General features: G+C 50.0%; 3 protein-coding genes across 7 annotated transcripts in view; 1 reads left to right on the plus strand and 2 right to left on the minus strand.

Moving 5' to 3' along the window:
- Positions 1-381: 381 nt before the first annotated feature.
- Positions 382-18,695, plus strand: DUOX2 (dual oxidase 2). The gene is made up of 33 exons (XM_014890014.2): positions 382-507; positions 1,218-1,301; positions 2,790-2,954; positions 3,581-3,768; positions 4,820-5,021; positions 5,518-5,684; positions 5,768-5,828; positions 5,950-6,046; positions 6,256-6,343; positions 6,705-6,807; positions 6,986-7,149; positions 7,625-7,791; positions 7,951-8,069; positions 8,791-8,928; positions 9,151-9,264; positions 9,864-10,066; positions 10,261-10,446; positions 10,871-11,096; positions 11,720-11,813; positions 12,012-12,187; positions 12,431-12,500; positions 12,951-13,043; positions 13,777-13,955; positions 14,769-14,999; positions 15,218-15,317; positions 15,435-15,484; positions 15,614-15,741; positions 15,950-16,103; positions 16,238-16,470; positions 16,628-16,786; positions 16,986-17,141; positions 17,255-17,383; positions 17,829-18,695. Exons 1-33 carry the CDS (start codon positions 444-446, stop codon positions 17,949-17,951), a joined length of 4,611 nt encoding a protein of 1,536 aa, XP_014745500.1. The 5' UTR covers positions 382-443; the 3' UTR covers positions 17,952-18,695.
- A 789-nt stretch (positions 18,696-19,484) lies between these two features.
- Positions 19,485-38,567, minus strand: SORD (sorbitol dehydrogenase). 2 transcript variants are annotated; one of them, XM_088172286.1, is made up of 9 exons: positions 38,377-38,567; positions 34,671-34,704; positions 33,797-33,961; positions 31,490-31,649; positions 28,801-28,919; positions 28,495-28,560; positions 22,188-22,363; positions 21,274-21,395; positions 19,485-20,516 (listed from the first exon to the last, which is right to left on the minus strand). In XM_088172286.1, the coding sequence occupies exons 3-9, from the start codon at positions 33,945-33,947 to the stop codon at positions 20,351-20,353; spliced, it is 960 nt and encodes a 319-aa protein (XP_088028412.1). In that variant the 5' UTR covers positions 33,948-33,961; positions 34,671-34,704; positions 38,377-38,567; the 3' UTR covers positions 19,485-20,350. The 2 variants fall into 2 exon arrangements, with proteins under 2 accessions (XP_088028412.1, XP_014745501.1); XM_014890015.2 differs by lacking the exon at positions 38,377-38,567 and adding an exon at positions 38,045-38,178.
- Positions 38,568-52,629: 14,062 nt separating this feature from the next.
- The window catches only part of RBPMS2 (RNA binding protein, mRNA processing factor 2), a 25,805-nt gene continuing 8,623 nt past the window's right edge, over positions 52,630-69,811 (minus strand). The window contains exons 2-9 of one of the 4 annotated variants that reach the window (XR_015806447.1): positions 65,753-65,830; positions 65,078-65,116; positions 64,539-64,601; positions 63,579-63,729; positions 62,800-62,948; positions 59,913-60,075; positions 54,132-54,201; positions 52,630-53,887 (exon numbers count right to left, since the gene is read on the minus strand). Coding sequence is in view for 3 of the 4 variants with exons in the window: in XM_014889997.2 (XP_014745483.1) it covers positions 54,139-54,201; positions 62,800-62,948; positions 63,579-63,729; positions 64,539-64,601; positions 65,078-65,116; positions 65,753-65,830 (543 nt within the window). In the remaining variant the exon portion in view is untranslated. The remainder of the gene's footprint in view (positions 53,888-54,131; positions 54,202-59,912; positions 60,076-62,799; positions 62,949-63,578; positions 63,730-64,538; positions 64,602-65,077; positions 65,117-65,752; positions 65,831-69,811) is intronic. The other 3 variants (XM_088172288.1, XM_014889997.2, XM_014889996.2) reach the window with 3 other exon arrangements.

Consider the following 69,811-nt stretch of genomic DNA (forward strand, 5'->3'; position numbering starts at 1 on the left):
TGTTCACAGCTGGATTTGCTTGGATGGGTCAATGCAGGAAAAATTTCTGGCTGAAATGTGCCTGTTTCTTTAATGAAGGGCTTTCTGTATTGGAGAAGACACAACTAGATGATGAGCTGTGAGTCTGTAACTGGGGTACCCCAAGGCAGGGCTGCTGGTCCTGCTTCAGCAGAAAGGTGTTCTCAGGTCAGCTGACACATCCTGACAGAACTTTCCCAAGGTGATGGGGCCTCACATGACTCCTGCCAACTTCCCAGAGCCCACATTAGGAGACGCTGCTGCTGGATGATGGCAGCAGTGAGGTTTTACCCAGCAGCAGAAACCACAAAAAGGAGCTAAGGTTTTGGTCTTTCCATGTTTCCAGCCTCCAGGAACAGCTGACCTCTAGCTCCCTCCCTCTCTGCTCCATTTTCAGGTTGCTGCTTCCAAAGACCCGGTGGCTGATGGAACCTGCAGCAATGATGTTGAGTTTGGTTGTGGTTCTTTTGGGAGCATGGACTTTGGGGAGTAAGTGTGGCTTCAGGGAAGGGAACCCAAGGGGAGATCCTGGGTAGTTGATGCCCCTCAGGGGAATTTTCTCTGACCCACAGGACATCATATCAAAGCAACCTGAGATAGTGGAAGGTGTCTCTGCTCATGGCAGAGAGAATGGAACCAGGTGATGCTTATGGTCCCTTCCAACACAAATTCTATGATGCAGTTTGTGACGAGATAAGAAAAAATTGGAGCAAAGTGCAGGTTGAGAGACTGTCCTATGGCACCTGAGACGAGTACACAACTTGTAAGCTGGAAGTCTTTGCTAGTATTAGCAAAGTAAAAAGTAAAAAAATTAACATGAAGCAAATAATGCTGATGCAAAAGTGCCAAGTCTTTCCTTGACTCACATGGACATTGTTGGAGTCAGAAGTAAGGAGATGTTTCTGATCCAGTGAGAGAGAAGGAGAAAAGGAATGTCTTTTGAGATTAGACTGGTGGGTAAAAAACTGATCCGAAAAATTGATCCCAAATTGATCTGAGGACATCAGAATCACAAGCATGAATTTCTAATTTTAGCTATTGTCCCTCAAAAGGAGTGCAAAACTTGTCTAAAAATCTACATATTTGGGAAGTTTCAGAAAGAATATGGAAAAAGATCACAATATAAATATAATTCTCTAGAGGTGATGCTTGTTTCATGCTTTTTTCTTGCTGCTCATGAAGTGGATTGTCTCTTCCAGGAGCCCAGGAGAGCATCTCCTGGGAGGTCCAGCGCTATGACGGCTGGTACAACAACCTTCTGCACCACAGCTATGGCTCCGTGGGTGAGTGCCAGGCCTCGGGGCAGGAATGGTGGGATGGGATGGGGTGAGCTGAGCTGCCCCTCGGGCATCTGGCTTGCTTTGTGGCTGAGACAGACGCCTTTCTGACCTGAGCCTGAACCAGGCAGGTCAGCAGACAATGCCACCTCCCGTGGCTCTCAGTGATGCACCTGACAACCCTGTTAGAGCAGTATGGAGGGGTCAGACAGCCCATGTCTCGGCATTGCCACATTTTGCTGCTGCCCAGGCACAATCTGCAGGTCATGTTGGTGTTGGATCAATCCTAGAGCAAAGCTGTGCCTTTGTGAGATCGCTCAGAATATCCAAGGCAGGGAGGACTCAGCTCTTTTCAGCAGGTGTTTCTGTGAGGGTCAGGGATCCCGGAGCTGCAAAAAAACATCTTTAGCCAAAATCAACATACAGTTCAACCAAGATTCAACACAAGGCAGAAGAGTTCATAGTCCAGACATGTGGAACCTATTGATTTTCTGCCCTGCAGAGAGCTGATATCAGTACTGGGAGAGGCATTTGGGATTTCCCTGTGCCACTGGTGAACTGTTTCCCCTCCATAGGCCTACAGCCAGCCCATGAGCTCAACTCTAGATGTCCCTGAGCCAGGGACCAGGACAGATCAGGCACAATCTTATCTAAAACATTGAAGATTCTGAATCCTCATTTCTGGCAGCCCAGGCTGGTCACTGCTCTGGTGACACACTGGCACAAGGTGCAGTGGCTGTTGCACAGCTTTGAGTCCAAAAGACTCTCCCATATGACGTGTGTCACCAGCTCTTTGATAACACCAAAGCCTGACAGGAAAAACCAGCTGTGACAGACCAGGTCTTCCTCTTCTAGAGCAGATAGATCAGACCTTAGCTCTTGGAAACCAACATATGGAAACTAAGCCACAAACTAAGGCAGAAATTCAGGATTTCCCCCAGTTCTGGAGAACTCGAGTAAATGGAGCCCACCACACTGGTGACAAGCTTTTCAAAATCTGTGTGCAATGACCTCCTGCTTCTGGGCTTTTCAGTTTTGGGACCAGCAGTGCATGCAAAAGCAGGGTATTTCTCTCTCATCTTCACACTTGTCTTGCTGCCCCTCTGGCTGTTCCCTCTCCTATTTCTTATGGTGCTGCAAACACCACGCTTTTGTAGGATCGCATAGTCAACATGGGACAGCTCAACATTGCTCTAGTTACTCACTGGGGCACCACCCCAGACCTCCAGGGGGCAACAGGGATGCATACAGACAAGAGAAGGACAACTGGAAGATGGAGGATGGAGTATCCCTCCTGGTTTTAAGAGTGCTGATCCCAGTGTTGCAAGAAGTTTTGAGTGATGACGCCAAAACTTGCATGTTCTTGGCCACTCTAAGAAGCTATGCTATCCTCTCACTGTCTTCTGGGTCCTGAACACACATCCATGTAGCCCACTATAGCTGTGTCTCTCACTGGGTACCACAGAACCCATTCCATGTTTCTTGGTGCTGCAGGAGCAAGGCTGCTGCGTCTCCTGCCAGCCAACTACGCAGACGGTGTCTACCAGGCGCTGCAGGAGCCCCGTGTGCCCAATGCTCGCCAGCTCAGCAATGCAGTAGCACGGGGACCCTCAGGGCTGCCGTCCCGCAGGAACACAACTGTGCTGGCTGTCTTCTTCGGTAAGACCTCGGGCCTACACCGACTGGAAAAACGGTGGTTTGGGTGGAAAAATGTTGGTTTCACGCATAGCCAAGGCTGTGCATCAGAGTGCTCTTCAGCCAGCCCTCCACAGCAGACCCACATGTAGATATCAGACCCACAATGCCTTGGATATGACTTTACCACAGCACTGTCCAGCTAGGAGAGTTTGTGTGGAGTTTTGGTGACCTTTGTCCGTTGACCCAAGTGCTGATTTAGTCTGTTGGGAACTTCCTCATTTCTTTTAGCAGTGGTGTTGCCCTATGGCAAAAACACTGGACAGATCCAATAAGAGCCATGCTGGGATGAATTGCTGCAAGTTGGAGCAATTTTTTCTGTCTCCCAGGAGCTCAGTGGGATCTTAGGTCTCCAAGCCTGGAGATGTCTGTCTCTGGGAAATCATAGAATCTCAGAATTTTTGGGTTGGAAGGGACCTCAATGGTCATCTTGTTTCACTAGTCCAGGTTTCTTCAAGCCCTGTTCAATCTGGTCTGGGTCACCCTTGCTGGACGTGGTGGTCTCGGCCTACAGCTGCCCTCCCTGCTGTCCTGCTCCAGGTGCTGGCGGCAGTCCTGGCAGCTGCTGACCATGCTTTGGTGTCTGTCAGGTTTCCACGTGCTTTTGGACATCCTGGAGACAGAGAAACCCGGCTGCCCTGCTGAGTTCCTCAACATCCACATCCCATCTGGAGACCCAGTGTTTGACCCTGCCAGCACTGGAGATGTGGTCCTGCCCTTCCAGCGCATCCGCTGGGCAGCAGAGACGGGGCAGAGCCCCAACAGCCCCCGGCAACAGGTAGGTGTGGTTTCCTCTGCTCTTTGCCTTTCGTCTGAATTCTTCTTCACCCACCGTTGGGGTCTGTAGCAGCCAAGATAGCTTGCAAAAATAAAATGAGAGCACTACTCTGTCCCTAAAAGTACATATCTCTCAAGTGTTTGAGCCAATTAAATGAGCCCAAAGTCAACTTCCCAGTTTCACATCAAGCAACACTAGTGATTGCCCATGGTCAAAGCATTTCCTGAACAAAGAAAAGGTAATTAAGTGAGTTAATTATCACACATTGTTTTAGGCACCGAGTCCTATCTTTAATACTGTATGAGAAAGCTGAGCTGACAGTGCCACAAAGTTGCAGTGCTTCCCTGAATTTCAGTCATTTTGGAAAATAAATCCAGGTTTTCCCCCAGTTTCTCTGGATTTTGCTGTTCTGCTTGTGCTCCCCAGATTTCTTGTGTTCCCCAGATTTTTCATGCTGGAGATCTTCCCAGCCAAAATCACCGAGGTGAAATACCCCCTTGAACCTTTCATGTGACAAACCCTGAAGAGACCAGTTTAGCAAGTCATGTTTTTATCAGCATTTAAAAGCTTAAAAAATTGGAAATTCCAGCATGTTTTCAGAATTAAAAGTATGTTTCCATGCAAAGATTTGGCAGGGGAGATACTCAGCATACTGCCAGGACAGTGGGACTTCCTGCTGTGAGACCAGAGGGGACAGCTCTGTTGTTTCCAGTTTCCCCAGAGATGGATTTAGTCCCTTTCCAGCCTGCACAGGGACTCACAGATGTCTGCTTCTGGGCATAGTCAAAATAACCAGGGAAAAAACAATCCCAAATGTACTTTTGAAAAGCCTGTACCTGGTCTTTTCCTCTACCTGGCACTAATTCCTGAAGTTTGCACAGAAATTGTCTGTGTATTAATTTGCTTCCTGAGAGCTCTTGTTGAAAGAGGGCTGAAACAGACTGCTTTGCAAGAACAAAAAAGACAGACTGGGGCTTTCCAGACTTCTCTTTTACACCTTTCCAGTGAAATCCTGGTACCTGTTAATGCCTCTTCCCTGTGCCTGCCCTAGACCAACGAGATGACAGGCTGGCTGGACGGTAGCTCTATCTACGGCCCCTCACACTCCTGGAGCGATGCCCTGAGGAGCTTTTTGGGGGGACAGCTGGCATCAGGTCCCAGCAGGAGCCTCCCGAGGCAGACAGATGGGAGAGTTCCCATGTGGAAGGCGCTGGATCCGTCCACAGGACAGGGCGGTCCCCAAGGGATCTACGGTAATGGTGGCATTCCAATAGTTTTTCCTCTCTGACTGGGAGCAAGAGGTCCCTGGAGCTGAGCCCAGAGTGGACCCCAGGAAAGGGGAAAGGGCAGAAGATGAAGGAGGCAGGATACAGGGGTCAGGAGGGCTGTGGGAGTTTCCGAAGGGGGTGGAAGATTTGAGCCCCAGAGAAGACATCCCAAACTCCAGAGGCCACATGGCCCAGGTGACAGTGTCAGAGACCAGCTCTGATCCTAGGTGAACTCCTCTGAAGAAAAGGGCTGCTGCTGATAGAAACTCATTCAGTTTACTTTGAATTCCTCACCTGCCAAAAGTTTGGTCCGTGCTGGGGCCCTTCTCACTTGCCCAGGTTGTTGGTCTGTCTGGGGAGGAAGGAAGGGCAAGGAGGCAAGGGGACTCTGGGCTGGATCCAGAGGGCTGGCATCTCTGCCATGGGCAAAGCTAGATCCAGTGGTGAAATCCCCCACTGATGGTCATGGTGGCTCTTGCAGACCTGGGGAGTGCCTGGGGGAATGAGAACCCCTTCCTGCAGGCTGAGAGCATCGCCTGGTTTCGGTACCACAACCATCTGGCCAAAGCATTGGCCCAGAAGCATCCTGCCTGGTCTGATGAGGATCTTTTCCAGCACACTCGCAAGAGGGTCATTGCCACTTTCCAGGTGAGGGATGGGAGCCCCCAGCTCTGCTGGGACCCCCAACATCTTGCATGGTTCTGCCCTAACTCAGCTTCCCTGTTCCCTAGAGCATTGTTCTGTATGAGTGGCTGCCGACCCTGCTGGGCACACCAGTCCCGGAGTACAAAGGTGAGGGGTGGGCAGGAAATGGATTGTTGGAAACAGGGGCAGGGGGACTAGGGGAGCTGGTGGGTAGGGAGGAAGAGGGAGCTTGGCCCCTTTTCCCTTCAGCCTGGCTACTGCCCCACAGGTTACCAGCAGCACCTGGACCCCAGCCTCTCTCCAGAGTTTGTGGCAGCTGCAGGGCAATTCCTGGCCACCATGGTGCCTCCAGGTGTTTACAAGAGGTAGGAGCAGCCTGGCGGGACTATGGGACTGCAGTGCCTGTGTGAGGGGAGGGGATGCCCAAGCTGGGTTGGTGTCTGGGAATGGTCTTTGTTGGGATGGTCTTCTGTTCCTTCCACGTGTCCTGCCCTCGGCTGAGACAGCCAAGCCCTGACAGCTCCAGGCAGCACTGGCTCAGGGCTGTGGGTTGAATCCTTCTTTGTTGTTCCAGAGACACCAAGTGCCAGTTCCAGAATGTGTCTGTCTCCAGTGGCTCGTTCCCAGCAGTGCGGCTCTGCAACAGCTACTGGAACAGAGAGGTACAGGGGAGGGAGCACGGGGGTCCTGAGGATTTGGCAGGCTGGCCAGGGGCTTCATCCCTTGCTCTGTGTTATGGGGCACTCCACAGGGTTCTGCAAGGGAAATTGGGTGCAGAGCATGACAGCCAGACAAGGGGTGAGAGATCCTCCCCATCCAGCATCCCCAGCCTTCAGCTGTGTCAGGCTCAGACCTCAAGGCTGACCTGATGTGGAGAAAATGAGCCTGGAAGAGGTCCCCGATTCCCCTACATGAGTCTGAGCCATGAGTCTGCACCCCTGGGGGCACCATTTCAGGATTGTGGGGCTACTTTTTGTCCTTCCTCATGCAAGAGGAATCACTTGCTCTTCCCATGCCTCTCAGAGGCCTGGGCTGCAGCAGGCAGAAGATGTGGACAACCTGCTGCTGGGGATGAGCTCACAGATAGCAGAGCGGGAGGACAACATTATTGTGGAAGATCTCCAAGGTCTGTACTGCAGCTGTGCCTTGGTGGGTGACCCTGATGCCTGAGGCTGTGCTGGGGGTAAGGTGGGAAGGCAGGTGCCATTGCCTCCTCCATCAGCACCCAACCACACGCTTCAGCTTCAGCCTTTTTAACGGAGGTGCAGAGAGCTACAGGACACATTAAGCATATCCACCCACAGATTACTGGTATGGGCCCGTGAAGTACTCCCGCACTGACTACATGGCCAGCTGGGTTCAGCGTGGGCGAGACTTTGGCCTGCCAACCTACAACCAAGTCAGGCAGCATTTTGGGTTGAAACCTCTCCAAAATTGGTCAAACCTTGCCCCACACCTGGAGCCACAGGTAACAGGGAACTGGTCTGGGCAAAGAATGTATGTGGGCCAAAGGATGATGGGACTTTCCAGGCAGGAACTGAATTCTGCAGCATCATAGGAAGAGGGAGATCAGTGCATGTCCCACCCTGGCTGATTTTCATGTCTGCAGGGGGGTAACTGTAATTTTCATTCTTGCATTGGGGTAACTATGTAATTACATGGCATGAATAAACCATCCTGCCCTTGTTCTAAACTCCTGTGCCACCATGCCACCAGGCACTCTGCTCCTTCTAGAGCTGAGATGCTCTGGGAGTGATGCTCAGTTGCTCAAGTTCAAGCCATGAGCTCGAGGCTGTGTGAGGCTCAGCACCCTCTCAGCCCAGAGATGTGTGTAATGCCTGGGAAGTGCACATTCCTTACCTCTCCTAAGGCTTGCCAACACTTTCTGATGCCCTGGCAGAATTCCCTGTGCTCACAGATGTGTGGTGGGGGTTTTTCACCAGGTCCTGCAGAAGGTCGCTGCCCTGTATGGCAACAACATGGCTGGGCTGGAGTTGCTCCCTGGAGGCATGTTGGAGGCTGATGGCTCCCTCTTCTCTACCATCATTCTGGAACAGTTCGTACGGCTGCGTGATGGTGACAGGTTTTGGTTCGAAAACACCAAGAATGGGTAATGGCCTTGTCCTTATCTAGCAGCTGCTCTGCAAACCCCAGTAACACATGAAAACTGGGGCTAGAGGAAAAAGCATCCTCCAGCTTCCTCAGTTCCCTCCTGCTGCTGGTCAGTGACACCTGGGGCAATCACTTGTCCCCACATCTGTATCCTCAGGCTGTTCACAGAGGAGGAAATCAGGGAGATCCGTAACACCACCTTTCACAGCATCCTGACTTCTGTCACCTATGCCAAATCCACAGACCTCCAGCCCCATGTGTTCACTTGGAGAGAGGGTGAGTGCACCGTGCAATGGGAGGGCACAGGGAGGGAAAGGCTCCAGCAAGGTAGCAAGGAAAACAGTCAAGCCGGTAAAACAGCTGGTGAGTAAATGACACAGGGAACATATCAGGTTTGGAGTTTCTCAAGCCTCACACCTGTTATGACCCTAAACCTGCACAAAATGCAGGGGTTGCTTGTGAGCAAGACATTGATACGATACAGATGTTGAAAGAGGGCTGAAGTGCAGGCATGATCCCAAGGGGAAAATGCATATTGTTTGGCAAAATGCCTTTTCCTCTTGAGATCTTGCCACACTCTTCCCATTTACTGTAAGCATTTGATTTGGGTAACATTCCAGACCTCACAAGGCATGCATTCCTTGTAATGACACAAGGAGGACTCCATCAGCATCCAGATGAGTGGAGGCTCTGAACCCCAATTTGCTGTGGCCCAGGGTGCCTCTTGGTCAGCCCATCCCAAGGAGAGGTGATGTTGCTGAACCTCCAGAGCACTTGAGTCCAGTTCTGTGCTTGGTTTGCTGTGGCAGGCAAAGGTTGAACCCAAACCTAAAGGCTGTGCCCAAGATCTGGAGTTTAAATCAAGTACCCCAATTCTGCAGTGCTGGGTCACTCAGCCATGAAGTTCATCAACGTCTTAATGCAGAGGTTCCTGGGGGTGATACTGGTGAGCTGGTTACAGGGTCAATGACACTCACTGCGTATTTCCCCCTTGCAGGGAACCCATGCCCCCAGCCCCAGCAGCTGACAGCTCAACACCTGGCCAACTGCACGCCCGTGATGGTGCTGGACTACTTTGCAGGCAGTGGTGCAGGCTTCGGGATCATCATCGTTGTCCTCTGCTGTCTGCCCCTGGGTTTGTCACTGTTTCCTCTTCCTGTCACTCCTCTACTCTTCCACCTCTCCACCAGAGAAAGGGGCTGAGTGCTCACGGGCAAAGCACCTCCCAGCGGGAGCTGCTGAGTCCTGGTCACTAATGAAGTGCTTGAGCTGGCAGGGTCCTTGGGCACCAGGAAGGAGCCAAAAGGGGAAAGGAGCTTTATGATTTCTCATGCCTCCTTCTCCCATGTGTCCCCAGTGACTCTGTTTGTTGCCTGGGTTGTTGCCGCTTTCCGCAAGAGAGATTTCAAGAAGCTGCAGAGGAAGCAGGGCACCAGTGTGTGCAGGGAGATGCCTGGCGAGGCCATACACGGTAAGGTGGCACTATCAACTCTGTGATGGCATCTGGTGATGCCGCTGCTGCAGTCAGGGCACACATTGAGGCAGGGCTGGGCCTGGGGCTTCTACCCAGATGCTTTGTAAGGAGGAATTGTTTCCTCAGGAGCATAGTCAAGCAGTGGAACAGGAAGTCCAGAGAACTTTGCAGTCCATCCTATCCAGATAAAGCATTGAGCAGACTGACCTGTGGCTGGTCCTACTTTGGGCATGAGGTTAGGCAGGATACCCTTACAACCTGAGTTCCTTCCAACCTGAGCCATCCTATGCCCCTGTAATTCCAATTCTCCCCAGATCACACCTTGCCTGAAGGAAACCTCTGTAGACCAATTGCACCAGTAGTTCCAGGACAGGGACAATGTCTCCTTGCTCTGCACACTGGAAAAGTCCTGCCTCCCTGCTCTGTAGTTTGTACTCCTCCTGTGTGCATGTGCTTGAGCTCTGCAGTTAGGAGATCATCATTTTCCCTTTAAGATATACCTGGTCATGAAATCGCTCCCAACATGCCTCTTGGTGAAAGAGGTTCTGAGATGGGAAGGAGCCTTTCCAGCTGAGTCCTGTGCTCTCTCCCCTCAGCCATAGAGTGGCATGGGCCCAAGACAGACAATTCTCCCGTCTACATTCAGCTCCAAGCTGACAAAGTGCTCAAAGTGCTGGATAGCAGAGGGTCTGTGCTCCGGAGCATCAACCTGAAAGCCTACCAAAGAGTGGAGGTGATCCTCTCCAACAACAAAGGGAACAAAGCTCTGCTCCTGAAGAGCCCCAAGGAATATGACCTGGTGAGTACTGTGGTGCCTGCGTTATGACACCTTCTCCTGAACTTTTTACAGTCCTCTGCACCACTCAGCTGAGGGCACTGGGAGCAGCGTAAGTCCTTGAAGGGAGGTTGTGACCTCCTGAGAACCACTAGGTCCAGCAAATACCATGGAGCTGAGCCTCTGATGATCACAGCCAGTTGGTGGGTCCTTTGCAGGTGCTGCTCTTCAATGAGGAGGCCGAGAGGAGCATCTTTGTGGGAAAGCTACGAGACTACTTGAAGGAGAGCAGATTTGACCTGCATCTGTCTGAGATGAAGGAACAGAGCCTGATGAAATGGGCAGTCACCCAGGAGCAGAGAAAAAAAATTCTGGAGACTTTTTTCAGGCACCTGTTTGCTCAGGTATGTAGAGGTGTAGTAAGCCCTGATGCGTGGGAGAAGGTATTTCTGTATTGATTAAGCAAGGAACATTGGGGCTGGTGCTCTCTGTAAGAGCCGGTAAGCCGCACACAAGGAAGCTGCCAATACTTCCAGGGCCGAGGGATATTTTCCTTTGCAGAAGACAAAGAGAGATCTGCTGCAGTGATACAAGTGTCCAAAGTGGCAAAGAGACTACTGGGTGATGTAACAGGAATCTAGAGTGGTCAGTCACGTGGAGTGTGAAAAGTCACATTGTGTAGGAGAGGCACAGGACTTTCTCCATGGTATCTGCCCTGAGTTTTGTGCCAGGGAGCCACCAGTCTTCGTGCAATAAGTCAGAAAGGAAACACCAGCCTTCTGGTCTGCCATCACTCACAGCATTTCTTTTGTGGAACACAACCTGCAGGTGCTGGAAATTGACAGATCCGATGCCGGAGAGCTCAGCTTTGAATCTTCACAGAAGGCAAAGGAGTCTCTTATGTGTGAGCTGAGTAGGGCTGAGTTTGCTGAAGCCCTGGGGCTCAAAGACCACTCCATGTTCGTGGAGTCCATGTTCTCCCTGGCTGACAAAGATGGCAATGGCTACATCTCCTTTCGGGAGTTCCTGGACATCTTGGTGGTCTTCATGAAAGGTGGGAGCTGGAGCTGGTTAATGCCTCCATCTGCTGCCCTTGGACCTGTTTCTAGGCTCTGTCAGAGTGGAGGACAAGATTCACCCAGCAGGTCATCCTGTAGACACCCCTACAGATTAAAATTTCCTTCACTCAGGACAGCTTCAGCTTGGGTTATGGGGCATGACAATGTAATTATGTTTTCTGGAAGATAGTTCATGAGGGGAGCTGTCTTCCACCACCATAGACATATCTGCCCTTTCTCTTGAAGGGACTGTGCATCCTGTACTTGAGAGATCATAGCAACTGTGTCTGATATCTGATTCTCCCTAAAAGACCACTGGAACGGTGGATTGATAGGTGGAGGTGTTGAATGCCAGATTCAATCAAAACAATTCCTAGAAAAATAATTGCTCTGCAAAAGCACACTTTGACTTTGAAAAATAATGCACAAGAAAGAATGTGTGTCTACCCAATATTTTACCTTGCACTTGAGAAAGTCAAGTGGAAGGGTGAGGCTTCACTGCTGCAGTGTCAGATACTCAAAAACAACATATGAAAGCATCTTTTTGATGAAAATAAAGTTGTTGTTCTTTTTCTTCTTGTTCTCTTGTTCTTACTTTGCCTCTTCCTCTCCCCATCAGGGTCCCCAGAGGAGAAGTCCAAGATGATGTTCAGGATGTATGACGTTGATGAGAATGGGTTCCTCTCCAAGGAGGAGTTTCTGAGGATGCTCAGGTACTCTTCCTCCTCTCTCCTAATGTTTTTACAATGTTTATAGACATGTCAGAAGCAGCTCCCAGTTTCTGTGCTTCAGGCCCCGTGAAGACCATGGACTCAACACTTGCAACCAAGAGCCCATTTCTCCCATGAAACTGGTCTGGGACTCTGCCCTGTGTTATTTGAGGGACTCAGCTGATGTTCCCATCTCTATAGGTCCTTCATTGAGATCTCCAACAATTGCCTGTCAAGAGAACAGGCAGAGCAGGTGACCGAGTCCATGTTCCGGGCCTCAGGGTTTCAGGACAGAGATGAGCTGACATGGGAGAATTTCCATTACATGCTGCGGGACCATGACAGCGAGCTTCGGCTCACCCAGCTCTGTGTCAAAGGTCAGTGGGCATGAGCACCGAGATACCGCAGGTCCTGCAAGGCTGGAGGCAATGGGCAGCACCCAATATGGAACTCTCAAATCCTGGCCCATCAATCTCCCCACCTCAACTGCAGTGATGGGGCATCAGCTTTTGCTTCATGTGTGACTTGTTGGGGTCGGTTCAGAGCTTTTCCCTGCCCACAGGAGATTCCTAAACTTTGTCTTGAACCTTCTTAATGGCTGTCCTTTTGTCTCTTCAAAGGTGTCCCTGAAGTGTTCAAGCAAAATCTGCACAACTGTGTCTCCTTCATAAAAAAGAAAGAGCCAAAAAGGTAAGCTCCCTTCCTTAGTGTCACTATTGCTATTCCTTCTCTTGCTGCCTTGGCTCACATCTATCCTTCACCCCAAGCCTTCCTACAAATATTCCCACCAGATATTAGAAGTCCCAGTGCTGGGGAAGGGGTGGGAAGTGCATTCTGGATGCTGCAGTGGGGCTGCCATCCTCCTCCCCAGGCACAGCCAGAAGGGAGGAATTGCCCCCTGCAGAGCCCTGTTGCATCCTCTGCGTGGAGATGGGAGTCCTGCATTGCTTTTCAGATGGAGGGGTTATCCTGGGGTGAATCCAGACCATTTGCACTTGAAGTTAATGCAGGCAGGCTTGTGGAAAAGAGCTGAACACGTTCCCAGCTGAGCCTGAGATGGGAAGTGGAGAAAAGGAAAATTTTTTGGCAAGCACTTCTGGCAAATTGAGATTTGGGCTAGACATAGCTCTATTTCCACAGAACCATCTCAGAGGAGAAGGACCCAAATCTGGACACCGTGAGTCACTACATGGAGCAAAAAGGCCAAGAGCTGAGGAAGAGACCAGGAAGAAAGTGAGTCCCCTCGCTAGCTGTGCCTCTGGAGCTCAGGCTCATCCTGTTTGCTCTTTCTCACATCTCCATGTCAGACTGGGTAGCCCTCCAGTCAAATGCTACAAGGAGGTACTCAGTGGCCAAGGAGCTACAGAAACAGTCCCATCTTGGCAGGACAGTGCCATATCTGGAGCTGGGTGATGTGCATCTACAAAAAAACCCCAAAAATATTAAGTGGCCGACTCCAGAGTGGCATAGTGGTTTTTAGAGAGGGGTCTTCTCTGACAGTTCCTGCCTGTGCTCCTCTGTTTCTTGGGCTGCTGCTGGTTCACCTGGGCTGCCTACAAGAGCTGCAGGAGAGAATTTGGTCCTCCCTGCTGTGGCAGCAGCAAGTATTTCTTCAAGGGAGCAGTTCAGCTGTTGTTATTGGTGTCCAGAAAGTCTTGGTTTACCTTAATTGCACCAGTTAAGGAAATTCCCTTTTTGTGGATAATTTTTGACAGTTTAATATTACTGTGAAATTTTCTTTTACTGTTCTTGTCTACAGTTTCATTTGTGAGTCACACATTTGCTACCAGCTTTTGAGGGCACTGTAGAGCAGGCTGACCTGGGATCACCCTCTGATGGTGTGCTCTGTAGGTCACCCCTGTTACTGATGTGCAGGGGTACTTCGAGAGGAAACCCAAACCTGGGCCCTGAGCCATTCCTTGCCAGGGAAACCTCGTGGTGACACCAGTGCTCCTGTATTTGTCAGGGGGAACCAGTACCAGCTGCATCTGTACACAGAAGCACAACGGAAGAAGTATGAGAGGAACAGAGTTCAGCAGAAGATCCAGGAGTTCAAGCGCTTTGTTGAGAATTATCGGCGCCATATTGTCTGTGTCATCCTCTTCTCTGCCATCACCATCGGTGTCTTTGCTGAGAGAGCCTACTGTGAGTGCCCACCCAGCCCTGCTGTGGGGGCGTGGGCTTCGTGCCTCAAAGCTGGTGCTTGCCTGGGGCACAATGGGGACTTCACCGGAATACTTTGGGCAACAGTGTCAGTTCTGCCCTGGACTGAGGGTCCCCAAAGGATCACTGAGGTCTGGCCCAATGCCCTGCTCAGAGAAAACCCTTTTCCAAAGATGAATGAGGCTGCTGAAGGCCTTGTCTAGAGAAGGTGTGAAGAGTTCCAAGGCTGGTGATTCCACCACCTTGGCAGGCCTGTGCTGGTTTTTGACCAACCTCCCTGTGAAGAATTTCAAGAATTCAAACCTGAATTTTCTACAGTGAAACTCGTGCTCTTGCCTTACATCCTTCCACTGTCCCTCCCTGAGAAAGACTTGCTCTGTGCACCCATGACATGGCTGCAGACAGCCAGCTTCCCTGACCCATCTCCTCCAGCCTGAACAAGCCCATTTCCCTCAGCCTTTCCCTTACAATAGACATAATTCTATTTTGTCCTCCAGCTCCCACTCATCCTGCTGGTCTCCACTGGACTTGTTCCAGTTTATGGGACTTATATTGGATTCCCCAACTGAGGCCACAGTTCCAAGGTGCAGATTCCCAGGTGGACATTCTCCTCCCTGGATCTCCAAGGACACTGTCATCCAGCAGTTCCGGGTCATTGTGCCCCTTTCCCCACACAGAGCCATCCCCAGTGTCCTGTTTTTGGTGCAGCCACACAGGTGGCTGTCCCCTGGTTATAGGAAGGGTCATGGCCTTCAGCACTCAGCACATGACACTCCCTTCACTCTCTCTCCCCAGACTATGCCTTTGCATCCCCCAGCACCGGAATTGCACAGACCACCTTTGTGGGGATCATTATCTCCCGGGGATCAGCTGCCTCCATCTCCTTCATGTACTCCTACATCCTGCTTACCATGTGCCGCAACCTCATCACTGTCCTGCGGGAGACCTTCCTTAATCACTACATCCCCTTCGATGCCGCCGTTGACTTCCACCGCTGGATTGCCATGGCAGCCCTGATTTTCTCAGGTAGGTGAGCTGCTGGGGGATTGCCACCCACAATCAGAGGACCAGCCCGTCACACTATGGCAGGACCAGGCAGAAGCTTAAAGACCTTGCAGAGACATAGATGCCTTTACACTACAGAAGAGGAGGAATCTCCAGGACCCTGGGGACATCAGCAGAGTCTGATACATCTCCATCCACATCAAGTGATGCTTCTTTCTCTGTGTTTTTGTCTCTTACAGTGCTCCACACTGCAGGTCACATAGTGAACGTCTACATCTTCTCAGTCACACCTCTCAGTGTGCTCTCCTGCCTCTTCTCCAGTGTCTTTACAAATGATGGGTAGGTGGAATTTGAAGCAGAGTCCAGACAGGGTGTCCTAGGCATGGACAGAAATCAAAATGGAAACCATTAGTCCATTCTGGTCACTCCATGGTGCAATCTCTTGTCCTTCTCCAGGTCACAGCTCCCACAGAAGTATTACTGGTGGTTCTTCCAGACTGTTCCAGGTGAGAATACCTAGCAGACAGACCTGCACACCTGTGTCCAGGATGGGCAGCCCTCTGCCCAGTCCAGTTAGAGCCCCTATGGGGCTGCCCTGTTCTCCCCCAAGGGTCTCCTAGCTCTTCCTCTCACAGGCATGACAGGAGTGCTGCTTCTCGTGGTCCTTGCTGTGATGTATGTGTTTGCCACCCACCACTTCCGGCGCGTGAGCTTTCAGGGCTTTTGGATCACTCACCACCTCTACGTGCTGCTCTACGTCCTGGTAAAGGATTTGGGCTGGAGGGGAGAGATGGTGCTGATGCACTGCAAGCCTGTAGGTCAAGTCAGTGCAGCTGATGAGATGGAATAGCTTGAGGTAGTCCCAAAGGAGATGGTAGCCCCAGTCCTGGCTCCCCATTGCTGTTGAGCTGCCACCAAATCATCCCTGGGGTGATGACTCAGTTTGCTAAAGGGTTCTGCTCCCTGTCCAGGTCATCATCCATGGCAGCTATGCACTGATCCAGCAGCCCCGTTTCTACATCTACTTCATCATCCCAGCTCTCATCTACAGTGCAGACAAGCTGCTCAGCCTGAGCAGGAAGAAGGTGGAGATCAGTGTGGTGAAAGCTGAGCTCCTGCCCTCAGGTACAACATCCCTGGCCACACAGCACCAGCGCAGCCCAGGCTCCTCGCAAAAGCATCAGAGGCTGCAGCTATGCAGGAACATCAACTCCTCAACATCTCAAACTTAAGGGAGCCCCCTCCCCATCTTCCCACAGGTGTCACCCACCTACAGTTCCAGCGGCCACAGGACTTCGACTACAAGTCTGGGCAGTGGGTGCGCATCGCCTGCACGGCCCTGGGCACCACTGAGTACCACCCCTTCACACTGACCTCGGCTCCGCACGACGACACGCTGAGCCTGCACATCCGCGCCATTGGGCCCTGGACCACCCGTCTGCGGGAACTCTACTCTCCCAAGAACCTGGCCCTCCTCGGCACACTGCCCAAGGTGAGCCCTGCACAGGATGTCACCCATGGGGACATCTGAACCAAAGAGCATCTCAGCAATGGGTCGTGCCAAGCCTGAGCAGGCACAGGCTCCAGCCCTGAGGGCTTCCAAGACCTGGGCAAGCAGAGACTTCTGCTAACAGCTGACTCCCTTCTAGCTCTACCTGGATGGACCCTTCGGGGAAGGCCACCAGGAGTGGAACAAGTTTGAGGTGTCAGTGTTGGTGGGAGGAGGCATTGGGGTGACACCCTTTGCATCCATCCTCAGGGATCTGGTCTTCAAGTCATCCATAAACTCCAAGCTGATGTGTAAGAAGGTAAGAGTAACTGAAAAACAAACCCCCCTGAGAGGTTGGACTCAATGATCTCAGAGGTCTTTTCCAACCTAATTGATGCTGTGATTCTGAGATGCCTCCTGCTGCTGCTGGCCTCTTTGGGGATAAAATCCTCCATGGAGTCCCTGGACATTGATAAGTATGCTGGCCTCATTCTGGGCCTCATTCCAATGTGCCACAGATCTACTTCATCTGGGTGACACGCACGCAGCGGCAGTTTGAGTGGCTGACAGACATCATCCGGGAGGTGGAGGAGTCCGACAAGAACAGCTTAGTCTCTGTGCACATCTACATCACACAGCTGGCCGAGAAGTTCGACCTGCGCACCACCATGCTGGTGAGCCTGGATAGCCAACAGGGAGGAGGCCAGGCCATACTGTTCCATGCCAGGCTGTGCAGGGCCATGCTGCACGTGCTGAGCCATCTGACGTGCACCAATCTCTCTTTCAGTACATCTGTGAGCGGCACTTTCAGAAGGTGCTGAACAAGAGCCTGTTCACGGGGCTGCGCTCCATCACCCATTTTGGACGCCCTCCCTTCACACTGTTTTTCAACTCGCTGCAGGAGGTGCACCCTGAGGTCAGTGTCCAACTGGGGACAGGAGGAGGTGCACCCACTGGCCATTGTGGAGGACTGGTCCCAGCCTGTCACCAAGGCCCTGGAGACCTCAGTGGCATCTGCACCAAGAACAGAGTGGAAGGGGAATGAATCCTTTCCTGCTTTCCCTCTGGAGACAGGCTGAGCTGCAAGAGTCAGCAATGCCCCATACCCATGAAGCACCCCGTGCTACTGCAGGACCCCAGCTGCAAGCACTGACCAGAGGTGGGGGGCTCCCATCCTTCCTCCATGGCCCTGGCAGCTCCATGGGAATGTGACAACCTCCCCAAAAGCCTCTGGAGGCTGAGACAGACTGCTCAGCCAGCATCCGTGCCCAAAGCTGTCAGAGAGCAAGGGATCAAGAGGGGCTGGACTGTAGGGAGAACTGGTGCTGCAGTCTGACCCCTTTGACTCCCTCTTTCCCCAGGTGCAAAAGATCGGAGTCTTCAGCTGTGGCCCGCCTGGGATGACAAAGAGTGTGGAACAGGCTTGCCGGCAGATGAACAAGAAGGACCAGACTTACTTTGCACATCATTATGAGAATTTCTGACCCTATCCCACACTGTTCCACCCTCTGGCTGCAGCTGTATTTTTTCACCCCAGCACCTAGCAACAATACTTGAAGTGGCCATGGTCCTGGGCTCCCATTCACCACCCTCCCCAGATGAAAGCCATCCACAGATGAGAGCAGGGATACTGAGACCCACAGAGCAGAGACCAGTGTGCTAGTAAAGCCTTGCCATGCTATCACTGCCCTACATGGCCCCAGTGTGAGCCCCTGAGCCCAGGGCATCCTGCTATCATCCACACATCCCTGCAGCCCCATGCCCAGGGTCATGCTGGTGTGTCCCAATCCAGAAAACCCACTGAGTTAAACCCAGCTCTGCCACCTTAATCGCTCAAGACAGAGCTTGTACTCTGCTGGAGGACTCAGGCACTGTCTCTGACCAGCTTTGGGGAACAGCTTGGTGCCTGCACAACCTGAATTCACAGCACTTTGTTCCAAGACCGATGTGGTGAACAGATGAGGTGAGGAGCCAGCGAGCTCCCCGCTCTCCCTTTTCTTGAAACAGCATTCCTCATGTACTCTTCAGTGTCTGTTTGTTAACTCTCCAAGCCTTCCCTGGGTTTGCATAGGGCCTTAGTTATGTTTGAACTGGCTTCTTCCAGCTGTGTCATAGTCCTTTAATCAGGGATCAGTTGTGCTTGTCTAAGTAATGCTTGGCTTTGCATCACTGCTGCTTTGGCAGGCTGTGGTTGAGCTCAAATAAAGCTGATTGAAGTCTTAAAACACTTTCTTGCCTCCTGTAGTTGGGTCTTGAGCACCAGGAGACTTGTAATACTTGTGGCAGAGTGCTGGCCTTGCTCCTAGCACAGAACATTAACTCCAGCCCACTGGAAAATGGGTTAAGTTGCAGAGAATTTCCCCTGCACTGGCAACATACATGGAGTCAGGGGTGGGGGATTATAGGCACAACCCCACTGATTATATCCACCAGACCTACTGCCCCCAGCAATGCCCCCACTGTGTCAAAGCCCCCAGCAAGACCTGATGAGGGAGCAGATCAGCCAAGGACCCAACGAAGCTCAGCTGTGGGGATAACTCCAGCCCTCAGGATGCTAAACAGCCCCCTAAGACTACAGAGAGCAAGTTTCCATTTCCCAATAAGAACAATCTTGCAATGGGCACTGGTCTTCCAGCCATGCTAATGGAGATCCCCAAAGGACAGGAGTTGGGATGGCCTTTGAATCCCCAGCCATGCCAACAGGGTTCCTCCCAGCATGGGAATGTGCTGAGCATATATTTTGACCACTTATTCCAGCTATAGAAAGTTCCCCTGGGTTATGTCTCATCCCTGTAAAATTCAGCGTGGACTTGGGGCCTTCCATCTTTGCCAGGATTAACTTGGCCACATCTGGAAAAAACATGAGATTTCATTTCCAAGCAAAGGGTTGTTTGAGGTTTCACAGTCCTGCCAACACTGAGCTCAACCTGCACACTGGTGAGGTTTAGGTCTGCACAGTCCCCTGCAAACCCTTCCAACCCACCACCCCACACCTCAAAAGACGCATCTGGAAGGACTCAGGCAGCCAGAATTTATTGAGGAAAGTTCAGTACCAGCCCAAGGAAGGAGCTGATCTCTCAGTACTAAAATTAACACGACTGTAATCAAAGATTAGATTTTTTCTGCTTCATTAGTACCTTGTCTGTGGCTCACAAACTCAGCAGGAAGGCTTGATATTCCCAAATAATTACGATTTGTTCGCAGTGGTAAAACCTCTGAGTGATGCTATCCCCTCATGTCTCACCTGTTCTCCCCTCCATGTCAAAAGCAGCAGTGCCCCCCAACAGCCCTTTCATGGGAGGCACATAAATACAGGACCCCAGTTTCCCTGCCTGCAGTGGTCCCACAAGGAGCTGCTGGGGATGACACAGCAGACGTGGTCCCAGCTGGCCTCCAAGTGTCACAAAAACCCAGTTCTGAGCTTTGAGAAGAGCGTGGAGAGAATGACCTGAATGTGCCAGTGCTTCCCATGGAGTGGAGAGGGCCAGGCTTTGTTCCACAGGCTGTAGAGTCCCTGAGCACTCACAAGGGAAGGGGAGATATTCACATAGGGCTGTCTTGCATCCAGGGATTGCCATGCAGGAAATGCTGCAGCCAGGGCAGTGCGGGGCGGGAAGGGGGAGTGCCAGCACCTCCACCCTTGCTGTGCCACATGCCAGTGACACCCTCCCTGGCCAGGCTCTCCTGCACATGTGAACTGTGAAGAAGAGCCACCAATTCTGCAAACCATCATCTCGAATTCAGCATTTTGATTCAAACTATTGGCTGTCCATTTGTAGTTACTTGTTAATGATCTAATGGTGAATCCCAGTGCCATTCACCCTCATTACATGTGATTTTCTAGTTACAGATAGCAAGGATGAGGGCCAGGCACTAGGACAGCTCAGGGACTCTGATCAGTGGGGTCACACTTCAGCATGACTTTGACCCCTTCACCCCTCTTGGTGGTCTCAAAAGCCTCCAGAGCCTTCTCCAGGGGAAAACGGTGTGTAACCAAGGGCTTTACATTGATCCTCTTGGATGCGAGAAGAGCAATGGCCACAGGCCACCTGCAAGGGAAGCAGAGAGCAGGGGATGAGAGCAGCCACTAGTTTGGAGTCTAAGAAAAGAGCATGGAGCAGCCTGGATCATCACAGTTATTTCCTTAGCCCAGAGAAGTTTTGCCTGCAAAGAATCTTCTAGGGAGGGAAGTATCAAGTATCTGGTATGGGAGGGCCAACTGCTCTGGGCTGTTGAGCTCTGAGAAGACAGGCACTCTACATAGACAGTTGAGAGAGCAAGTGAAATCTCAGGAAACAAGTGAAAATCACAGGAAACTACTACTTTTGAAGCCCCAAATGAAAACTAAAACCGTCATGCTCCGCTCTCCTCTTGCCCGGTGTCTTGCCTGCACACTGACCATGGTGGAGTTCAAACTCATGGACTCAGTGCAGGGAGAAAAAAGGAAAAGCCTCAGTCAGCTCCCAGCCTCTTCTCTGGCACAGAGTCCCTCATATGGTTTGCATTGCCACTACATTTATAATCATAGAAACATTGAGATTGGAAAAGGCCTCCAAGATCATCAAGTTCAACCACGAATGGGCCAAATCAGAGCAATAGGGATACAAAGCGATGCAGCAGCTAATCTAGTTCCCAAACGGCCTACTTAATAACACTTCTCATTTTAAGAACGAGGGTGACAACATCCCATAAATCCTTCCTGAAGAGCTACAGATTAAGAAAAGATACTTTCTCCATTAGCAAGAAAGTACAGCTCTGACAAAATTTAACTCAGAGACACATCAGCCTCCCTTGCACAAGACTCACGTGTTGCAGTAGCGGAATATCCCACGGACATCCACTTCCCGCACAGCAGCATTCACGATGGGCACTGTCACCATCTCAGGCCCCAGCCCCACCAGAACCACAGTCCCACCAGAACGAGTGGCCTGGAGAGCAAACACACAAACAGGTTACATTTTGCAAGAGCTTGTGCAGGGTCTGTCAAAAATAAAGCCACCCTTTGTGGCTGCAATGGAACTGCCTGAGGCACAGCAGAGAAGCCAGAGAGAGACAGGATGCTGTCAGGAGTCTATAAGAGTGGAGCACATGGTAGTCAAAACTAAAAATGCAATCTTTTGAAAAGATGTGAAGGATTTTGGTAAGAATTCAAAATTCTTATTCTGAAAAATGGCTGGCATTTAGGACTATAGAAAGTACTTGGGGATTTCAGTGGGAGAGACTTAAAACTAAGATCCTGATGCTCTACTGGAATTTCTCTTTTTGCAGTTTGTCCCATTCCCCTCCTGTCCTTTCAGTATGTAACTCCACATTAACCTTCCCCCCATGCTCCTGATAGGATGTTCATGGTAGCAAAACATCCTTTTCTTATTTGCTTCTTTCATTGCTTCTGGAATTAATTTTCTTGATTATTCTTCTTATTTGGAGCTAACTTCAATGGAGAATGCTGTCCTACTTCCTGGGTTTGGGGATCTTACTGGAGTCTCCTTGGTAAGTGGTTAAGCACCCAAGCATCAAATCAAACTGTCAATTATCCCCATACTGATGTTAACACTTTAATTGTCTCTCTTTGTTTACAATCTAAGGAGCAGATTCTCTCCCCACACCAAGCCCACTTTAATTTAAGCACTGTGGGAGTGAAATAGCTCATTCACTGAACCATCCCAGAAAAAACAGACTAACACCATCACTGGTCTGCCTTTGTAACAAGTGGTACTCACATAAATTCCAGCCTGGATACAGGCTTGCACTCCTGTGCACTCCACGGTTATCTCAGGCATGCAGCCAAGCACACTTTCCACTTTGGAGGCCACCTCCTGCGGGGTCTCATTCTTCACCTGAATGGTGAAATCTGCCCCCATCTCCTTGGCTTTTTGCAGGCGAGAGGCAGATAAGTCTGTGGAAAGAAAATCAAATAAAGACCTGGAGCATTATGTGAAAGAGGAGGAAGAACCTGAACCTGGCATCTGCTCACTACATGCGTGCACAGGACAGTGCACAAACAGAAGTGGTGAGGATTCACTCCCTCTTGGCAAGCAGAGAATGATCATAAAATCCTGGAATAGTTTGGGTTGGAAGGGACTTCAAAGCACCAACCCACATGGAAGTTCTATTCCCTGGCGTGGGCAGGGACAACTTCCACTAGACCAGGGTGCTCCAAGCCTTGTCCAGCTTTGAACACTTCCAGGGATACAGTAGCCACAGCTGCTCTGGGCAATCTCTGTGAGGGCCTCATCAACCTCACAGGGAAGAATTTCCAATATCTCATTTAACCCTGTCCTCTGGCAGTGGGAAGATATTCCCCCTTGTTCTATCCTTCCAGGCCCTTCATCCAAGTTTCTCTTCATCTCTCTTGGAGCCCCTTTAGACACTGGAAGGGGCTCCAAGGTCTTCCTGGAGCCTTCTCTTCTACAGGCTGGACACCTCCAGCTCTCCCAGCCTGGCTCCAGAGCAGAGGAGCTCCAGCCCTCCCCTTCATTATCTTCATTCTCCTCCTTTGGACCTGTTCTAACAGAGCCACATCTTTCTTGTGCTGGGGGCTCCAGGTGATGAGGATGATGAAGGCCGAGCGATGAGGACAACTTAACGACAGAGGAGATGCCAAAGGCTCCCCAGCTGCAGAAAAGGGTGTGCTTCAAAGAGGCTGAAGCACAAACCCACAGATGAAACCCACACCATGCAGAGCAATGTCTGATTGAAGGAGCAGCCACCACCACTAGACTGGGGAAGTGTCTTCTAAGACCAACAGATTGTAGATGGCCCAGTTTCTCTTTGGTGCTGCCAGAACACTGAGAGTGCATCAAGAAAAAGCAGAAGCCCAAGTTTAACTCCAAAGGGCACTCACTGCAGGGACACCACAAGAAGGAACCAGATCAGGAACAGCTGTGGCCAAGCTATTGTGGTTATCCTGGTCGCTGTCCTGACACATCAGAGCAGAGAAATCTCAGTGCAGGCAAAGGCAAAATGCAGCAGGAGACCAGGGCAGACGGGGCACCTACTCCACCTACCTAAACCTGCCTCTGTAGCTGCTCTGCCCAGTCCCTCTGGCAATGAGTCTGATGAAGCAGCTTCACTAATTCCCACTGGATCTTCATCCTCTAGTGAGAATAGACTGTATGAAACCCCATTGCACACATTCATCAAGTTAACCTAGGGAATAGCCTACAGTGAGGCAAACCTCCACCACTCCTGTATTTTTCCTTCTTGGCTGTCCACATTATTTACTTCCACTCTAAAGGACACCTCTCAAAGAGCACAAGCCAGGGGCAAGGTTGCTTGACCCTGCTCCTTGACAACCCAGAAATCACCCAGCTGTGGACAGCACCAAGAAATCTTTCCAACAGGAGACAACAGGCTTGGAGGATCATTAATGTGGCCATTTCACTTCTAACAGTACACAATAAGAACAGACCATGAGCTCTCCAAGGGCTTTCTCAAGGAACCCTCAGCACATGCCTTCAGATGAGCAAACTGCAGAATGCATTCATTGTAAACACTCAGTGTGTCTGCACTGTCACAGACCTGTCCTGCTCTTTACCCTCCTTGTAGCAGCTCTGAAGGATGCTGAGCATCTCTCAGACAGCTTTTGTCACAGATGATTGAGCAGGCAAGCCCATGAAGAAAAAAGGGAGTGGATCTGGTAATAAGGTGGACCTGAGACACTCCATTAACACGGAGCAACAAAGTTGGTGATGATAAACATCTCTGAGGGCATGGCTGTACTCCTGTACTCTGTTCTGAGGGATCTTGACAGGGCTGCAAGTATCGCCTGAAGAGCCATGGGGGATTTGTACCACAGACCAAGCTGTCCTCCTGGGGCATCCCACATCCCCTGAAAGAAATCCACCTATTCCTCTCCAGGTACCACTGGTAACCAGGTCACCTCCGGAGATGAGGACGTGTACAGATGAGGAGAAGAGTGGGATTTCCCAGGAAAGGATCACCTCTTTTCCCTCCACTAAAGCAGTGGCCTACAGGGGTCTGCATGCTGGCTGGAAAAGATGCACTGGAAAAGATGTAACAGACAAGATTTCCTAAACCCAAAATTGAGGGGTGGTCTCCACCCAGAAGTCCTAGGCTTGAAGAGTCAGGAAACTATGCCTGTGCTAAGGGCACACACAGCAAAGAGGAGAACATTCCTCTCACCAGAGCAGAGTCTTCAGAGAAGTCAGAGATGGGGTGGGGTGAAAATATCAAGGGAAAGAGGAAGAGGATAAGACCAGTTCTCTGACTCAGCCACAGTCCTGGGAGCGAGTCAGGACAGAGGCTCTACCCTGCCCATCCCACAGCAAAAATGATGGCACTTACTGGCAGGGCAGGGGATGGACAATCCCCCACGGGCAGCTGGAAGGCTCGGGATGCCAAGTGTGGGTACACCTACCAAGCTGAGCACCCAGGAGAGCTGTGGAGGGCATTTCAAGAAGGGGTAACAAAGGGTAATAAATGCAGACAAAAGAAGAAAAGCCAAGGCTGAAAAGAAAGGGAAGCATAGCCCTGGAAGCCCCAACATGGGCTTGCTCCTGTGGCTGCAGGAGTCACGTGTGTCCCTCCCAAGCTCTTAGCATTGGCCATGTGTGGGGCCATGCTGAGAGACCTCCCATGCACCAATTACATGGCCAGGGGCCTTTTGAGGCACCTCAAGTGCTATGAAACACTTTTGCCCAGCATGCTTGGTATCTCCCAAATCTCGGTGTAAGGAAAGGATTCTGCAGGGGTTCAACAGTCCTCTCAAGTAATGACTAAATTTCCTGTGAAGTTTGGTCTCACAATAGCAGCTCACAGCAGACACAGCTGGATTCTACCATTTTTTAAATCTGCTGAGTCACCAATGTATTTTAAATTATAGATATATATTTAAATTATTATATATGTATAATATATAAATATATAAAATATTATAGACATTCTATTCTATATTTTACTTATTTACATATTTTATATATTTCATACTTTCTCTCTGGTAGAAATAATCCACAGGCAGTGCCCTAGAGTAAAAAGGCAGCCAGTGCATTTCAAAGGGCCACAAAAACACTCTCAGGAAGCAAAAAATCCCACATCTTCCCTGTAGTTGGCCTCTGGTTTGCTGACCTGCTCAGGAAGGAAGCCCTGGGTCTAAGCAGCACATGGAATGCAGCAGCAACACTGTCAGCCCTGGTCAGGGCTGCAATAACATCTCAGTACACCTGAGTCACCAGGAAGCACTTAGTGAAGCAGACAGACCTGTAGGTCACTGGATCGTTCAGAGCTCCAGGCACTTGTGAGTCTTGGGAAGGATCAAGTCCTTCGGACTTCAAACTCACACAGTTCTTGGGAAACTGGTCAATTAAACAATTAATGGCTTGCCTCTAGTCAGAAATTTGTTTTCACTTCCCAGCCCCTGGAGCTTATTAAAATTTTGATTGCTTCCAATGAAATTATCAAATTACACTTAAGTTACTCATGATGGTTTATGAGCCAACTTAACAGGCAAATAAATAGTGTATTATTCTCAGGTTTTCTGTGTTGATCTATTTTTCTCAAAGGAGCTGAGCTCTGTACAGTTACTCACCTCCCCTGACCTTGAATTCCAGGGTTTCTGGAGGCATCAATACCCAGAACTTCAGATTCAGATAGAACAAGGAGAATAATTTCCCTCAAGTAGGAATTATTAAGTGCACCTTCAGTGACAGACAGTGCAATGCAAGACAGCCCAAGATGAACACCTAAACTGCCCCTTCACTTACTGGGGAGGAAGGCTGATCTTTTGCATGTATCTAAGGAGAAAAGCAGCTTTTAAGAGCAACAGCAAGGCAGAAGGACAGGAGAAGGTCGCCCATAAATATCAATCACACCCAATCAGGAGTGGAGTGGAGAAAGACACAGACCCTTTGGTAGAGTAGATGAGGACCCATGAAACAAATTGGTCTTCTCACCCAACTGGCATCCATTAAATATATCAAACACTCCAGATGAGCCAAAGACAGAAGCTGTAGGAGCTGAGTTCTCACAAAAAAAGCTTTTCTAAATATTTCTATACCTGTGAGAAGCTTGTCAAAACAAACACAAACTTTTAAAGCCATAAGTGCTGCACAGACAAAGTTTGTCACAGACACATGATAAGAACACAGGACAATGAATTCAAATAATCTGGTAGCAAAGTACTAAAGAGCCTCTGTGGACAGACAGACGCCTTACAGATGTTGGCTCCTAAAGCCAAAACAAAAAGCAGTTCCTTGAGACAGGCAGCAAAATCTCCAGCAGTAGCAAGCCAAACCAAACCCATTCCTCAGCTCATGTCACACGCAAATATTTGATTTGGGACAGAACCTTCATGGGTGTCTTTGAGCACCTCAGCCAAACCCCTGTGACCTGAAAGAGACATCCATGAGTCAGAATCAGCACCTAGGCTAGCACATGAAGATATGAAAGGGTAATTCCATGTATCCAAGCTTGCTGATCCTACCAACCAAGCACCAGGAACCTCCTGTAACATGTGACAGCCAGCTCAGCTGGCCCAAGGTCCCCATCAGCAGCAGCTCCTGGTACTAGGAATACATACCCAGGCTGGAGCAGGAATGAGGGGCAGACTGAGCCAGCTGCTTCAGCCCCACCAACCCCCACTCACCAAGCCTTCCCCACCCAGGGAATGGGCCACCCCCAGCCCCTGCACCAGTCCAGCACCACCTGGGCACAAGGCTCCTTGTGTGTGATTCAGGAGGCAGAGCTGTTTTTCCTGCTACAGCAAACATCATCCTCAAATGACAACACTTCACAAAATCTGAGGTGTGGACCAATCATATTCATCAAGAACACACACCTGCAGGGTGAGGCCAGAACAGCTAAAAATGCCCTGGACTTGACAGCAAAAGGATTAAGGGAGGAGAAGGCAATAACAAGCCTTTTGTTTTGACCTGTGCTACTGAAGGATGTTTCAGTGAAGGCAAGAGGGTGGGACCTGAATTTTATCTCTTGACCCAAAAATGGAAACACAGTAATGGAAAGGTCAAAATTACACCTGGCTCAAAGTATGGGAGGTGACTAACAGCCTTCTGAAAGGTCCAGATCCTTTAGGGCTTTGACATAAAAACTGCAGCAATCTGTGCTCAATGTCCAGTGGGACCTCTAACTGCTCCTGCTGGCCATCATCACTCAGAAAGATTGAAGAGTAATAGTGGGAGCTGGAAACACCATTTCCAGACCCTGTTCAATTTCCCCACGTGGAAATTTCAACCAGAAAACATCCTGAGGTTATTCCAGCTCTTTATCCTTCTGAGCAAGATACAGAGAGAGAGGGCCTGAACCTTAAGAAGAGCTAGGAGGAGCTGGGCTTGGTTAGCATGGCAAAAAAAGGGGGGGATGGAATGGCTGTCTCAACAACCTGAAAGGCAGCTGCAAAGGTGATGAAGACTCATTTCAATTCTTGCATCAAGGGGAAATCTCTGTGAGTGACAGTTTGTGAGTGGACCCTAGAAAAAGCTTCATCATTAAGAGATGCAAAACTGGAGAAAGTATCTAGAAAAACGGGATCTCCTTCCTCAGAGGTTTCCCTGACAGAAGTGGACGAAGACATTCCTGCAAGCAGCAGCTCATTGTCCAGGATACAGTTATGCAATGAATACCCATTTCTGAAATGCAGAGACCCCAAAAAGGCCATTTCAGTCACTGTGGATAACCAGTGAAAAATGAAACCCCCAGCAGGAGCAGACAGAAGGGCAGAGAAAGACAAGCGGAGAAGTACAGTGTGGCTGCACACAGAAAACAGTGTGCAAACACTGTCTGGGCCATCATCCAACACTATCAGAGACAAAAATAATCTGCCAAGATTAAACCTCCCTGAAAGGTGGTCAGGTACTGGAACAGGCTGCCCAGGGAAGTGCCTGGAACTGTTCAAAAAACATGTGGATGAGGCATTTATGGACAGGGTTGAGCTTGGCAGTGCTGGGTTTATGGTGGGACTCGATGATCTAAGTGCTTTTTTCCAACCTTAATGATTTTGTGATTCTATATAGTGGGAAACAGGCACACTCTGAAAGGATTAAAAGGACTTACCTGTAACTACCACGGCTGCTGCACCCATCATCTTAGCAACAATCACATTAACAAGGCCGATTGGTCCTGGGTACAAAGGGGAGAAAGAGAACATGTACCACTGCCAGGCAGCATCAGCCCCACCTCTGAACATGCCCAGAGTTTAGTGTGTTCTTGGCCAAAGGAGGCTTTGGCAGCCCCAAGGTCCCCCTCATCATGCCTGTGACTCTGCCATGACCCACCCTTACAGCAGAGAGCAGAAGAGCCTGAGCCTGCCCACCCCTCCCAGAAGGCAGGGAACCCAAGGATTGACTGTGACCACTGTACCAGAGCCAGATACGAAGACTTTGCTTCCCAGAGTGACTCCCGCTCTTTTGCAGGCATGGATTCCCACTGAGAGGGGCTCGATAAGGGCTCCTTCCTCAAAGGTGACATTATCTGGAAGCCTGCAAGAAGGAACAGCTACCAATGTAGTTTATGAGGGTGAAGACCAAACAGGGGTGTAAAACACAGTGGGACCGGTGTGTGTGTAAAACACACTGCCACCTGTGGTCAGAGAAATATGCTGGAATATGCTTCAAGAGGTTCCATTGCTTCTTTCCCTCCTCTGAAGCAGCATCAAATGCACCTGAACCATTTATCAGTGAGGTTTGCCCAAGCACCACACCCAGGGACCCACAGACTTCCCCACATCAACCCTCCAGTACTTGGTGAATCAGCAAGGACTCCTTTGCCACTAATTCCTTTTGGAATAAAGCCCCCCGGCTGCATATGTACCACCCTGAAGCTGTCCTGTGGCTCATCCAACAGTGAGCTCCCTCACCCCTCAGCAGAGTTGAATCAGCTTCTAGAAAACATCCTGCTGCCAATGGTGATGCCACCAGGAAAGACATCCAGATCCAGGTCTCCCTGTAACAGCTAGGAGGATCACCTTCCCTGATGCACCAAATGTTTTAACAAGTAGACTGGTCCCAGCATGCACCCCCCCAGCAGTCAGGGACAATGTGTGCAGTGGGTATCAAACACCTTTTGGACAAAAACAGCCTTGTAATGCAGCCAAACATAAGTGATGGAAAAAAAGCAGAGGAAGTTAAACCCTTCTGAACTTCTGAAAGAAATAAATGTCAGCCCCACAACACTGCCCACCAGCAAGCCACCGGTGTGGGTTCTCACACAGCTCAGGGAGTTGTGCCTGCTAGGTGGGGTCTCTGTGACAGCACTGGGAAGCTCGAGGTCAGATCTCAGCCAGGCCAATGCAAAGCCAAAGAAATGGAAATAATGGCTGCAGGAAGACACTGTAAGATATCTGCATATCCCTTATTTCGAAGAGGATTTAAAGGTCTGACTCCAAGAGTTCCATTGTCACAAAGTTTGGCATCACGTTTGCTACTTTCTGGGTTTGGGCACTGCCCAGTCTACGGGGAGGGCAGCTTCACAGCATGATCCCACCTCCATCAAGTTACTCAGAGCACCCAACACAGAATCTGTCCACCAGCAGGACACACGGTAACTGCCCAAATGTGCGAAAGCTCACTGAGCTCAGCCATCATCTCTTCTTAGGAAATTTGTGCTGGCAAAGTGACCGCATGCCAGAGAATCTGCTCTACATGAGCCAGTCACAGCACTGCTGATCTGAAACTGGGAGCACCAGGTCCAGGCTTTGCATCCCAAAGAAAAAAAAAATTAAAATAAATCAAATAGCCAAAGTAATATTTGCTCAAATTGGAGAAAAAAGCAAAAGCCTGGAAGAAGCCAGCTACAAACTGACCACTTCCTCTCAAGCAAAGACTTGTGTTGTTGTCAGAAAATGTTTTTTTGATACACAGGAAATCTATGACAGTGGGTCTGGACAGTGAGATGCTAATCCCATCCAGACCAGCACCTCATCCTGACGGCAGCTGCTTGGTATCTGTTTTGAAAGCTTCCTGCCTCAGGACTCTCAGGAGAAGAGCAGTCAAGTGCCTCCTTCTGACTGACACAACCCTGAATCCTTTCTGTGCAGACACCAGAGATGAATCCCAAGGACGTTCCTGCTCATGGAAGTACCAACCCCATACACACTGAAAAATAACAAGCTCCACAGGTAGAGCAGCCTCAGGGGGACACTACTTGGGCTATTTTTAGCTCCTGGTTAAAGGCACTTAAGTGGTTATAACATCATACAAGTTTTTTCAGGTCTTTGGAGTATTTGAGGCCCTGGTACAGGCTGCTCAGAGAAGTTGTGGCTGCCCCATCTCTGGAAGTGTTCAAGGTCAGGCTGAATGGGGCTTGGAGTAACTTGCATTAGGGGAAGGTGTCCCTGCCCATGGTAGGGGGTGGAAGAGTTTTAAGGTCCCTTCCAAACCAAACCGTTTTGGGATTCTATGATTTGCCAGAGCGTTTAAGCACAGATTTGCTTCTAAGTAAATATGCCAGTGCTGCCACAATTAATAACATATTCAAGTTTGCTGAACTGGACATAAAAACAGATATGTTGTAATGCTGGTAGCTTAGTGGAGGCACTCAGAGACACATGAAAAAAACAGCTCAGCAGGGCCACTGCTTTCTGTTCCTACTGTGCTCAAAGTGGGATGACTTCGTTTCAAACAACAGAGTGAGATGTCAGCAGTCACCCTGGTGTTTCCTGAAAAGCAGCAGCTAAACTCAGCTCAAAAAAACAGACAAAGACCTTCAGGCATCGGCCTAGGAAGGCAAGGGTATGAAAAGAGACAGGAAAGAAACCAAGAGCAGGGAGCAAATGGGAAAAGGAAAATAAATAAAGGGTAAACCAGCAGTGACATCCCAGGAGACATGTAAGAAATGCTTATGTCTGGCACCAGAGGGGATGAACTGCCTGCCTGACAAACCCTTTGCAAAGTGGCTGCCATCCAAGCTTAGGCATGTTATTTATGGATCAGAAAGCAATAAAACCTGTTGAGATCACATAAAGAGTGTTCCAAAGGGCCAAGAGGTGCTTGCTGCAGCTAATCTCCCCCCAGGGAGTACATATTTCTCTGTGGAGGGAGCATGGACTGACTTGTAGCAGTAGCTGGCACTGTGCTTGTAGTAGCGGCACAAGTTCCCATCGTCGGGGGGTGTGGCGCAGAAGAAGATGGTCGGGGACAGGTTGTAGCGCCCAGTTTTGCAGAATTCATCCATTTCCCTTGGGACACCTGGCTCGATGGCCACACGGTCACCTGCCAGGATGAAAGCAGACGGAGTGGATCAGGGACAGGGTGGCACACAAGTAGGAGTAGCACCAAAAAAGCACAGAAACACTGGCACCATACAGGCAGGAGGGACATGAGGAAGGTCTTGCTGCACACACCAGGCTGTTTCCCAACGCTCCCTTCACAGCAGCCCCATCACTAAGATCTTCCCAGGTACTTGGAAAGAGATGGTGGCACAGAGGCACAGACACAGGTCAACCACACACACACCTTCTTCCAGCTGCCTTGCAGCCAACCTCGGCAGATGAAGGGGCAGCCCCCAGGCAATCATACTGTGACCAGATATTTTGATGAATCTGTAGAAGAGGAAATACTGAGGATAGAGCTGGTGAGCTCGGCTGGCCACCACGCTACCACAGATGGAAAGGGCTGTTCCTTGGGAATCGTAGAATCATGGAAGTATTTGTGTTGAAAGGGACCTTAAAGCTCAGCTTGTTCCACTTCCTACCATGGGCAGGGACACCTTCCGCTAGACCAGGTTGCTCCAAGCCTCGTCCCATCCAGCCTGGAACACTTCCAGGAATGGGGCAGCCACAGCTTCTCTGGGCAACCTGTGCCAGGGCCTCATCACTCTCACAGAGAAGGAAGCTTAAGGTGCAGAACACCCAGGAGCCTGGCAGGATTTATCTGGGAACAGAGACAGCTTGGTGCTACAACAGAGTAGCCCAGGGTGCTGGAAGGACACATGCCACAGGACAAAGAACTATTATTTAATTGCAGTCACAAAGCAGTATGGACCAGAGAAAAGAGGGTGAGTCCAGTACAACTTGCAAGTACATGAGGGACACAAAGCCTCACATTTATTTGGCAGAGGAATCAGAGCCAAACCTCTGAGCAAACCCCTCCACCAACAGACTTTCAGGCAGATGTGGGGATAAGCAGGACGGAAGTAAAGAGCCATCTAGGTCACTACATCCCCTCTGAACTGGCCAAAAACAGGTGTCTGACAGGACAGAGGCAGAACAAGCACATACTGAATACTCTCCCAGCCTCGCATTATACACAGCTGTGAGGCCTCCCAAGTTGCAAGTGGTTTGTTTGTATTTAGTAACACTCAACAACTTCTCCTCCTTCCACCATGTAAACTACATGGTCTGCTACATCTCATGCAAATGCTTCACCTCACTGTGCTTTGCCCTCATGCTAGAGCAACCAGAGAACGGGAAACCTGCTCTCCCAGCCCTCCACGAGTCCTCACATCCTTGAGTTGTCTCTCTAGCTCTCAGCTTGAGCTCCTGACTTGGACATTTGTCAGAGATGCTGCTCCACATGATCCTCTGAATCTTTCTCACTTGTTTTACATCCTTTTGGAAAGGAGGAGATCAGAACTGCATGCAGAGTTCCAGATGTGCACTGACATCCTCTGAGTCTCTGTCCCCTTCCTAACAGTGATTTGCATTTTCACTGCTGTGGAGCCAATGCTGCTATGCCCAGTGTCAGCACCGAAGGTCTATCCCTTCAGCAGTGATCGTCGGCACAGCATTTCAGATATGAAGCTGGTTTTGTTTGTTCTGTCGTGGATATCCCTTTGGGTTTGCCTGCATTGAATCTCACCTGCATCTCACTGGTACCTCTCAGGTCTGTCTGTAACTCTTGCTGGCTCTCCCCCACGTCCTCGCCACCTTGCCTAAGTTGCTCTCATCAGCAAACTTTGCAAAATTCCGCGCCCAGTCCATTTTCTAGGATATTCATAGCGAGCTGTGGAGGCCCCACCACAGGGCCTGGAGCAGCTGTTCCAGTGACCTCTGCACTGCAGGAGGCCATTCACTCCTTCAAGAACACACACAGAGAAGAAACACTCACAGCAGGTTGTTGGTAAGAGCTACAGGTGTGGTTTCTGAAGGTTTATCAAGCTTCCTTAAAAGGCAACTTGTACCAGTGTACACTCTGCTCTGCATTAAAATACAGGCCAGCTCAGCTCAACATATCCTGGATAAAGCTGCCTAAGGAATAGCATATACTAGTGGCCAAGATGGGTGACTAATTGCAGTGCAATGACACTTTTTGAAGGAGGTCACACTGTGAATTCAGAACTTCAGATAAATTTACCTGTTACAACACATTCTCAGGACTGATTAGGAGGAAAACAAACAAATGGGTTTGGTTCCAGGTACCTGGTTTCAGATGAGTCACCCCAGAGCCCACTTTTACGACAGTCCCGGAAGCTTCATGTCCCAACACCATGGGATCCTTGACAACAAAATCCCCAATTCGACCGTGCTGCCAGTAGTGAACGTCAGAGCCACAGATCCCAACGGAATGCATGCGCAGGAGGACCTCTGCCAGAAAAGGAGGGAAGGTTCCTTGTAGAAAAACTGACTTTCTTAGGCACTCAGATAGCAGCACATGGGCTGTCCCTGGGACCCAGAGCAAATGCCAAGCCAGTATCGACAGATGCAAATTTACTGGCATTCAACCAACACACCAGAATTTTGAGTGGCACGTTCATGAGCTACCTGCTGAAATACAAAACTATGCAATGATTCACAAAGCAAGAAGGCTTAAAATAGGGTAAGAAAAAAGCTAATGCCAATAAAAATAAGGCCAACAAAGTAATACAAATAAAGAGGGATGTTATTATTGCTGGAGAAGGAATAAAATAGCAAGTCGATTTAATTTTCCCTTCTCCCAAAGTTATAATTTCAGCTCCAGAGAGTTAGTGAATCAAATTTCTATCAGCCCATATCCCCATCCTATTAATGTTTAGTCCTGCATAAGATCACCTGACATGTCCCAAGCACCATTTACTGTAACATACATGAACTGATGCAACAGGAAACAAAAAAGCCAAATAAAGGAGTTTATCTGTGACTGCTCCAGCTCTTCTTTTCAGCTGGAAAAGCAGCATTATCTGTTTCAGCAACCCAATCATTTTTTGGATAATTTTGCACTTCCTCAGAAATATTTTATATTATCAAGAAGCAACAAAAGAGAATGAGAAAACAATGAGAGAAGAAAGCAGCCAGAATCAATCATCTATAGACCTACCATTAGGACCTGGTTCTGGGATTGGACGGTTTTCCTACAGACAAAAGAGAAAAAAAACCAAAAAAACATTTAGCTGCTTGTTCATATCCCTGGGAATATCTGTGGAAACGTAGCTCTGGTTAGCTCAGGTAAATCTATGACCAGACAGGGTTTTTGGTTCTGTCTGCTCCATAAGACATGGCTGTGCCATGTGGAGCCCGCTCCTAAGCTCCCCTCATTTTCCATGCTCAGTGGAATAGCACAGGTAGCTGCAGGAGTAAGCACGCTGCCAGCTTGTAAATCCACTCTCTGAATCAGTTTGCAGTAAATTCATTTTCCCTGCCCAGACAAGAGACACATACTAAATTTCCCTGTAGTGGAGCAGCCCCAAGTTTCAGCTGAATCCTTCATCCATCCCACTGGCTGAAAAAAAATCACCTTCTGTAATCAGGAAGATTCTGAACCACCTGTTCTATAGTCTTAATATTGCAGTGGCTTTATTATTATTTTAAATAATACAAATTTTTTTTACTTCATAATCATAGAATAACAGCATCACAGAATGGTTTTGGTTTGGAAAGGACCTTAAAGCTCATCTCATTCTACACTATCAGGGATACCTTCCACTAGACCAGATTGCTCCAAGCCACATCCTTGAACACTTCCCAGGATGGGGCAGCCACAGCTTCTCTGAGCAACCTGTGCCAGGCCTCACTAACTTGTGTCAGTAATACATAATTTACATATATTATTGATACATAATAATTTATAAATAAAATGTACATAACGACTTTTACCTATTAATGTATACATTCACATTCTCTTGTAATTGCCTTGGCAACTCTTTATGGGGTGAATTATGAAACTAAAATTAGAAAAGTGGCCCATATTACCCTTCCACCCAAACGGTGTGCAGGGCTTTTGCCCTCACCAAGCTCTCTCAGCTGCCTCAAAAGCCAAAGGAATAATTTTGCTGAGTTTTACAACATCAGGACAATACAACACCCACCCTGTCTAAGAAAAGCCCCCCAGAGTAGTGCCAACAGTAAACTCTTAAAAAATCTTTTGCTGCTCAAACTTTGAGAAGCACTGTTCTGCATTTTAACTATTTAAATCCCCACATATTTCTCAACTCCTATTTTGTAACTCAGCATTCTAAACATCATGGAAAGACAAACTCTGGAAACATGCTCTCATATGACTCAACCAACTTTTCCATGTTCAGACCGTATCTGCAATTTTTCTGTGTGGTGGGGTTTGTTTTGTTATACTGAGGACACAGCCCAGAGCATTATTTCTAAAAGAGGTCAGTCTAGATGTAGCCTTTTATAGAAAATGCAATAAGCACAGGATCTGGTGACACACCAGAGGTAACAGACCACCTCAGACTGATCAGAAAGTCTACAGTGAGAGATAAAGCCAACTTCTATCTGAAAATGTGTGTGTGTAAAAATAAACTGGCCCACTTTTTTTTTTCCTTTTTTTTTTTTTTTTTTTTTTCTTGGCAATAACAACTGTGCCCAGAAAATGTAGACGTCTTGGTGGGAAGTGAATTCTCCAGCCTGATTTGGAGAAAATAGGAGTGACCAAAGTGGAGAACACCAAAGATACAAATTCTGCTTGTTGTCTGCTGTTCACTGAGAAGTTCAGAAATGGTGACTGGTAAAGTAAACACAACAAATATTTTCTGTGAAAGGAGACATGGAAAGAGAGGCCATGGTACAAGTATAAAACCAATAAATCCTAAATGGACAACAAAGAGGAGTGTGTGCAACTACCTAAGGACAAGAGGAGAGTCAACAAAACAAAGCAAAAACATTTTCACACAGCTCAGGGATCACAGGGAAATACGTCCAAAAATCAAGAAGGGTGTGGGAATTACAGGAAGATGGCTTCACCCAGCTTTGGGTATCAATAACAGATAGCAAGTTCAGAGTTCACGGCTGAGACTACTCCTATGACCAGTAGGTCAACACGGAGAGCACCACCCACATCAGGGAAAGAAACTTCAGGGAAGCCCAGGAGGATCACACAAGGCGCTGCCAGTGAGGCAGGAGGGCACTGGTGACCATCTCTAAGGTCTCCAGCAGTACAAATATCCAAGGAAAACTCACATGTCTAGGTGTTAGCCAGTTTAGAGATCAGCAACACAGATGCGATGGAGACAGTGTCCACCTTCACAAGTCTCAGACACCTTTCTCAAATCACAGGGGTTTGGAAATGTGTTCTTGAACTAGAGGAACCACCTCAGTCCTCAACCCATTTTGATTTCTTTTGGTAGTCAGGCTACATGTAATTGTAGCAAAAGCAAAATTGTGTCAAAGGAGCCTGAGAGCCACCTTGGAGCCACCAGGAGCCACCTACACAGCACCGCTCAGGCTTTGGCATGTGTTGCTTTAGCTAGGCAGGAATAGCAAAAAAATCAACCTCTTCCCTGGTAATCATTCCCTAAACACGGCATGTATCTAAAGTCTGTGTGTTCCGCAGGGCCCTACTGCCAGGACTCTATGTACAGAAAGCTGCCTGCCAATGTCTGCCCATAGAAACCTTCCTTCCCCTCTTTGGGCACTCGCCAAACGGAAAAACGCAGCTCTCCAGCAGCGCCATAGTGATTCAGCACCCAGAAAAAGCTGAGCATTAGCAGCCAGAGAAGCAAAATAAGCCTAAAGTACTAAAAAAGTACAAAATAAAAGCTCCCCCTGTCCAGGAGGGTCCTTCAGCACCTGCTCCCCCTAAACCCTCTGTCCTGCTGCTCACCTGGCTCCGAGAGCCCAAAGAAGCAACAACCAGCCTCCATCCCTGCTCCCTGGAAGGGCCTGTCTCAGCTCTGAGAATGCGAGCAGGGGGTGAGGGGGGGCAAGTTTTTTGGGATTCTGGGTTTCAGGGATAAACGTTCTCCACCCAGAGCTGGCAAAGATCTCAACTTTGTCTTCTCCTGTGTCCTCTAAGAGCGTTCTGCAGCTGAAACCTTTCCAGGATTGGAAAAACAGAAAATTTACAGGATAAGATACACAAAGTTGCCAGAAACAGCTAAAAATAGATCATGCTTCTGATACTGTTGCATCCTTCTGCCTGCTTGAATGAGTGTATCTATAAATTTATTTCCCTTGCAAAAATGTTGCATCTCCCAGGCACACGAGGGCTGGTGCATTTTTTCTTTTTTCCTGTCTGGGTCATTCCCCGTAACGCTGTAAAACGACCACAGGCTTCCCCACAGAGGGGATGGGAGGGCTCCAGCCATGGGGCAGCCCCGAATTTGGGTCCCCGCGCCCGCAGGCGGCCCCGCTCGCAGCGGGGGCCGGTTCACGCTGACACCCCTAGCGCTCAGCCCCAGACCCGCGGGAGCCGCTCCCTCCCCACCGCCCCCGCCCGGCCCCGGCTCCTCCCGGCCGTACCAGGCGCAGGTCCCCGGCTCGGTGAACCACCACGGCCACGTTCTGCCCCGGTGCCGCCATGGCTGAGCTCGGCGCGGCCCCAGGTTCAAGGGTCGCTGCTGGGGGGGCCGCCCTCGCCAAGGCCCCCGCCCGCCCACCCGCCGGGCCCGGCACCGCCCCCGGCACCGAGCGGGCACGGCCGGCTCCAGGCACGGCTCCAACCCGACCCCAGCGCCAGGCCCAGCTGCGGCTGCAATTCCAGGCCTCAGCCCCTGCTCCAGCTCCAGCCCCACTTCCAGCCCCAGCTTCAGGCTCAGCCCCGACCCTAGCGCCAGCTCCAGATCCAGGCCCACCTCCGGGCCCAGGTCCTCCAGCTCCAGGCCCCAGCTCCAGTTCCAGGCCTCAACCCTTGCTCCAGTTACAGGCCTCAGCCGCTGCTCCAGCTCCAGCCCCAGCTCCAAGCCCAGGTGCAGCCACAGCTCCAGGCTCTAATCCCAGCTCCAGCTTCAGTTCCTGCTCCAGCCCTGGGTCCCGGTCCAGTTCCAGCTGTTAAAAAAAGGACTGCAGTATGGTATTGGCTTTCACATTTATATATTAATTTCTAGCATTGATCATAAGTATTTAGATATAGTATTATACATACCTTTATTTAGCTGTTTGTTAGTATAACATAACCTACCAGTTTAAATATGTACTGCATAGCTTATAGAAATAGTAGTGTGGTGAATATACGGTATTATAGGCCTTAACTAAACACTAGGTGCTAAAATACCTCTATGTAACCAAAACAAATGGTGTAAGGCAATCATGTTACCCCCGCTTCTCCGCTGACTGAATTCTCCAACTGATAACATAACCATGACACAAACCAGAGCACCAGAGGACAATTAGCAAATACCATGTTAAATTTAAAGAGGCCATACTAAGTCTTTATCAGAGGACATAAAACAGGATGGAGGCACAAGGAGGAATAAAATATATTAACTTGACACACAGGACATCATGCAGATAAGCCAGAGTATGAAAAAAACAAACAGAAGGATTCCCAAAACATCAAATAGTTCACAAGAATGCTTGAATAATGTATGGACTGTATGAATATGCATGTACCTCAGCAATGTAACAGTACAGATAACATTATAGGGACTACTGGTGTATTCTTTGGCTGTTTGCCAAAGAGACTTTTGTCTCTTATTTTATTCCCTATTAAACTTAAAAAAAAAAAAAAAAAATCTGTAGTGTTATTTTGTTTTTCACTGAGCCTCACTACCCCCCTGGCTCCAGGTCCTGGCTCCAGCTCCAATTCCAGCCCCAGCTCCAGCCTCTGCTCCAGTTCCAGTCCCACCTCTGCTCCAGGTGCTGCTTCCAGCCCCAGCCTCATCTCCAGTCCCGACCAGAGCTCCAGCTGCAGCCACTGCTTCCAGGCCCAATCCCAGCCTCAGCTCCAGCTCCAGGTCATGCTGGTGACAGCACTACACCCTGCATTTTGACTAAAATGTGCTTGCCTGCACATGACACAATTGGAATGTGGTTATCTCAACTGCAGAAATAGCTTTTTGGGAGAAAAAATTGACATTTCAGGGATTCTGGGTTTTGGGGAAAAGACTTTTTCTGCTCAAATGGAGTTGGCAAACATCTCAAATAGATTATCCCCTCCAGTGTCATTGAATCATGGACTCATGGAATAGCCTGGGTTTAAGGTACCCACAAGAACCATTGAGTTCAAGTCCTGTCCTTGCACAGGACACCCCAACAATCCCACCCTGTGCCTGAGAGCATTGTCCCAGTGCTCCCATAGCTGTGGCAGCCTTGGGGCTGTGACCATTCCCTGGGGAGCCTGTTCAGTGCCCCACCACCCTCTGGGGAAGAACCTTTTCCTCATACTGAACCTAACCCTCCCTGACACAGCTCCAGCTATTCCCTTGGGTCCTGTCATAGGTCACCAGAGGGAAGAGCATTCTAAGAACATTCTGTAGCTGAAAGCTTTCCAAACTTGACTTCCTTAGAAAAATAGAAAATATACAGGATTTATCATATAAAATTGTCAGAATCAGCTAAAAAATGGTCTGTATTTCTAATATTATTTTGTCTTCCTCCTTGCATGAATAGGTATATTTATGAATTTAGTTTCCTTAAAAATGTTTCACTTCTCAGGAACATGAAGGTGCCTTTCAGGGTCATTCCCTGGAACATTTATTGGAGTGAGAGTCAGCATCATCACTGCAGTTATTCTGAGAGAAGGGGAACAAATTCACCGGAGGCTGTGACAAAAGACCTTACTCAGTGTTTACACAGCAACATAATTCCTGCCACATCCATGGAAGAAGGAATATTTGCATTCTATGGAAAGGTGGGGAAAAGCTGGATATACTTGTTTTCTCAAGGCACCGGCTTGTGCCTCTCTTTTTTAGGGTGTATTTGCCTCCAGATTTGACTTGCCACACAAATTATCTGCATGGGAATGACCATGAAATCCTGCAGCTCTACAAGCACAGCACAGACTGATGCCTGGGCTCCCTAAATTGGAAAAAATTGCTGGAGCCATGGACTGGGAGCTTCACTGGGAACTCAGGACTCTTGCTATGATAAAAGTTTTTTTGGGTTGTCACATCAGTTACTTGCCAGCCTTTGGGCAAAAAGTGACTTTTTGTTGGGGAAGGGAAACTGGTTTCTTCAGCTCTTCTGCTCCTCCTTGCTATGACTGTCAGCACTTTGCCTTCAGTTTTCTTCCCTTCTCTTTCCCACTTCCTTTCTGAATCAGATTCACTTCACACTTCCATGTTTCCTCTGCCAGATTTTACTGCCTGTGCCTGCTGGGCCTGCTCTTCCTTCAGGACCACAAGGACTTCACCACCCACTACAAATCCCTCCAAGATCCTCCTTTAAAAGATGTTTTGAAGACCTTGCTTAGGTCCGTTTCTCTTGTTTGCCTTCAGCATTGCCTGACAAGCCCTTTTGACTGCCACCCAAAGTCAAAACACACTTAGGACTTAGTCGTAATTAATTTCTCTTTCACCTATGTGTGTGGGTGTCCAGCTTTCACTGGCGAGGCAGCCATTCACGTTCCCCCAGGCACACAAGAGCAGTGCTGTGGGATTATGTCATAGCCATGGTGTCACCTCGCACAACAATCCTTATTACCAGAGCCATTTCACTTCATTAACTCAAACAAATGTTTACCTGTTTGGTCTATGATCAGGATCATTGTGGCCTCACTGGGTAAGGAGATGGGTGCTTTGTTGACATGAAAATAACTCAGTTCACTTGCAGCAGTCAAACTCAGTGTGTATTTTCCTTGTGTGCAAACTATAAAACACCTCAGAACTAACTCAGTGAGGAAAGGGGGGACATGACCTCAGGAGATGCATCCCTGTGTCTTGGAGGATGAACTCCCCAAAATAAAGAGCAGCATTGCAGGTGACACACCCCCGACCTCCATGGAGGGGGAGGACAATGCTTGGAATCCAGGGATCCCTGCAGTGATCCTTCAGCAGTCCCACAGCCAGGGGAGCTTCAGGGTGATGTTGTCCTGGGGACCCTGTGTGGAGTGGCCAAATAGCTGCTGTAAGTTCAGATGTCAGGGTAAGCCCCTGATTGGTCCAAAATGCAACCAAAGGGCTGAATTCTCTGTAGCCTAGGCAAAATATCTCCATCTGCATGAACTCTCCATCTCCATGCAGAGATCGAGCAGGACTCACATTGGAAGTAGATGCTCCTCTTAGTTACCTCATGAAAGATTCTTGTGTTTGCCTTGGAGGTGTTGTCACCCTCAACAGGATCACTCTGGAGCTTCTTCCACATCCCAACACCACAATTTTATTTCTGACCAACTACATCAAAGTGTTTTCTCCTGAACTGATGCAGAAAATTCTAAGGTGCCTGTCCAAGATCTACCATCACCTTTGAGAGAGTTGGAAAAATAAGCCAATTAGTTATTACAGTACTAACTGTGATAACTGCACCTCAGCTGGAAAGCCACCATCCTGTGACAGTCTTATCTCCCTCTGAACCAAAGGGACCTTGAGTGGTAGGGCTGTGTAAAATAGTGACCTAACACCCAACCTAGATTAGGATGAAGTTCAGGAATCCTAGGGAATAGCTCCAAGTGTGACAATTAGATTCTGAAATAATAATCAATCTCATGGAAGAAGAAGGCCCTGGAAGCCTTTGTGGCTGCTGGTTGTAAGTTCTTGCATTATTGTTCTGTTCTGGGTCAAGATTTTCATCCACTCCCACATGTATATGCCACTGCTCCCTCCACCTGTTCTATTAATGCCATGACTCCATCAGTCAGGTATTTACTTAACATGGAGTTGTTTGCATACTCAGATTTGTGGTTTCCACAGAAGCCATCCTCAGCCCTTACTTCCTTGTTCACCTCTGCTCTCAGCTCTATCTGCTGATAAGGCATGACACCTCATATCATCCCACCAATTAATATTTAACACAACTGTCCCCGGGGAAACACCGCTCAGGAAATCATTTGACATGTCCTTGTGAGGCAAACATTTAGGGACCAAGTGCCAGATTTTTAAGAGTATGAAGGTGTGTGTGTATGGGTGTGGGTGTGTGTGTGTGTGTGTATTCCCCCTTCCTGGGAGAGGTGGCTGTTCCCTGCAGGACAACCACCCTGTCCCCAAGCCTGAGGTGGGACAGGAGCACAGTGGCTGAAGTCCCTCTGCACTGCACATTTGCCCCCAGAAATACAGAGCTCACAATCAAACTCTTCTGCAAATAAGTTATGTCTGAATGGCAGTGGTGGATCTGGGACAGTAGTTGGTAGTTGACACTGGGGCAAGGTGTCTACCTAATTTTTTGCATGTGCTTTCCCGGTAAATCCTGCAGCTGTGTGAGTCATGCTGGAGACTGGCAGGCTATGCCAGGGCAGGATGCAGACTGCAGGAGTCACCCAGGAGTTTGATGGAGTTCAGGGTCAAGGTCATAACCCACAAAATCTCTGCTTTGCTTTGTGACTAACTCCTGCTCTGTGTGCCCACAAACAGCACTTCTCACTTCTCCCAGGTATCTGCGGTTTTAAAATTGCTTTACAATCAGCAAGATCTTATTGATAATCTATTTTGAAGCCTCCCAAACGACTTCCTTCCTTGCTCTGACATTGCCCCAAGAGCAGACAAATCCCACCCTTCCATGTCCATGCACCAGCATCGTTCTCTTGTGGTGTTGCTGTGCCCCCACCTGCCTGCTCTGATCCCCTTCTCTTTCAAGTACCAGAATTCCTCTGGCAACTTCATCTCCAGCCTCCATGGGAGTCAAGCACTGTCCCAGTTCCCCTCACGGGCTGCACGTCGTGGACTATCACCAGAAGCATTTGGACAATGCTCTCAGATGCATGGGGTGATTCTTGGGTTGTCCTGTGCAGGGCAAGGAGTTGGACTGGATCCCTTCTGACTCAGGATATTCCATGATTCTGTGATTCAATGATCTACTTGTTGGTTCAAATCACCAGAACAAGGCATTCGGCTCAAGCTCTGCTCCTAAAGGCCTCAGTCACATAAGCATCAGTGCTGATGTAAAGCCTGTATTTGGTCTTCCCTAGAGGAATATTTTCAAAATTATGTAAACCAGCTGACCCCTTTTCCTCACAAAGAGTTTACATCTTTATTACATCTTTTAATAGTGACTAGAAATATCATGGTAGCAGGAGATCCTAGAAAGGGAATAAAAGAGTGCGATGCAAGAAGGGATATGTAAATCTGTCCAAAATCTATGGGAGTGGGAGGTAAGGAAGGTGTGCCTAGGCGCACTCTCTGGACATGAGCCTGTGTGTCCCTCTAGCCACAGAACTTCCACTGAAACTTCCGTGTTTATCCAAAAGCTCTGCTTTGAGCAGCAGTGGGATTTCTGTGGGCAAGTCAGGGCACCTCACTCTCTAAGTACAAAACAAAGACTGCTGAATGCTTTCTTGACACCCAACTGGCATTTCCAAGGAGTGTCAATCCTTGAGATCTGTTACTGGGCACAAGTCGGGCCCCACATGGTTTGCTAGGCTGGTTCATCCCAGTCAAGTGCTCTGTTCTTTCTGGGATGGTTTTGTGGAAAAGCTTGTCCAAGGGAAGGTGTCCTTCACTGCTCCTTCACCTCAGAGAGGAGATATCTCTTGTCCTTGCACTCTCTTTCATCATAGGCTCTGGAGATGCTGTCCCCTACTACGCCTAGCAGTGCTCCACCATTTGGCTTTTCTTCTGGGACTGTCCCAAAATGCTGCCTTGCATCCTGCCTCATTCATGCAGGGATATGCTCAGAGGAAGATACATGAAATTAAATGAAAGTAGTTACTACTAGAAAATTAGAGGAATGTCGAATTTGTCTTTACAAACAAGCTGTGGATCTGCTTGTAGATAAGACTAGCACTGAGAGATAAAAGAAACAATGGGAAGGATTCCACTGATTGATGAATGGAAAAATATATTTGCCTTTACAAACAAACTGTAGGTTTGCTGAGAAATGAAACTGGATATCGAAAGATGAAAGAAGCAACGGGGAAAACCCATAAATTCCATAAGAATTAAAAATTAAAGGGAGGGTTATACATTAGAGGGGAATCTCAGGTATCAGGAGTTCCAGGAAGTCTGCACCTCTCAAGTATCTCAGCCAATGGGGAAAGAGAGAAGGAAATGCGGCCGGGAAATTGGGATAAAAAGGGAGGCTGCATCCTCTAAAAATTTGAGAAATGCCAGGGGAATGTCCCATGGCCTCTCCCTTTATTCGGAAAAAGTAAAAGGACTCCTCTGTCTCCTTTTTGGACATAAACCTCTGGTGTTTGTAAATTAATTTTCCTGACAAAAAATACTATTTTCCACAGTCTACTGCACAAAGTATTGCATGTGGTGGCTCAGGGATGTTTTAAACCTGAACAGCTCTGTCCAACTCTCCCCTTTCTCATCCTGATGTTGGCTGTGATCAATCCCTCTCCATCCTTGGAGCTGAAAGGTCTGACATTCATGCCTAAAACTTTGCCCAGAAAGGAAAACCCCATGGATTGTTTCGACTGAGAAAAACATGAGAAAATTATTTTTTCAGTGCTCACGCCAAAGCACCTTCTGTGTCACCAGCATTTGATTTCACTTTCTATCTCAAGAACCTTCCGTGCATTCCAGCTTTGCTCTGATCACATACACAAACACACTCTGCTGGGAGATCACCTTTTTCTTCACCACAACATATTTTCTTTAGAAACCCAAGGTGTACTTATTGGCTTGGGATTTGTGTGTCTGTTTGTAGTAATCTTTTTAGGGATACAAACAGATTAAAAAGAAGTTCTTCCAGTTTTGTTTTATATTATGCTTTTATTTAAGGGCAGGCATGAAGAGAACACCAAGAAGTGCTCGAACATTCTAGAAAGGTTTAAAACTTCTGGAAAACATTCTCTGCATTCAGTGTCATACATTTAATCCCTAAAATAATAGATCATTTTTCTTCTAGCTAGAAACTTTTTTTAAAGAAAAGGTATATGTTCATCCTCAGAGTGATAAATGACTACTGACTGTGACCTGAAAGACCAGTTTAGCCATAGTTACACACCCCCCCCCCTGCCCCCCGCCATGCAATGTCCCCTAAATTGCAAGAAACAAGGAAAGTTTGAGTTGGAGGCAATTCTGGAGGTCTCCAAGGATGAAGAGACCCCCTCACCACTGCTCCATACTCTGTCCAGTCACTCTGCTGTTCTCAATGTAAATTTTTTCCCTTGTATCCAACTGGAATTCCTCCCATTTCCCAACAAAGTTACTCCCTAAACATAGGCCCCTGCCATCAGAAATGAAAAATAATAATTTTAAACTGTTAAATACTAAGAGAGGGTTTTTAGCCTTCATTAAATACTCACATTGTCTTTGAGGTTCCACCACCACTTTTATTTTTTACATATATTGGATATAGGCTTTCCATAGGTATTTAATAAAGCCAAATCTATCACAGGAACTCAGCATATCATCCCAAGAGATACCCTAAAATTTCTTTTTTTCTTTTCTCTTCTTTCACCCCTCCCTTTTTTTTTTTTTTTTAAGAAAAGAAACCAAGACACCAGGCACAGTGGTCCCTTGGATTTCTAGGTAAACCTTTTCTTGGTAAATATTAAGGAGGTAGGCCCCTGTCAAAATGGTCTGAATGGTCAAATCCAGTTACTGCGTTTCAGGAGGATACTGGCACAGCTAGGCTGATCCACATGAGAAAAAATTCTATCCAATTCCCAAAAATTGCCCCTAAATAGGCAACTACCTACAAGCATCAACTTCCATGGAAAAAGCAGCATTTCCTTGCTGATTCCCAGCCTACATCAATGTGCTACACAAGAGGGGCAACCTAAAATAGGGGCATTTAATTAATCACATTTTTTCCTGTTTGGTCCTCATCAGCATTTAATGTGTTTGGGGCACAAAAGCAAGGCTGGAACAGGATCACAGAATTATGGAATTGTTTAGGCTGGGAAAGGCCTCTGAGATGATCCAGTCAAACAGTTCACCACTAAACCATATCCCCAAGTGCCTCATCCACACAATTCTAGAACATTTCCAGGGATGGTGACTCCACTGCTGCCCTGGGCTTCCTGTTCCTGTGCTTGACCATCCTTTCTATGAAGAAATTTTCCCTAATATCCAATCTAAGCCTCCCCTCCCATGACTTGAGGCCATTTCCTCTCATCCTCTCCCTTGTTCCCTGCAAGCAGAGCCTGATCCCCATCTGGCTGCCCCTTCCTGTCAGGGAGTTGTGCAGAGCCAGAAGGTCCCCCCTGAGCCTCCTTTTCTCCAGGTTGAGCCTCCCCAGCTCCTTCAGCTGCTCCCGGTGCTCCAAACCCTCCCCATATTTCCTCATTACATCCAGGTGGGATTTGGGAAGCAGATGTATAGCTGCAGGTCTGTCAGGAGGGCTAGAGAAGCTACAGGAGGTTTTTCTGATGTGAGGGTTGTTATGAGGTGTTTCTCAGCCCATCAGGGGCCCTGCTGTAAAAATGAAGGCACAGCCTGTGCCTTGGTATAACTTGTTCCAGAGGAAAGGTGCCGGGATCAGTCAGTTGGCCTCCACCTTCACCAGCACGCACCTTTGGAAATGCCACATAGGGTCACCCACCAGGGCAGAGACTTCCTGGGGACATTGGCAGACATGAACCAACCGCTGGCAGGGAGGAGGTGGCAGATATTTGGAGCTGGACAGCCATAATGCTTCTTACTGCGGGAAGAATGATCCAGCTCAGGCTGACACCAGGGACACTGTGGACAGAGTAGCTGACAGCCTTTCCCAGACATTGGCAAGGATCAGGCTTTTCTGCCAAAACCTTGCTCATGATCCTTAAGGGTGACAGATCCCTGGGAAACTCCTGCACATTCTGAGTGACTCCAGTTGGGAGTGGGTAGGTCTTGCTCTCTTTGGCACCAGAGGGAGAAGAGCACTTGTAGCTGTCGCATGAGGGGGAGCATGTTGTCATGCATAGAGCCCCGAGCAGCCAACCCAGCCCTCAGCACGATGCCGTGGACAGCGAGAGGACAAAGGGCTGATGGAAGTGATGGAAACACATCAGTGGTGGGACCAGCCTGCCCTGACAGCCAGTGATTGCTGCCATTGGCAGCGATTGGCATTAACCAATTGCTCCATTGGCTGTAACACGCTGGCACAAGCTGCCACTCTCCCTTTGCCTGCTGGAACTGCTGTCCTGGGTAAGCAGCATGGAGAGATTCAGGAGGTCAGACTCACTCCTGGCACCCAGAGGAGCATGAAAGGAATGTGTCAGCCACAGTTAAGCCCAGCAGGTGAAGCCAAATGGACAAAGCCCATTGGGATGAAGCCCAATGGATGAAGCCCACCAGGTGAATCTCACCTGATGAAGCCCAGTGGATGAAGCCCAGCAGATAAGACATGCTCTGCCATGCCTCGGGAGCATGGGAAACGGAGGGAATGGGAGAGCTCTGTCTTCCCATAGCAGGACAACACTCTAGAGACTCCAACCCATCTGCATCCCAGGGGAAAAGCCGGGATTTCTCCCAGTCTGAGCACCCCAGACCAAGAGAGCAGGACATTCTGGTCGTATATGGAGAGCCTTCCAGGTTTTTATCAGGAGCTGGTGTTCCCCTGTCCCGGGGGTGGCTGCAGCTGGTTCTTCTTGGTCTCCTGCCTGCGCTGGCCTGAGACCTGCAAGTGCAGCAGTGGCTTCTTCTCCCTCCAGGCATCCCAGCTTGTCCTGTACTAGTCTCCCAGTGCCATCTGCCGTCTGTCCCGACACAGGAGGACACGACACACGACACCGAGGGGTGACGGTGGTGCTCCTGCCCATCTCCGGCTCACTCGCCAAAGGAGATGCACAGGTTGCCCCGCGCCCCACGGGGTGGCTCCCACTCCCCGTATGTACAGAGTCAAGTGTGTCATGGCTGTGTCATCCCAGAAGACATGACACTTCTTCTTTTTGAGTTAAATGAGTAATACCAGGAGCTATGCATGGGAGAGGCAAGCAGAAGAGGGACAGCACCAGCCTCAGGGGATTCCCAGACTCAGATGGACCAAGCCAGGACCGGCCTAAGTGGCGATAGTCCCACCTCAGCAAACCTCCCCCCACCACCACCCCATCCTGTCCCGTTCCAGCTCAAATTCGGTGTATTTTTGATAACAACTGTAACAGCTGAAGCTGACCAGAAAAAATAAAATATTTTCCTCTATTAACTTAATATAGTGCTTCTTTGCCTAAAGTATCTCTGCTCTCCCCATCCCAAGGAGGAGAAGAAAGTGCATGACAGAATGCAGGCAGGTTTCCTCCACCCTCCCAAGCTGCAACCTGCTGTGGAGCTCCTGCTGGAGGAGTGTTATGGTTTCTTGTGCTCAGGTCTCGGATGCCACCTCCTGGCTTTCCTGCTAAACTGTACATGTCCTGACAGTGCAGACGGGGAGCGCATTTCTCATCACACTATCCCAAATAACAACGCCGTTAAAGCCTGACTGGCTCAGAGCAGCTTTTGTTCTTTGTGGAACTGACCCGATACCATGCATTTTTTACATCTCGGTGGAGTTAATTCCTGTAATTGATAACACTTAGGGTCCCATCGAAGCAACACCTTGAGTCCCAAGGCCTCTCTGGGATGTCATCCATCACTTTGGGGGTGGGACCTGTTCCACCTCACCTTTCCTCAATAGTTATTTTTGGGGTGTATTTTGTTACATGATCCCTTTGGCATCCGTTGTTTATCACCTGCGTCATTCCACAGGGGATTTGGATGCCAATTCCAAGTCTCTACAGACTTGTTGCTGGGTTGGGGAATAATTCAACAAGTAGATGTTTGGCAGGGGGACAGCAGAGGTATTTTTGGAGCTGTGAGAGTGTGGTGATATCCAAGCAAAACTCCTGAGAGGGGGCACTGTGCAATAAGGAATTGTGAGGCAGCCACGATTGTCTCCTCCCTTCTTGGTGTCCAGCATTCTCTACCTCTTCCTGCCCTCCTGGTGATATTTCACAGGCTGAGCCTGCTTGTACACCTGCCAGCCCAACCTGCGCCTTCCAGAGGTGCTACTGAATTCATCCATCATTGCACATCTCGGCCAGTCATTTTATCTGGCCACATGCCGTGGGCCGGGCCCCATGGATGCTCCCTGACCACTCGAGACCTGCTCCTCACCCGCACAGGGGTGGACAACATGTATTTCTTTGCCTGGGGAATCACAGCAACATTGCATGAGATGCAGCTTCTTGCCACAGCTCAAATCCTGTGTTCAGCTTTAGGCCCCTCATGACATTGAGGGGCTGGAGCATGCTCAGGGAAGGGAATAGAGCTGAAGAAGGGGCTGGAGCACCAGGAACAGCTGAGGGAGTTGGGGTGGGGGGAGCTCAGCCTGGAGAAAAGGAGGCTTGAGGGGACCTTCTGGGTCCCCACAACTCCCTGACAGGAAGGGGCAGCCAGGGGGGAAGTTGGGCTCTGCTCCCAGGGAACAAGGGAGAGGATGAGAGGAAAAAGCCCCAAATTATGCCAGGGGAGGTTTAGGTTTAGTTTGGGAAAACTTGTTCTCTGAAGGGGTGATCAGGCATTTTAAGAGGCTGCCTAGGGCAGCAGTGGAGTCATCATCCCTGAACTGTTCAAAGATGTGGTGCTTGGGAATGTTGCTTTAGTTGTGGACCTGGCGGTGCTGGGGAATGGATGCACTCGATGGCCTTAGAGGGCTTTTCCAGCCTTAAAAATTCTGTGATCCTACGATTAATGGAAATCAGCAGGGAGCAGTAGCTGCTAAATCCTGCTGCAGGATGGAGTTGGGGCTCTCAGACATTTCCTTACAGTTGTGGCCATTGTTCTCTGCCTGATGGACAAATAACAGGCAGGTCACCAGTAATGTTCAAAATTATCTCCAGCCCTGACAGGCTTTGGTCTGAGGGAGGACAGGAAAGGGGAAATTGGCACTGGTGCTGACACAGACCAGCAGATGACAATTGCTGGGGTTTGATCCTTTACAAAAGCCTTTGAATTGTTCTTCATCACATTTCCCAAAGAAATGGGTGAAAGGCACCTATTGTCACCTACATGACTTAGCTGCATCTGGGGGTCCCTTAACTATCAGCAAAGGTGTGTGGGACACGAGGGGAGCATCAGCACTGTGGGATGCCCCTGACTAAGAGACAGGAGCTCCTGTGACCAGCACATCACTGGATGAATGCTGGTGTGAGATGACCTGAATCCCATCCTACCTCTCTGGTCGCAGCAGGGACAGTTTTGGATGTGGCCCCTCTGGCTGGCTGTGAAGAGTCTAATCACCCCCAATGGGAGCAGCTTATCCAGTACAGCTGTGCCAAGAGGCCCTTTTGCATCACAACAGCTGGAGTCTCTATTCCCACTGTGTTGCCTCAGTGCCCAAACCACACACTGTGGCAGAGCATAGCATGTTCAGGAGGAAAGAGTCCAAAAGCTCCAAGATTTATCTTTTGTCCCACCTTCAAAACAAGGAAAAGAGAAGGAGTTTCCAGTAAAGTGTAAAATGAAAGCATAACAAAAAGCAGCCTTTTCTGCCTGTATTTTTTCCAGCTTCAGTGTCATCTTCTCTATTCCCTGGTAGGTTTGTCCCTTGGCTATTAGCCGACATGCCCAGGCAGCACGAGGACCAAAGGTGCCATGGACCTGTACCCTTTCCCTGGTGATGCCAACAGCTCGTGCCCCACCCAAAGCTTCCCTGCACCTAGAGAGCTTCATCCCGTCTGGTGATGTGGATATTTTGGGGGCATTCCGTGTACCCAAAGCACCTCCTAGAGCGTCCCTTTGAGTAGGAGCCCATCGGGAGCAGCCGGGGCAGAGCACACACGGCTGAGCCATGGCACACGTGTGTCCACACGCACCGGCCGGGGAAGGGACGCCCGGGGACCCTCGGAGCAGACGTGACCTACTTTAGCTCCGAGGCAAGCGGGGCCCAGCGTAAAAGCTTAGCAGAGCCGGGTGTAAATTATTCATGGCCTAGCCCCGTTAATGCATGTGCTAAAGGCTTTAGAAAACAAAAATAACAAAGAAAAACAAACGAATACAACAAACAAATAAAAAAAAAAAAAAAAAAAAACCACCAAAAAAAAAAACAACCAAAAAAACCCCAAACAAACAAAACAAACAAACAAAAAAAACCCACCAAAAAAACCCACACACGAACAGGAAAATTCTGCTCTATAATTTAAAGCCTTGCACACTCCCAGCACCATGCCCCGCTGCTCGCTGGACTGTTTCCGCTCAGCTGAGCGGAGCCACGAGATGTGGACAGACCCAGCAGGGAAGAGCTGGCCCACTGGAGCTGGGATGCAGGCAAGAGCCGGGGTGGAGGGCGAGAATCCCATGGGAAAGGGCTAGCAGCCCTTCTCTGGTGCGGGCAGTCCGCAGCCCCGCAGCGAGTCACTTCCCGCAGCAGCAGCACGAGTCCATTCCCAGGCACGGGGGCCAGGGGCTATTTTTAGACCTGCCTTTTTCTTTTACTAATTTTTTTCCTTGCTTTCGCTCGGCGCTGCCCTTGAAGCCCTGGGGAGAGAGGAAAACACTGATCCCTGGGGCGGGAAGCTGCGTGGGAGGGAGGTGGAGGGCCCCAGCGCAGGGGTGAGCGAGCGAGGCCATGGGGACTCCTGAGGCACAGCAGGGGGAGCCCCTGGCCCCCGCATGGAGATTCCCACTGGGACAAGCAGCCCCTGCCCCAGGACTGCCATTCCCACCGCTGCTTTACTGGGTACAGAGAAGGCCACTGAAAGGTTTGGGCAGTACAGGCAGCAGAGCAGGAGCTGGGCAGGCTAAGGCAAATGCTCCAGCCATGGAGAACGTTTGCCTTCTATGGAGATCTCCTTCTGCATTGCTGGTATGGAAGCGAGGCCCTCAACCTCTACAGACCCTGGGAAGGGAGAACAAAACACCCAAAAAAGCTCAGGGTTGCCTTGGCAGAAGCCTCCAGCAGAGCTCTACACCACCCAGCACACGGCCATAGAGGCAAGGACTTGCCTTGCTCCCAGCAGGGGAGGGAAGATCCCAGCTCCTGGTCCTCAGCTGCATCCCAAACGAGCCTGCATCCCTCCAGCCTGGGAAACAGGACCCGGGAGGGGCCAGGCTAGGCCTGAAGCGTCCCACACCATTCCCACAAGAAAACACCCAAGACCACAGAAAAAGTCACAGCAGCCTCTGGGTATATTTTTTCGTTGTTGTTGTTGTTGCATTTCATATATTATCCAGTTTCACATTCTCATAGGATCAGCAATTATAGAGCAACTTATTCTCAAATCTTTTAATACAAGAGAGACAGCCATGGTCAGATAATACTTAAAGCACTTCAATACCAAGCAATAAGATGCAAAAACAAAAATTGCACAATTTCTTGTTTACTATGCCTCACTGAATCATTGGTACAGAAGACAACCCTTCTTTTTCAAGCTTTTAACTAAACATTAACTTATCTTACACGATTACAATTTCTCTTTAATAATAACAATAATTAATTGCACACAAACACACAAGAAATTCTTTATGATGCATAAATATTTCCTTATTACACATGGTACAAAAATACTCATACTTTTTTTTTTGTTCGGTATTCCCATAAGGATGGCTGATTATTTGGCAAGACTGGATCCTCTCCAATCAGAAGAATTTGGGGAAAAAAAAGAGGTTAGATATTTTACAGCTATTCTATATATAGAAGTCTGAAGAAGGAAAAAATATAATAACCCTGACTTTAAAATGAGCAGAATGGATGAGAACAAAAACCCAGTGCATCATACTTAAAGAAAAAAAAAAGGAAAAAGAAAAAAAAAAAAGGCATTTTTCAAATTTTTCTGGTCATCCTGAGGAGGGGAGGGTGGAGGTGGGAGAAGGGGTGAGACAAGGACAGTTAGTATTTCTCAAAGCCAAGTCTTCACCGAAGCAAGAGGAAAACCTTGACGGATCAATCTGTTGGGCCAAGACCTGTTGCTAACGGTTACACAAACGCTAGAACAAACAAACTTACATCACACAGACACAAGTTAAGTGTTTTAATTCATGCCAGAAAACATGCAAAACCCATATTGCCTTTCGATTCCTTCAGTCGAGCTGCCCCCAGGGCAGGGCGAGCCCGGGGAAGCCCAGGACTTAGCCCCTAGCTGGGTTTCAGTGCAGCCCGATGGCCAAGCTCAGTCAGGGAGGATGCCCTGGGGATGGCTCGAGGGAGGGATGGATGGAGAGAGGGATGCAGGCAGCGCACAGCCCACGGCTGGGGCACGATGGCTTCACAGTCCAGAGAAAGGGGTACTGGCAGCCCTGGGGACAGCGTGGTGGGGCCAGGTGCATTGTCTGCTGGCCACATACCAAATCCAGAGGGGTCAGAGCAATCATCCCTGGCACGTCCCTCTGCGGAGAGACAGGGAGGAGGAACACAAGCCAAGAAGAGACACTGTGGGAGAGGAGCATGGTCAGCAGGGCCAGCTGTGTCCTGAGTGTCTCCCACAGCCCCGTCCTCAGCCCAGGGTTTGGGGGAGTCTCCCTGCTCCCATCACCTGTCCAAGAAACCTAACCACATCCTTGGATAGGTGTGTGGGGCTGAGCCCAAGCTCCCATCCCTTCCTCCCCCCAAGAGTCCAAGGAGCCCAAGGAAGAGCAAGACAAAGACCTGACTCCGAGAGTAATTAATTACTTACTAAGGAACTAACAAAACTGACGAGACTTCCATCCTTGCTGGGTAGCTTCAGAGGGAGGATACCAGCGCATCTGGAAAAGAAAGCCACGGCAGAGGTCCATGATCCAGGATTACCTCAGACAGAGTACAAACCTTTAGCTCCTTCAAGCCATGTGCAAGGTCTATGGAGCAAAGATGTCTTCCAGCATGGTAAAGGAGGCTCCAGGGTGACCTCCAAATACTACTTGAATAGCTCCATTGTCAACCAGGCAAAGGAGGCCATCTCAAGACCACACATGAAAACCAGACAGACAATCTCTACAGGACATGTAGGGAGGAAGATGTGGTTCATCCACTACAGCAGATGCCCATGGAGTTTTCCAAGTCCCAACCCTGCTACCAGAAGTGACTCCAGGCAAACCACACCACAGGAAGGACTTGGCAGAGCTGAAAAGCAGCAAGACTGGGAGGCTTCCCTGGCAGGTGCTTGCTGCCACATCTATTCCTCAGACCTGTACCTTACCAAGGAAAGGGCTGGATGGGCACCTAATAAGCAAACAAGGGACAGTAACTGAACAGACACTTTCCAGCCCCTTAAGAGACACAGTAAGCTGGCAACGTCCAGCCCCCACAGCCTCGGACACCAAGATGATCCCATTTGGTCAGCAAGGCCAGTGTGTCTGGTTGGGCTGCATCAGCAGCTCTGTGCCCGAGAGCAGCAGGAGACAAGCCCATGCCACTTGACAGAGCACAGGTCCAGCAGCTGGAGCAGCAACTGGAACTTGGTCCTGCTGCTGGAGTACAGCAGCCACCCCTTGCTCCTCCCTCCCCAGTGCCAGGAGAGAAGCACAGCCTCAGCACATTCAGGGCTCTGGAAACCAGAACAATGACGGACTTGGCTCTAAGACTGGGAGAAAAGTGGCAGAAACCCCCCTGGAGCCCACGTGGGCCATTCCCCTTGTCCCATTCATCCTGGTGCAGCTGGTCCCCTCACCCAAACAAGCCTAGCTAGATGCTCCTCTCCCAAGGATGTGCAGAGACATGCAGCAAAAGGCTACAACCTCAGCACTGCTGCCTGCGCTGGCCAAGTTCTCCTCCCACAGGCACGAGGGCTGCAATGCCAGGATCTGCACGAGTCACACAAGCTCTGTCCTCACAGGAGCCTGTTATCAGCTCAGAACAAGGCCAGTTTGGACAAGACTTGGAACAACCTGGTCTAGTGCAAGATGTCCCTGCACATGGCATGGGGGTGGAACGAGATTGGTTTAAGGCCCCTTCCAACTTAAACCATTCCAGAGTTCCATAATCTGCCGGACTCTTTCCAGACACCTTCACAAGGCAAGTGGGTGCCACTAAATCAGCTCTCAGCTGGCCCCACACTTCACTTCATGGCACAGCATCCCAGTCAGTCCAGCTGTGGGAATCTAGGGCAGAGACATTACCAAGACCCTCCTCTCCAGTGAGGGGCCCCATCTAGTGCCAGGACTAAAGTGCCACACAGAGTGTGTCTTCACTTCTCCTTTAGCCTGGGAGAAGGACCTCTGCTGCCCAGTCAGGGCCACCACACTGTGCACAGGCATCACCCAGGAAGGCTTGGAATGGGCAGCAGCACCACTGACAACTTACAGGGCCATCACAGCAGCTGCCAGAGCAAGGACAGGGGTTTCTTGCTCCCCTCAACCACTGTCACCAGAAGGTGCTTGCTCAGCAAAGCCACATCTCCTCTGCAGCAGTTCTCCCTGGCCAGTGTCTCCCACTCCACACCCCTCCCCTTGACAGCTGGAAGCAGTTTCCTTCTGCCCAGCAGCAGCAGGGAACTCCCTTCACAAGGCTGTAAATGCTTAACCATGAGAGCCACCTCCACCCCACACAGGCTCAGCCAAGCAGCACAGCCAGGCCATACATGAGCCAGTACAGACCAGCCTGGTGGCCCTCCATCCTGTCCTCAGAGCCATCTTCTGGCCCACCTGCAGAGCTTCAGTACCTCCACTTTCAACAGAAGTCCTGGTTTTCTCTTAAAACATGCACTGTTGCTCTGGTGCTAATAAACCATGACTGCAATGGACTACCCCTCCCTCCCTTCCTCCTGCAGGTCTACGATGCTCACATACCAAACCCACCCAGCCTGACCCACTGTGGCCCTGCAGACCACTAGCCCAGCCCTGTATTCAGAGGGGTTCAGCCTAGAGCCCCACAGGAGCTGCTACAGATGTGACAACCCTGGGTACAATCCAAGGCTCTGAGATGTTGGCAGAGTGAGGGAATGATCTGCCAGGTCTTTCAGCCTACAGAAAGATTAAGGGCTTGGTGGGATGTGGCAGGAACTCAGTAGGAATGATGTTCCCAAAGCCAGCAGAAGGCACTGGAAGCAGTGGATTGGAGGCAGCAGACAGCCAAAAGGACACTCTCTAGGCACCTGCCAAGACACTTTTCTCTTCACATCCCTCAAAATACTACATCCGTCAAGGAGGAAGCTAAGACCTCATGGAGCTGTTCAGCACTGGGTGAGGAAAGCAGAGCAAGAGAGAAGCTTCTACTGGAAGAGGCACAGCTGTTTCTGGAGAGGCATTAGCTCACAGCTGGAAAGGAATCTGGTCACACCACCAAAACACCTCCTGCCTTGGGATGAGGCAGCCACTGCTGGCCAACTGCAGCAGCTTCATGCTGCTGCCTTCAACATCTGTCCCAGGAAACAGCTGGAGAGGAAAAATGTGTGCCTCTGCCTGTCACCTCCCAGAGGCCAGGAACCTCTCCCTTTCCGCAGCACACCACTAGCAGTTGCCTAAAAATCACAATGATATTATAAATGAGGCAGAGAAACAGCCCATCAGAGCTTCACTCTCCTTGTCAAAATCTCCTTTGTCTCTCCCATTTGCCTTCAGAATTTAAGTATCCAATTGTCCACCATCCTCATTGAGAGCAAGTCCTTCAGAAGGAAAGAGGGGAAGCAAGAACCAATTACACAGGTCCCTCCTCAGACCACCTTTGGCTTGGAGGACCTGCTTTCCCTCTCTAGCTACCTCTAGGTCTGCAGCCAGCCCCAGCAACTCCCAGAGATCTGATTTATCTCTACAGCTGGAATGGTCCCCAGGGACCAGAATGGCTCTCCGTGCAGGCAGGGACAAAGCACTCCTTGTGCTCCTAGGAGCTGGTAGGATCCAACTAACACATTCAAGAGCTGCATCTTGCTGCCACGCTGCTGAAGTGCAAGCAGCATCTTCACTGGTGCTGCTGAGATCCTCAGATCCTCAGCTTGGCAAGCCAGGAGCACCTTGCAGGCAGCACCTCAGGTCACTGGGTGTCAGCCCTGGGCAGTCCCCGCTGGCGGCTGGCGAGAGCTGCTCTTCTCCATCTGGAAATACAGCCCACGGGAATGTGACCCAGGCAGGCAAGGACAGGCATCACAGGCACCACCTCACCCACTGGTGTGTGCTGGGGACACACTGCTGCCCCAGCAGCAGGCACTGCACCCAGGCCACCTGCTCAGGAGCCCCTCAGGGGGCTGGTGCAGGGAGCACGATGAGTTGTGGGACCAGAGCAGCTCAGCCCACCACCAGGAAAACCAGATGCAGTGGGATCGAGCACATGCATCTCCCCAGGCAGCTCTGGTGAGGGAGAGCTGGAAGATCAGCACATCATCCCACACCAGAGCATGTGGGACAAGATAGGCACTGATTCATCCTCTTGCTTAGGAACAGTTTAACAAGCATGCATCCATCCATCAGTCCAATGCCTTGTACCCCTACGGCTCAGGGAGACACACCCTTCTCTTTCTGCAGCAAACAAGCATTTGCCCTTCTACAGCAAGTTGTGTTGCTTTCTTTTGGATTGAGCCAGCCAGGGAGAGCAACTGTTGGCCACCAAATCTCTTCTGATGTCCCTTTCACTCACCACTTAGTGAGGACAGCTGCTTGGGAGCTTCCTCTGCTTGGATGCTCAGAGCACCTCCAGCCTGCTTTTCCCTGGCTAGGAGGGAACTGCTGCCTTGGGGCTGCTTGGCCAGCTGCATCACCAACTAAGCCACTGGAGTTTAGAAAGTTACCACAACCATGAACATCTTGAACAAGAGGCTTCACATCTCTGGGAAGCATGGAGCTTGCCCAGAGAGAAATAAGCCTGGGAAGTCCCCACACAACAGCATCAACAGGCAACAAGTTATCAGGGACAGAAAAGTCATCACTGTCTCCAGTCTAGGGCAGGTCTATACACTTAGCCACAAGGGAAAGGGGGTTTGGACCTCTGCTTTCAGCAATGGGATTAGCTTCAACCCAGAGCTAGGAAGACCCAAGGTTCTTCCACGCTCTTGCACAACCACATAGCCATGATCCAGGACTGCTCCCTCCACCCACCACTCACTGGGACAGGTCCCAGAGCCAGAGACCCACCTCTGCTATCTCCTCAAGGTATCCAGTGGATGCTTCAAGGGAACCTTGGGCAGCCCACTCCCAAAAAGACTGTCATCTCTATGCCCTCAGGCCTTGACCTGGCTGACTGCCTTGGAAACACCTACCAGGATCTCCAGGACTCCAGGTACCCAACACATCAGCTGTGTCCCCAGCAACACCATGAGGCCATGTTATTATGAGCCAAACCAGCATCCAGCCCCTGCTTCCCATGGCAGGTCCTGCTGAGAGCAGAGTCCTGCCCTCATGGGTGCTGCCATAGCTGGAAGCATCTCTGCAAAAGAGCTCTAGAAGCATGGATAGCCCTGGCATCCCCTGCTGCCCACTCATAGCCTGGTTTAGAGGTACCCCAAAACCAGTGGTTCCACCTCAGAGACACAATGCAGCCCAACTCCATCCTACCAACAATGGATGGACCTATCTACCAGGACCAAGCAGAACAAGACAAGCTGTATCATTATCTCTATGCCTGCATCAAGCTCTTCCCATCTTCCCAGGAGGCTAGCTCTGCACATCCTTGCACCTCACAGTTTTCTAAGGGGAAAGGCAGATCTGGGCCCTCATGTTTGGTGTCTTCTTATCATCACTTCCATTGAGAGAGGGAAAAGTCTGCTCAGAACCACTGCAGGGAGAACTGATGGAGCTCATTTCCTTCAGTCAAACATCAACCATCCCCCCACCAACCAATCCCAAGCCCTTCCCTCTTTCCAAGCTCCCAGTCTCCTACACCACATCCCTCTCTCCCAAGGCTGCTGATTCCCTCCATTACAGCTCACACAACCTGCGTCCTGCCTGTGATTTCAGGTTGAAAGAGAGAAGCCGAGCTCCAGGTAGGAACTGGCTCTGTTGCCATTACTAGAGAGGAAAGAGGTGAGATTAGACCCATGATGAAGGGCAGGGTCTGTCCCGGTATGCGATTCTGGAACAAAGTGACCGGCAAGTGCTGTTGTCTAAGGTGCCCACTAAAATTTAGTTGTGTGCTATCACTACCACGTCACTCACCTCCCCCACCATGTGCCAGGAGTGAGGTCAAGGTGTATTTCTGGTTGCCCTCAAAGGGTCAAGACTGGGGAGAAACCAGGTTTCTTTCAGGCCAAGTGGCAGGGTGGTCTCTGCTCCAGCTCAACCCGGCTGCTCCCCTCCCACCGGCAGGGCCTGGCCGAGCCTGAGTCAGCTGGGAGTAGCTGATGTAAGATGGTGCCATGCTGTGTGCGCCATGTCATGTGCTGCAAAGTTGGAGATGTGGGTTAGAAAGAAGGCCTGGCATCTCATTCCCCAGGCTCTGGTGGGTGGGTAGCGTGAGGCCCATGCACTCGGTTGCCAAGGAGATACGGGCTACAGAGATGGGCAGAAGCTTGCAAATCCCACAGTGCACCTTGGAGGAGAGATGGTTACCTTACCAGTCTTTCCAGATGTGGCTGCCATCATGTTTAACACTTCTAGGAATGGAGCTGTAGAACAGCCACTCCACTAGCTGCAATAAGGCATCACTAGGGCGTCCCATCTCCAGGGACAGCTCTGAGCTTCGGGGCTAGCCTGCGCTGGCATCATGGCTGGAGTTCACTAGGGACATCAAAGGAGGGATTTGAGAGAGTGTGGGAAGGAGGGAAGGCAGACGGGACAATCTTTAAGTCACCAGAGTCCCCAGTGGGGCAGAGTCAGGCTACAGGCACAGCTACAGCAGCCTGGTGCCTGCCCAGAGCATCACTAAGGCATGGATATGCCAGGAGCAGCAGCCATTGGCTGGGAGTGGCTTACCGAGGGCTCCCGAGGCCAGGCCAGCCTCTCACCACCTCCTGCCCCTCCATACCTCCTGCCAGCCCTCTGAGCAGCTCTTTAGGAGGCCAGGCCAGGCCACCTCCTCTTCCCCCTTGCTGAACTCAGCACTGCAAGAGGATGAGCCCTTCAGGTTTAAACCTCTTGTGACAAGATCTTGGTTTAGTTATATACTCCCAGCTTTTGGCTGCCTCAAGACCGATCACTGTGGAGCTGCTGCAGCTCTGGCCATCCCCATGGATGCTCTCCAGCCAACACCAGTCCACCAGGAGGAAGAACTGTGACTGTTCTAAGGAATAACGCATATGCCCACCACATGAGTGAGCCAGCCCCTCCCAGTGAGGGCAGAGGGCTCAGCACACGGGGACAGAGGGCACAGCTTTCAGCCCAGCTTGTGAGCAAAAGTCATCTCCCTGTTGTGCTCCACCCTCAGCTCTGCAAGGGACAGAGCTCCAGCCCAGAGCTGCCTGCACGAGTAATGTTTAACCCCACTAAATTTTATTGGTAACATATCCTGTGCCAGGACATGCCCCTGTGGGGTCAGCACTGGCTCAGCACAGCCAGGAGCAGCTGGGACTGCCTGGCAGCCTCTTTGGAAAAGAGCTGGGTCCAGCCACAGCCTGGAGGGGCTGCACTGGCTCCTTAAGGCTTAGAGGCCCATCATCACCCATGGACCCCATTGGGAAGGGAGCTCTACCTACACAGGGAGCTCCTCAGAGTCTTATGGCGAGGCCAGACAACTTCTTTGGAAACCAATAGCTCACCAGCTGGAGGGCAGGAACTAAGACCCCAGAGGGAAAAGATGTAGCTGGAGGCCTCCTTAATACCCTCCGTTCTACAAGAGCAGGTTTACTCCTCCACTTTGCACCATAAAGTTTTGGTGTCTAACCCTCACACTCAGGGTACCCTAATATAGTCACCAGTGACTATCCTGGAAGAAACTGCAGTAGAAGTATCAACTAACTCAGGCCAGAGGGGTTGACTTTTCCTGGTCCTCCCTTTCAGGGACAATTCAACCTCGACGACCACCCTACACATACAAGGGGCAGGAAGACACCTCTCTCCTGGGCCACTGAGGAGCAAAGCACAGCCCTGTAGTTGTAGGCACCACCATCAACTTTTGGAAAACACCAGCAAGCACAGCCTTCCCCGTGAAGAACCAGCCTGGTTCTGGAGATCCTTGGAAGAACATTCCAGTGCTCTTCCTGGTCCTGTCCTGAACCCCAATGTACTTCTCCCTACTCCCCAAGGAACTTCAGCCCAACAACAGCTCACCTGTAGAAGGGCAGAAGCAGGAGAGGTCTGCAGGTGTGAGAGGGGCAGGACAGAGGACGGGAGGTGGCATCCACTCCACAGGGCATTTGGGAAGCAAGTTTGGCTTGAAGCTGGGCAGTTACCATCACAAAGCTTGCAGGAAGCAACAGGATGCCCAAGGGCCAACATAACTCACTGCCAGCCAGGATGGCAAGGTGAAAGGACACAGCTCCTCTTCCTCTCCATTTAAGCAGGGAAGAGTAGGAGTCAACACCCTGCCTGGCAGGGCAGAGAGCAGAGGTTAAGCCCCAATGCTCAGTCCCACTGCCCCAGTCTCCCATGGCACCACGATGGGAGCAGACACAGAAGCAGGCAGAGCACAGCTGGCTGGTGACACTGAGCAGGGCTGGGACAGGGATTCCAGCTTCTCCTGGAACAAGTGCTTCAAACCAAGCATCTTAACTTGGAATTAGGACACTGCTACTCTGTTTTGACTTTCCCTTTGCATGTTCATGGCTTCAAGGTTTATATGGTCTCTACACATTAAAGCATCCATGTCAGACCAGTACAGGCATCCCTACATCCTCAGCTGTCAGCAAGCAAACCTTGGGACACCAGGCAACTGATTGCACCACCATCTGCACTTCCAGGGGCTCATGCATGGAATGACTCTCCTCACTAGCCTGTACCGAGGGTGGCTAGCACCCTCTCCCACAACAGTTCCTCACTCTGGCAAGGCTCTAGTCACTCATCTCCTGCAGGACACACTCCTCCAGCTTTGGAAGTGTTTGAGTCATTAGGCCCATGGGGTTCCAGCTGAGCCCCTCAATTTAGCATGGAGCTAAGCCCATTGCTTTTGCTGTGACTTGGGATGACACTTCATAGCTATGTTACTTGCTGGCAGGAAGTATTTCCTCCCAGTAGTCCCTCAGTGTAGCTCTCGGGCCATGGGGAACAACCAGAAATCATGCTCTGACTTCCGCCCACCCGCCTGCCCCTTGCAGGAAAGCAGGCTGGACCTGCTTTCAGGGTCAGAAATCATCACCCAGCTGTGCTTGCTCTTGGCTACACAGACCCCTCTCTTGGGCTGGCTCGGGGCTGGGCACCCCTGCCCTGCAGCAAAGAGCAGGCTCTGCCTAGAAGCCAAGGTGCAGAGGCCAGGGTCAAACCGGCCAAGCAGAGACTGCTGGAATGAGAGCACCGTGGCAGGGAGACAGGAGGGCCCAGCCCAGGCACGGGAGGTGGGGAGCGACTCACCTGAGCGTGAAGAGCAGCGGCTGCAGCAGCAGCCGCCGGGTATGTGAAGGCGGCATGGGGGATGGCAGGGGTCAGCTCCGTGGTGTACAGCGGGTAGGGAGCCCACGCTTCTGGCGACGCCGGGATGAGAGCCGCTCCAGTCAGGTCATCTAGACACGAGAAGGACACAAGGGGACAGTGTCCCAGTAGTTGGCCCCAACAGCCTGCTTTGGGCACAGGCTCTGGATACCCCACCCCATGCTAAAGCTTTGCACTGCCATCTTGATGAGGTGTAAAATCTGTGTGCACAGCTGCTCCTCTGGCCTCCCACCCTTGCCAGGAGAAACCAGGAATGTGCTGCATTACAGCCCCACGTGGCCTTTGGACAGACTGGTCCACACAGGCTGCAGAGGGCTGGTGCCACAGGATGCAGGCCAAGGGGCTCAGAGTCACATTACAGGTCACCCCATAAGCCTCAGCAGGGCGATTCAGTCCACCAGGCTACATAGAGGGTGATGGTACAGGACTCATCCTTTATGTTTCACAATCAGGGATGCTTTAAAAGATTTATAGTATCACTTGAGCTACCAAACCCAACTTTCCAAGTCTCAACAGTTCTATGTTGGCCAGATGCCTGTTATTCTCCTGTGGCTCCAACATCCTGCTGACCTCCCTACCCCAGGGCAGATTTCAGGCAGAGCAGAGGTGGGTCTGGGTTCTTTCCACTGTGGTAGCATTCACAGAGTTGGGCATCTCTCAGGTTGGAGCCATGACGTCCAAGCCCCTCCCAGCATACTCACAGGGGTCCCGTGCAATGAAATGCGCACCCAAGGCAGGGTGGATGTTGGTGGGGTTCGGTGTGGCCATCAGCTTGCTCTTGGCCATCTTTGTGTTGGCTTTAGCGAATTCTAACCGCAAGGTCTGCGGGTTCTCAGGGTCGAAGCGGATGCCCTGTCACAGGAGAGAGCACAGGAGTTTCTCAGAGGTGAAGCTCCAGTCCAAGCACTGGCTGCAATTATTCATGGAGCAAAGCCCAACTGAGGAACCAAGGCCACCACACTGGAGTCATATGCCCAGATTTCTGTCATCTCACTGCAATACTCAAGTTCCTACGTGCTTTTATTTTTATGTTTAGCTGGCCCAGGACCATTGTTTCTAACACGAGGGATACTGTTCTGCCCCTTATGTGCGGTTCACCAACCACTATAGCAGGGATGCCTGCCAACACAGGTCAGGAAAGGACTGTCTGCTGAAGCTGGGATATTGGAATAATCCCCACAGGGAATGGGAGGTTATTATAACTTCCCCTGTGTGGGAGCTCCCATCTGTGGTGCCACTACACCTTCAGCCAGCCTCAGCAGAGGCACTAGCAGGTGTCACAAAGTGCAAGGCAAATTCTACAGCACAGTAGAACCACGTCTTGCTAACCAGATCCCACCAACACTCCTGCAGGATGGGGTTCATTTTGCGTGTCCTTTCCATGTTGACCATCCTCAAGATATTTTCTTGAGTCACACCACGTCCCCACACCCTCAGAGCTGCCTTCCAGTGGTCAAAGACTACATAGAGACAGCTTGCATCCATTTGCCCAGGCTGATGTCAGCCTTGAGCAGGCCTCCTGCTTCCCTCATGGGATGCTGCAGGACCATTTCACTTTCATAGTCTGGGCACAGCTGGTAGGCCCTGCCCTTTCTCTGCCCTCAGCTCTGGGTCCAGCAAGGCATGTGGCCCCCAGCACCCCCCACACTTTGGGTACTCACATTCAAGGCATTCTTCGCTGCTTCGGCACCAGCCCGGCTGTCAAAGGTCACAAAACCCACTGGCTAAAAGAAAAAACATAACACCACCACTGACTTCAGTTTGGAAGACTCTTCCAGCTCCTCAGGCTGCCTTGCAGCAGAAGAAACCATCCTAAGTTGCACAGGGGCTTAAAGCAGAGCCCGGGTCATTGGCTCAAGATTCCTGCTCTGCATCTGCTCCCACTACAAATGCTGTGGCATTCTTTCATCTTACATCACTCACCCTGACAAGCACCCAGCAAAGGTACCCCTGCCTTGATCACCATGGGAGTGGGGATGGCAGCACAAAGCTTGAGGCTGAAGCCTCAAGTCTTACCCAGGGCAGCAAGGGAACACGTGGAGACATTCAGAACATGCTGGTTCAGTAGAACCCTGCTATGTAGCTGGTGCTGACCCAGACAGGGCTTTAGACAATGAAATGGGATTTTTCCCCTCTCTTCCCTCCTGGCATGTTCAGTTTGCTAGCAAAGGCCAAAAATACACAGGCTGGAAGGAGGTACCTGCTTTGAAGTCAGCTTGATCAGTGACCCCTCATAACCCTGCAGGAGAGAAGAAAGCAAGTCAGTATCAGGCTCCTGAGAAGGCCATGTTACAACCAAGACACAGTATAACAGCTTCAGGAGTTCTTGTGGCACCAAGCCCTCCATAGGGCAGAGGCCGCAGTGGAAACAGGGACAATAACACTTTTCCACCAGCAGAGAAGACTGGGGGCAGAGCAGGGATTTTAGCTGTTCCATCCTGGCCCTTTGGGAAAGAATCCCATTTTCTAGCTCTTCATCCAGCTACAAAGATGAGCACCCTGCCCTGGGGCTAGTGCCTAGAAAAAGCAGAGCACCCTCCGTGTGCTAGATGAGTGCAGACAAGGGAACCCCACTACCCCAGAGACAGCCTAGGTGGTTATTAGAGAAGGATGGAGAGTTTGGGGGATGAGAACACATCCTCAAGGAAGGGCTGGTCCAGTTGAGCAGCAGGGCTGACCAAGCAGGTTTCATCAAGCAGGGAGACAGCACGATTCCAATGGCAGGCTCCAACTGGAGGTTCCCAGTTGAGCACAAGTCATGGGATCTCATGCTGGCTTCAGATTCCCATGTCATCCCTGACAGACTTTTACTGCCAGGTCGTCCACAAAACAGCATATTTTTCTCTCCAAAAACCAAATTTGAAGATCTTCTTACCTTGAATGGTCGGAAGAGAAGGTAGAGCTCTCTGGGTTTGATATCCACTGGAAGGCCACTGACAAACAGCGTCCGTACCTAGGGGAGAGGCCAACCAGCTGTACTGAAAGGAGATGTTTAATGCCAAAGCAGGAGCATGAGCACAGCTCAGAAGATTAAGTGCAGTAAGAACAGGACACCTTGCATCAAAGGTCCACTAACCCTTCCCTGCATTAGGGGAGTGCTGTCCACGATAAAACACACCTAGCCCTTTGATCCTCACCTCTAAGGATTGAGGTCTTTACAAAAATTGAGTCCCTGGCATCATGGCCTGGGTTGATCAAGGCATGGGCACCACAGCCTGACAGGACCTTGATGGCTAAATTGGAAAAGACCACACACTGCCACAAGAACTAAGTCTGACACATCTCAAAGGTCCAGAAGGGACCAGTACAAACCCCAGTTCTCTCCAGATCTTTCTACAGATCACATACTAGATCTCCTCTGCTCAACCTACCCTGGCACTTTAATTCCATCACCAATTTTAATACAACCCTCAATTTTGAGAAACACTTTACTGTCCCACTCACAGCTTTTGACTTCTGCAACAGCCCCAGAACATCACTGCAGAAAGATTTTTGGGTCTATGCCAGCTCCTTCCCCAGCACACCTCAGACCCTTCAGAAGCTGCTCCCAAATCTACTCTCAGAGCAGTTATTCTGTTGTGCCCAGCCAAGAGCAGCTGTGCTGAGCCTGTAGGCATCTGCTCTACCCAGGCTGTTCAAGTCATGGGTGAAGTCCAAACACGTCCATGTCAAAGCAAAAAATGCAGTGCCAGGGAGGATTCAATAGATAATCCATTAAAATTATAGATAATAGTTCACTTGAATTACCAGGAAGAAGAAAGTGCTGAGGGCTCAGGGCCTGGGAGAACTCTGCTCAGCAGTCAGACTCACCATGAGCACTTTCTCCCTGCACACTGGCTGGCAGAATACTTCCATAGGAAGCAGCATGATGAAGCTGCAGAAACTTCTTGTAAATCAGCACAGAGCTGGAAAGGGAAGTTATGCACAATCGAGGTCATGAAGACACTTGTCATTATTAACAAGGTGCAGGAGCCCCAAGCCAGAACTCATCTCCTAGCCTGCTTCCAGCACAGAGTGACCCCATTAAATTTGCAGGGCAGAAGGGCTCTGCTTCCACATTTTTTGTTTTGCTCAGCCATCTCCCCTTCTCCAGACAGAGTGGGCTATATCCAAAACCACTTTTACCATCAAATTAAGCATCATATGCTTGTCCTGCTTCTGGGCTGGAGACAGACCTGGAAACACAGAAGCCCCTACCTCTGTCATTCTTTGGGGGGCAGCCAGATAGAGAATCAACCACACAGCGAAGTTTCTCTTCCAGACGAAAATTCACCTCCTTGAGCTCCTGTGCCCAGGACAGTCCTGGCAAGGCAGACAAATGCCCTTCCCAGAGTAAAGCCCCCAGGACGAACAGTGATTGTGAAAGACTTGGGGTGCACCTGCTCTCTTGTTGTCCTGGGGTACAATGCAAAAATGTGTATTCTATCACCATCTGTTAAAATGTGAGAGGGGTGGTGATCCTTATCTCTGTGGGAGATATCCTCTGCTGATAGGACATCTGATAAGATCAGAGGGATGATCATTGTTATATCTTTTCACAACCCATCCTTCCTCCAGAAGATATATTCTGTTAATGGGCCATTAAGTCCTATTGTGTGACTGATAAGATTACATCATCCCATTGGGAGATGCCCCAGCCAGGGGCAGGAGCCAAGCCTTTCCTACCTAGATAAAAAACTGGGGTTTGGGACCCGAGGGCAGACCTTTCCACTGGATCCCAGAGGAAAGTCGGACCATTTCCACATCATCGCTGGATCTTCGGAGGAAAACTGCACCTTCTCCAAGAGCACTGCTTCAACAGAACCACATCTGTCATCCAGGAGGACTGCAGCCACCATTTATAGGGACTGCTACCAACACCCTGACTGACAGCGTGTCAGGTTGTATTTCTGACTTTGTCGGTGTTTTTTTTCTTTTATATTATTGCACGTATTTTATTTTTTTCTCTTTTCTCCTATTAAATTGTATTACTGACTTGGAGTCCCACACTGGTTTTACTTTCAAACCAACACACTTGTGCATGCTGAGACTAAGGGCTGCCACTGTCCCCCACTAGACTAGTGCAAGGAGCCCTTCTCCAGCCCAGCACATCTCAGGAGCAGAACCAGAGCCTTCCCATCCCCTGACCCTTCAACATGGATAGCTCTACCATACACTCTTGCTTTGCCTTGCCTTGGGAAGCAGGATGCCACGTTTAGCACTCCAGGAATACTTTCCAAGCCCAGGCTTGGTCTGACAGGCTCCCCAACCATCTCCACCATAAAGCATATAAAGCTTTAAGGCACCACTCCAAGGCCACCCCATGCCTGGACAGAGGGGACAATGCCACTGTTTCTTGGCTTGCTGGCTGCCTCAAAGACCTCAGCACTTGCACTTCAGCATGAGCTCCGCAGAGCGCCCACAGCACACTCCCAGAAGACCCATGCAGGAGAGGACTGCAGAGTGTAGTGGCACACACATGCCTCAGCCACGTGAAAGCAGTGTCCCTTTTCAATATTTCAGGATCCAAGTGTGCTTAGCCCCCAGAATGGAATTTTCTTCTGAGTAGATAGAAATGCACATCCCTGTTGGGTCTGTAAATGGCTCCGTGATGCATCACTTGGTAAGGCCTTACGACAGGCGTGACAGGATGGAAGATGCGTGGTGGCTCAGGGAAGGGAAGCCAGAGCTGGAGCCCTCACATCAGCCTGAACACCTGCTGAGCAAGGTAGGTGCCCAGGAAAGCTCTTTGTCAGAGGTAACAGGCTCCCAGTGCCAGCCCCAGAAGTTGCTGCTAATGACAGGAGCAAGGAATCTTCTCTCACTGGACAGAAGTTTCCCTTGGCCTCCAAGTCCTGTTTGTCACCATCCACAGCATTGAAAAGGAACCCAAAAGCCAAGCTACAGCACCCATCAAGGGCTACCATTGCTGCAAAGCCCAGGCAATTCCAAATGCCACCAGCCAACCTCTCCAAAGAGGATCTCAAGACAAACTAAGGAAGTCTCTGCTCAGAAGAGCTTGTTAGAAGTGACAAGACCAGGGCAATTGGTTTTACAAGATCTCTGTAATTCAACACATCCATTAGTGATCTAGAGAAGGGTAAGGAAAGAGGAAGACCAAGTTATTTAGTGAAGGGAGGTTGAGGCTGATGAGAGACCGGAGCAATATTTTCAAGGGACAGAATGAGCTAAGCCAGAGGGAGCTCACTTCCATCACCAGGCATAAAGCAAAGGACATTTAGGTTACCCCACAGGAGAAAAGCAAGAGACAGTTCACCAGTCTGAGCCTCTTGTGCACTGTGGGCAACCTGGTCCAGCCTCTTCCTCTGCTCCCAAAGAGAGGAAACTCGAGATGAGGGCAACAGGGTCTAGACAAGCATCTTCCAGTGGATCAACCAAACTGGGACTCTCCAGTCAGCTGAGGTCCTGCAGGCTTTGAGAGCCCAGAAGAACCAAGCAGGGCTAACAAATACAGGCATCCAGCCCTTACACTCAACATGCCATGACAGAATAATTTCTGCTAAAATATGCCCTACTTCAAGCTCCTGCCACCAAACCCCAAATCCTGTCTCCCCACAGTGCATCTGGAAAAGTCACAGGACAAAAACCACCAAACCAAAACAAACAAAAACATCCCTCCAAATCAAAACATCCTATCAAAAATATCCCTCCAGGGCCAGATCAGGAACTGCCTGGGCCAAACTACACGTCCAGACATCCAGAAGGAGCAGATCTCCAGGAATATCATATTCTTCTGCTCATTCTTAGGCTCTGCTGCCAGCTGCTCAAAGGGATGACAGGTGAGAGCAGTCACATCTCACCCAGGACCGATCTGAACTGGACACATGGGGCAAAGCAGGGCAGAAAACAGCTCTCACCTAGGATAACCCAATAGAGTCACACTGCTGTAAAGCCCAGAAAACATTCTCCCTTCTCCATCCCTGCCCCTCTGGGG

The sequence above is a fragment of the Sturnus vulgaris genome, chromosome 13, assembly GCF_052056855.1.
Source record: "Sturnus vulgaris isolate bStuVul1 chromosome 13, bStuVul1.hap1, whole genome shotgun sequence".
Classification (NCBI taxonomy): Eukaryota; Metazoa; Chordata; class Aves; order Passeriformes; family Sturnidae; genus Sturnus; species Sturnus vulgaris.

Coding starts and splice junctions, on each gene's coding strand:
- DUOX2 (XM_014890014.2), top strand. CDS start 444: ATGGAACCTGCAGCAATGATGTTGAGTTTGGTTGTGGTTCTTTTGGGA. Junction 6,344..6,704: donor ACAGCTACTGGAACAGAGAG/GTACAGGGGAGG, acceptor CATGCCTCTCAG/AGGCCTGGGCTGCAGCAGGC. Junction 16,787..16,985: donor CCAAGCTGATGTGTAAGAAG/GTAAGAGTAACT, acceptor AATGTGCCACAG/ATCTACTTCATCTGGGTGAC.
- SORD (XM_014890015.2), bottom strand. CDS start 38,104: ATGGCGGCACCGGGGCAGAACGTGGCCGTGGTGGTTCACCGAGCCGGG. Junction 33,962..34,670: donor CCCAGAACCAGGTCCTAATG/GTAGGTCTATAG, acceptor CTTTTCTGGCAG/AGGTCCTCCTGCGCATGCAT. Junction 31,650..33,796: donor GGTGACTCATCTGAAACCAG/GTACCTGGAACC, acceptor TCATCCTGGCAG/GTGACCGTGTGGCCATCGAG.